The 72,089-nt window shown below is 46.1% G+C and overlaps 4 protein-coding genes across 5 annotated transcripts; 2 read left to right on the forward strand and 2 right to left on the reverse strand.

The window, feature by feature from the left end:
• Positions 1–15,340: 15,340 nt before the first annotated feature.
• On the forward strand, positions 15,341–20,001 carry LOC119298202 (U1 small nuclear ribonucleoprotein 70 kDa-like). Of its 2 annotated transcripts, XM_037575691.1 has the most exons (3): positions 15,341–15,526; positions 19,203–19,459; positions 19,536–20,001. In XM_037575691.1, the coding sequence occupies exons 2-3, from the start codon at positions 19,205–19,207 to the stop codon at positions 19,842–19,844; spliced, it is 564 nt and encodes a 187-aa protein (XP_037431588.1). In that variant the 5' UTR covers positions 15,341–15,526; positions 19,203–19,204; the 3' UTR covers positions 19,845–20,001. The 2 variants fall into 2 exon arrangements, with proteins under 2 accessions (XP_037431588.1, XP_037431589.1); XM_037575692.1 differs by lacking the exon at positions 15,341–15,526 and having other exon boundaries at positions 18,972–19,459.
• Positions 20,002–21,707: 1,706 nt separating this feature from the next.
• LOC119298203 lies at positions 21,708–23,426 on the reverse strand. Its single transcript, XM_037575693.1, has 5 exons — positions 23,370–23,426; positions 23,081–23,286; positions 22,685–22,997; positions 22,502–22,600; positions 21,708–22,417 (listed from the first exon to the last, which is right to left on the reverse strand). Exons 1-5 carry the CDS (start codon positions 23,400–23,402, stop codon positions 21,890–21,892), a joined length of 1,179 nt encoding a protein of 392 aa, XP_037431590.1. The 5' UTR covers positions 23,403–23,426; the 3' UTR covers positions 21,708–21,889.
• Positions 23,427–25,761: 2,335 nt separating this feature from the next.
• LOC119303620 (LEAF RUST 10 DISEASE-RESISTANCE LOCUS RECEPTOR-LIKE PROTEIN KINASE-like 1.5) lies at positions 25,762–27,339 on the forward strand. The gene has a single exon (XM_037580751.1). The coding sequence runs from the start codon at positions 25,878–25,880 to the stop codon at positions 27,192–27,194; it is 1,317 nt and encodes a 438-aa protein (XP_037436648.1). The 5' UTR covers positions 25,762–25,877; the 3' UTR covers positions 27,195–27,339.
• An 11,026-nt stretch (positions 27,340–38,365) lies between these two features.
• On the reverse strand, positions 38,366–47,033 carry LOC119303621. The gene is made up of 6 exons (XM_037580752.1): positions 46,613–47,033; positions 45,820–45,890; positions 44,447–45,201; positions 41,254–41,365; positions 38,718–39,343; positions 38,366–38,641 (listed from the first exon to the last, which is right to left on the reverse strand). Exons 1-6 carry the CDS (start codon positions 46,920–46,922, stop codon positions 38,536–38,538), a joined length of 1,980 nt encoding a protein of 659 aa, XP_037436649.1. The 5' UTR covers positions 46,923–47,033; the 3' UTR covers positions 38,366–38,535.
• Positions 47,034–72,089: the final 25,056 nt, after the last annotated feature.

Consider the following 72,089-nt stretch of genomic DNA (forward strand, 5'->3'; position numbering starts at 1 on the left):
ATACTTCTTTCAAGGGGACACAAGCTCAAGATGATCTTCCACCACAAGACTACAAGCAAAAAGGCAAGGACAAGCTTCAAGAGGAAATTGATGCATTTGAAGAATCTCCTAAGACCTTAGTCAAGTGGATTCCCAAGACTACTTCAAGTTCCACTTCATCAAGTACGACTATAACTCCAAGGATTCCCATCAAGATGGTGTGGATCCAAAAGAAGAAGAACTAGAGAGTTCTTGAGGGTGACTCCGCCAACATACTTCACTCTTATCATTTTGGCAAGAACAAGTGCAATCAACTTCCACATCTTGCACTAGTTCAAGGAGTCACAAACCCTCTTGTTGGTAAGACAAGGGACAAGGTAACCTAAAAGTTTTCATGGACATCATCTTGTGTGTTCATCACTCTATGTCTATGGATATCCTTGTTTGTTTCTTGTGGGACTAACCCATGTAGGTATTGAAAGTGCAATTCACTCAAATGGATAGCTCCAAGTGATCTACATCAACATTGAGCATCCACATCTTCAACATCTACATGAAGTCATCATTGACAAAACCCGAGGTTAGTTCATCCCTCTAAGGGGGGATATCACATCTAGGGGGAGCTTTACTCTAAGACTTGAGCTAAAGCAACTCTAAAGATGTGAACACAACAATGCTTTATGTAAAAGTGGTAACCCCACTTGAGCTTAAACGATGAGTATGACCTATGATCAGGTGTTCTCACTTGACTCCTAAGTCAATATACTCATATATAGATGACCTTGTCATCGCAAATTGCTTGATAGATGCTAGAATTGGTTGTGCATGCCTTTTCACATATTTCATTTGCCATCTTATTGTGTGAGCATGCTGGTTGCATATTTTACTCATTCGAGGACATCCACTTGTTGTTTTGATTGTTTGGTTTTATTTCCTTTTGCCAAGTGGATGGACAAGAATGCCTAAGAACCTCCTCTAGCTATCTATGCTTTTCTCGTCTCAAACTCTATTCATGCTACATCACAAAATTTGATCAAGTCAGATTTGACCCACTCTGTGTGAGGAGCGCTCGGAGTCCCCGATTCATCATAGACTTAAACTTCCAAAACATCTTTATGATTCTCGGTCTGACCGATACCCCACTTTCGGTCCTACCGAGATCATTAAGTTAATCTAGGTTTTTGATCTCGGTGCAACCGATTTGATCCCTTCGGTCACACCGAGTTGCAACAACTGTATACAGTTTTGCATCTCGGTGCCATCGAGTTGTTCCACTCGGTCACACCGACAGGGTCGGGCTATATATAGTCACGGGCAAAAATTTGGAAATTTCTCCGAACCCCTTCGCCCGCGCGATAGCCTGCTCTGCCAACTTGGTCTCCGGATCGTCTCCTCGCTGCCAGCCGCCTCCAGTCGCTGGTCTCCGTCGCCGTCAACGGAAATACAACCCCGCCGTTGCCGCCGTAGCGAGTCTCCGCCGAACTAGGGTATGGACTCGATCTTTGTGCTATTCCCCAATCCGATTCTTAGCACATTGTGATCATCATGATTCTTGCCACGTTTGTTAAACTTCTATCCAGTCAATGAACTCGTAGATTAGGTTTAATTTGAAAATTTTAGGGTTAGGTTTCCGCCGAAACCATCTCGGATCCACCGAGTTGAAAAACTCGGTCCCACCGATTTGGCTTATGCCATTGCACAAGTGAGACTCGGTCTGACCGAGAATTACTTATCGGTGTGACCGATTTTGGAACTCTGTGAAACCCTAGCAGTCTCGGTGCCACCGAACTGTGACTCGGTCTGACCGAGTTCACTAGTTTAGGTGCCAAAACTGCTTCGGTATCACCGAGTTTAGAAATCGGTAGATCCGAGATGCTTTCAGTGGGAAACTAAAACTAAGTTTTTGAATTATTCTTTTGCAAAAATCTCTGCATTTTGTGATACTTATCCACTCTATCTCATCTATAACCTATTCACAGGGTCAGCAGTCAGAGTTTGCATCGTGTCAAACCAAAGTGATAGCCAGAACTTGTCAGAGCAGCAAGTGCAGATGAGTGAGGGCACTAGTCCCTCAAGTTCCTCAGATGATGGCAGCAGGAGCACCCCTAGCAATCTGCCTAAAGCTGCCACAAGACAGAGAAAGAAGAGAACCTTAGACTCAGAAGATGAGGATTATGTGGCAGAAGAGGAAGTAACTTCCAAGAGAGGTGTGCTCAAGAAAGAGTATGGCTCAGCTGCAGCCATCAAGCCAGGAATGCACAAAAAGGCACCTACTATGAGAGTTCCTACCTCCAAGCCTAGGAAGGTTGTTCCTGAGGAAACTATGAAACTCACTATGGAATCTAAAGAGGAAGAAATTGGCCAGGACAAGAAAAAGAAGAGGGCCAGAACTACCACTGCCAGAGTTGTTGGCAAGCCTTCCATGAGGAGAGATTCTTCTGATGAGGATGAAGAAGAAGAGGCGTCTGCACCAGCTACAGCCTCAGTTCCACCAGCTCCAGCGTCCACTTCAGCCTCGACTCCGACCACGTCTACAGAAGGCTTCGTTCTTGGAGTGCTCCGGACTCCACCACCACCTGAAGCTCAAGCCTGAGTGTCGACTTAGTGTTGGGGAACGTAGCATAAATTCAAAATTTTCCTACGTGTCACCAAGATCTATCTATGAAGTCATCTAGCAATGAGGGAGGAGTGGATCTACATACCCCTGTAGATCGCGCGCGGAAGCGTTCAAGAGAACGGGGTTGATGGAGTCGTACTCGTCGTGATCCAAATCACCGATGATCCTAGCGCCGAACGGGCGGCACCTCCGCGTTCAACACATGTACGGAGCAGCGACGTCTCCTCCTTCTTGATCCAGCAAGGGGGGAGGAGAGGTTGATGGAGATCCAACAGCACGACGGCGTGGTGGTGGAAGTAGCGGGATTCCAACAGGGCTTCGCCAAGCGCTGCGGGAGGAGGGAGATGTGTCATGGGAGGGAGAGGGAGGCGCCAGGGCTTAGGTATGGTTGCCCTCCCTTCCCCCCACTATATATAGGGCCAAGGGAGAGGGGGAGGGCGCAGCCTTGCCCCTTCCTCCAAGGAAGGGTGCGGCCAAGGGGGGGAGGAGTCCATCCTCCCCAAGGCACCTCGGAGGTGCCTTCCCCCTTTAGGACTCTCCCCTCCTCTTGTCCCTTTGGCGCATGGGCCTCTAGGGGCTGGTGCCCTTGGCCCATATAGGCCAAGGCGCACCCCCTACAGCCCATGTGGCCCCCGGGGCAGGTGGCCCCACCCGGTGGACCCCTGGGACCCTTCCGGTGGTCCCGGTACAATACCGGTGACCCCGAAACTTGTCCCGATGGCCGAAATAGCACTTCCCATATATAATTCTTTACCTCCGGACCATTCCGGAACTTCTCATGACGTCCGGGATCTCATCCGGGACTCCGAACAACTTTCGGGTTACCGCATACTAATATCTCTATAACCCTAGCGTCACCGAACCTTAAGTGTGTAGACCCTACGGGTTCAGGAGACATGCAGACATGACCGAGACGTTCTCCGGTCAATAACCAACAGCGGGATCTGGATACCCATGTTGGCTCCCACATGTTCCACGATGATCTCATCAGATGAACCACGATGTCAAGGACTTAATCAATCCCGTATACAATTCCCTTTGTCTAGCGGTACGATACTTGCCCGAGATTCGATCGTTGGTATCCTGATACCTTGTTCAATCTCGTTACCGGCAAGTCTCTTTACTCGTTCCGTAACACATCATCCCGTGATCAACTCCTTTATCACATTGTGCACATTATGATGATGTCCTACCGAGTGGGCCCAGAGATACCTCTCCGTTTACACGGAGTGACAAATCCCAGTCTCGATTCGTGCCAACCCAACAAACACTTTCGGAGATACCTGTAGTGTACCTTTATAGACACCCAGTTACGTTGTGACGTTTGGCACACCCAAAGCACTCCTACGGTATCCGGGAGTTGCACAATCTCATGGTCTAAGGAAATGATACTTGACATTAGAAAAGCTTTAGCATACGAACTACATGATCTTGTGCTAGGCTTAGGATTGGGTCTTGTCCATCACATCATTCTTCTAATGATGTGATCCTGTTATCAATGACATCCAATGTCCATGGTCAGGAAACCATAACCATCTATTGATCAACGAGCTAGTCAACTAGAGGCTTACTAGGGACATGGTGTTGTCTATGTATCCACACATGTATCTGAATTTCCTATCAATACAATTCTAGCATGGATAATAAACGATTATCATGAACAAGGAAATATAATAATAATCAATTTATTATTGCCTCTAGGGCATATTTCCAACAGTCTCCCACTTGCACTAGAGTTAATAATCTAGTTCACATCGCCATGTGATTAACACTCACAGGTCACATCGCCATGTGACGAACATCCAAAGAGTTCACTAGAGTCAATAATCTAGTTCACATCACTATGTGATTAACACTCAATGAGTTCTGGGTTTGATCATGTTGCTTGTGAGAGAGGTTTTAGTCAACGGGTCTGCAACATTCAGATCCGTATGTACTTCGCAAATCTCTATGTCATCTTGTAGATGCAACTACTATGCTACATTTGGAGCCATTTCAAATAACTGTTCTACTATACGAATCTAGTCTACTACTCAGAATAATCTAGATTAGTGTCAAAGTTTGCATCGGCGTAACCCTTTACGACGAACTCTTTTACCACCTTCATAATGGAGAAAATTCCTTAGTCCACTAGTTACTAAGGATAACTTTGACCGCTGTCCTGTGATCCATTCTTAGATCACTCTTGTACCTCGACTGACTCATGGCAAGGCACATTTCAGGTGCGGTACACAGCATAGCATACTGTAGAGCCTATGTCTTAAGCATAGGGGACGACCTTCGTCCTTTCTCTCTATTCTGCCATGGTCGAGCTTTAAGTCTTAACTTCATACCTTACAACTCAGGCAAGAACTCCTTCTTTGACTGGTCCATCTTGAACACCTTCAAGATCATGTCAAGGTATGTGCTCATTTGAAAGTACCATTAAGAATTTTGATCTATCCTTATAGATCTTGATGCTCAATGTTCAAGTAGCTTAATCCAGGCTTTCCATTGAAAAACACTTTCCAAATAACCCTATATGCTTTCCAGAAATTCTACGTCATTTCTGATCAACAATATGTCAACAACATATACTTATCAGAAATTCTATAGTGCTCCCACTCACTTCTTTGGAAAATACAAGTTTCTCATAAACTTTGTATACACCCAAAATCTTTGATCATCTCATCAAAGCATACATTCCAACTCCGAGATGCTTACTCCAATCCTTAGAAGGATTGATGGAGCTTTGCATACTTGTTAGCATCTTTCAGGATTGACAAAACCTTCTGGTTGTATCACATACAACCTTTCCTCAAGAAAATCGTCGAGGAAACAATGGTTTTTGACATCCTGTCTGCAAGATTTCATAAATAATGCAGTAATCGCTAATATAATTCCAACAGACTCTTAGCATCGCTACGAGTGAGAAAGTCTCATCATAGTCAACTCCTTGAACTTGTCGGAAAAAATCTTAACGGCAAGTCGAGCTTTCTTAATGGTGATACTTACCATCATTGTCCGTCTTCCTTTTAAAATCCATCTGTACTCAATAGCCTTACGACCATCGAGCCATTCTGCCAAAGTCTACACTTTGTTTTCATACATGGATCCTCTCTCGGATTTTATGGCCTCGAGCCATATATCGGAATCCGGGCCCACCATCGCTTCTCCATGGCTCGTAGGTTCATTGTTGTCTAGCAACATGACTTCCAAGAAAGGATTACGTACCACTCTGAAGTAGTACGCATCCTTGTCATCCCACGAGGTTTGGTAGTGACTTGATCTGAAGTTTCATGATCACTATCATAAGCTTTCACTTCAATTGGTGTAGGTGCCACAGGAACAACTCCATGTGCCCTGCCAGACACTAGTTGAAGAGACGGTTCAATAACCTCATCAAGTCTCCACCATCCTCCCACTCAATTCTTTCGAGAGAAACTATTCCTCGAGAAAGAACCCGATTCTAGAAACAATCCCTTATTGCTTTCGAATCTGAGACAGGAGGTATACCCAACTGTTTTGGGTGTCCTATGAAGGTGCATTTATCCGCTTTGGGTTTGAGCTTATCAGCCTGAAACTTTTTCACATAAGCGTCGCAGCCCCAAACTTCTAAGAAATGACAGCTTAGGTTTCTCTAAACCATAGTTCATACGGTGTCATCTCATCGGAATTACGTGGTGCCCCTTTTAAAGTGAATGTGGTTGTCTCTAATGCCTAACCCATAAACTATCGTGGTAATTCGATAAGAGACATCATGGTATGCATCATATCCAATAGGGTGCAGTTATGATGTTCGGACACACCATCACACTATGGTGTTCCAGGCTGTATTAGTTGTGAAACAATTTCCACAATGTCTTAATTCTGTGCCAAACTCGTAATTCAGATATTCATCTCTATGATCATATCATAGATATTTTATCCTCTTGTCACGATGATCTTTCAACTTCACCCTGAAATTACTTGAACCTTTTAATAATTCAGACTCGTGATTCATCAAGTAAATATACTCAACATCTACTCAAATCATCTGTGAAGTAAGAACATAATGATATCCACTACATGCCTCAGCACTCAATGGACTGCACACATCAAAATGTATTACTTCCAACAAGTTGCTTTCTAGTTCCATTTTACTGAAACCGAGGCTTTCAGTCATCTTGCCCATGTGGTATGATTTGCATGTCTCAAGTGATTCAAAATCAAGTGAGTCCAAACGGTCCATTTGCATGGAGTTTCTTCATGCATATCTACCAACAAACATGGTTCGCATGTCTCAATCCTTTCAAAAATGAGTGAGTCCAAAGATCCACCAACATGGAGCTTCTTCATGCGTTTTATACCGATATGACTTACGTGCCAGTGCCACAAGTAGGTGGTACTATCATTACTATCTTATATCTTTTGGCATGAACATGTGTATCACTACGATCGAGATTCAATAAACCATTCATTTTAGGTGCAAGACCATTGAAGGTATTATTCAAATAAACAGAGTAACCATTATTCTCCTTAAATGAATAACCGTATTGCGATAGACATAATCCAATCATGTCTATGCTCAATGCAAACACCAAATAACAATTATTTAGGTTTTAATACCAATCTTGATGGTAGAGGGAGCGTGCGATGCTTGATCATATCAACCCTGGAAACACTTCCAACACATATCGTCATCTCACCTTTAGCTAGTCTCCGTTTATTCCGTAGCTTTTATTTCGAGTTACTAACACTTAGCAACCGAACCGGTGTCTAATACCTTGGTGCTACTAGGAGTACTAGTAAAGTACACATTAACATAATACATCCAATATACTTCTATCGACCTTGCCAGCCTTCTTATCTACCAAGTATCTAGGGTAATTCTGCTCCAGTGGCTGTTCCCCTTATTACAGAAGCACTCAGTCTCGGGTTTGGGTTCAACCTTGGGTTTCTTCACTAGAGCAGCAGCTGAATTGCCGTTTCATGAAGTATCCCTTTGTTCCCTTGCCCTTCTTGAAACTAGTGGTTTCACCAACCATCAACAATTGATGCTCCTTCTTGATTTCTACTTTCGTGGTGTCAAACATCGCGAATATCTCAAGGATCATCATATATGTCCCTGATATATTATAGTTCATCATGAAGCTCTAGCAGCTTGGTGGTAATGAGTTCGGAGAAACATCACTATCTCATCTGGAAGATCAACTCCCACTCGATTCAAATGATTGTTGTACTCAGACAATCTGAGCACAAGCTCAACAATTGAGCTTTTCTCCCTTACTTTGCAGGCTAAGAAAATCGTCGGAGGTCTTATACCTCTTGACGTGGGCACGAGCCTGAAATCCCAATTTCAGCCCTCGAAACATCTCATATGTTTCGCGACGTTTCAAAACGTCTTCGGTGCCTCAACTCTAAACCGTTTAACTAAACTATCACGTAGTTATCAAAATGTGTATGTCAGATGTTCGCAACATCCACAGACAACGTTCGAGGTTCAGCAAACTAAGCGGTGCATTAAGGACATAAGCCTTCTGAAGCAATGAGGACAATCCTCAGTTTACGGACCTAGTCCGCATAATTGCTACTATCAACTTTCAACTAAATTTTCTCTAGGAACATAACTAAACAGTAGAACTGAAGCGCGAGCTACGACATAATTTGCGAAGACCTTTTGACTATGTTCACGATAATTAAGTTCATCTTATGAACTCCCACTCAGATAGACATCCCTCTAGTCATCTAAGTGATTACATGATCCGAGTCAACTAGGCCGTGTCCGATCATCACATGAGACGGACTAGTCAACATCGGTGAACATCTTCATGTTGATCGTATCTACCATACGACTCATGCTCGACCTCTCGGTCTCTTGTGTTCTGAGGCCATGTCTATACACATGCTAGGCTCATCAAGTCAACTTAAGTGTTTTGCGTGTGTAAATCTGTCTTACACCCGTTGTATGTGAACGTAAGAATCTATCACACCCGATCATCACGTGGTGCTTCGAAACGACGAACTTTCGCAACGGTGCACAGTTAGGGGGAACACTTTCTTGAAATTTTAATGAGGGATCATCTTATTTACTACCGTCGTTCTAAGCAAATAAGATGTATAAACATGATAAACATCACATGCAATCAAATAATAGTGACATGATATGGCCAATATCATATAGCTCCTTTGATCTCCATCTTGGGGCTCCATGATCATCTTGTCACCGGCATGACACCATGATCTCCATCATCATGATCTCCATCATCGTGTCTCCATGAAGTTGTCACGTCATCTATTACTTCTACTACTACAACTAACGGTTAGTAATAAAGTAAAGTAATTACATGACGTTTATGTTGACACGCAGGTCATAAATAAATTAAGACAACTCCTATGGCTCCTGCCGGTTGTCATACTCATCGACATGCAAGTCGTGATTCCTATTACAAGAACATGATCAATCTCATACATCACATATATCATTCATCACATCCTTTTGGCCATATCACATCACATAGCATACCCTGCAAAAACAAGTTAGACGTCCTCTAATTGTTGTTTGCATGTTTTACGTGGCTGCTATGGGTTTCTAGCAAGAACGTTTCTTACCTACGCAAAGACCACAACGTGATATGCCAATTGCTATTTACCCTTCATAAGGACCCTTTTCATCGAATCCGATCCGACTAAAGTGGGAGAGACAGACACCCGCAAGCCACCTCATGCAACTAGTGCCTGTCAGTCGATGGAACCAGTCTCACGTAAGAGTACGTGTAAGGTCGGTCCGGGCCGCTTCATCCCACGATGCCGCCGAATCAAGATAAGACTAGTAACGGCAAGCATATTGAACAAAATCAACGCCCACAACTACTTTGTGTTCTACTCGTGCATAGAAACTACGCATAGACTTAGCTCAGATGCCACTGTTGGGGAACGTAGCATAAATTCAAAATTTTCCTACGTGTCACCAAGATCTATCTATGGAGTCATCTAGCAATGAGGGAGGAGTGGATCTACATACCCTTGTAGATCGCGCGCGTAAGCGTTCAAGAGAACGGGGTTGATGGAGTCGTACTCGTCGTGATCCAAATCACCGATGATCCTAGCGCCGAACGGACGGCACCTCCGCGTTCAACACATGTACGGAGCAGCGACGTCTCTTCCTTCTTGATCCAGCAAGGAGGGAGGAGAGGTTGATGGAGATCCAACAGCACGACGGCGTGGTGATGGAAGTAGCGGGATTCCAACAGGGCTTCGCCAAGCGCTGCGGGAGGAGGGAGATGTGTCATGGGAGGGAGAGGGAGGCGCCAGGGCTTAGGTATGGTTGCCCTCCCTTCCCCCCACTATATATAGGGCCAAGGGAGAGGGGGAGGGCGCAGCCTTGCCCCTTCCTCCAAGGAAGGGTGCGGCCAAGGGGGGGAGGAGTCCATCCTCCCCAAGGCACCTCGGAGGTGCCTTCCCCCTTTAGGACTCTCCCCTCCTCTTGTCCCTTTGGCGCATGGGCCTCTAGGGGCTGGTGCCCTTGGCCCATATAGGCCAAGGCGCACCCCCTACAGCCCATGTGGCCCCCCGGAGCAGGTGGCCCCACCAGGTGGACCCCCGGAACCCTTTCGGTGGTCCCGGTACAATACCGGTGACCCCGAAACTTGTCCCGATGGCCGAAATAGCACTTCCTATATATAATTCTTTACCTCCGGACCATTCCGGAACTCCTCATGACGTCCGGGATCTCATCCGGGACTCCGAACAACTTTCGGGTTACCGCATACTAATATCTCTATAACCCTAGCATCACCGAACCTTAAGTGTGTAGACCCTACAGGTTCGGGAGACATGCAGACATGACCGAGACGTTCTCCGGTCAATAACCAACAGCGGGATCTGGATACCCATGTTGGCTCCCACATGTTCCACGATGATCTCATCAGATGAACCACGATGTCAAGGACTTAATCAATCCTGTATACAATTCCCTTTGTCTAGCGGTACGATACTTGCCCGAGATTCGATCGTTGGTATCCCGATACCTTGTTCAATCTCGTTACCGGCAAGTCTCTTTACTCGTTCCGTAACACATCATCCCGTGATCAACTCCTTGATCACATTGTGCACACTATGATGATGTCCTACCGAGTGGGCCCAGAGATACCTCTCCGTTTACACGGAGTGACAAATCCCAGTCTCGATTCGTGCCAACCCAACAAACACTTTCGGAGATACCTGTAGTGTACCTTTATAGCCACCCAGTTACGTTGTGACGTTTGGCACACCCAAAGCACTCCTACGGTATCCGGGAGTTGCACAATCTCATGGTCTAAGGAAATGATACTTGACATTAGAAAAGCTTTAGCATACGAACTACATGATCTTGTGCTAGGCTTAGGATTGGGTCTTGTCCATCACATCATTCTTCTAATGATGTGATCCCGTTATCAATGACATCCAATGTCCATGGTCAGGAAACCATAACCATCTATTGATCAACGAGCTAGTCAACTAGAGGCTTACTAGGGACATGGTGTTGTCTATGTATCCACACATGTATCTGAGTTTCCTATCAATACAATTCTAGCATGGATAATAAACGATTATCATGGACAAGGAAATATAATAATAATCAATTTATTATTGCCTCTAGGGCATATTTCCAACACTTAGCACTATGCATTTTCTAGGAACTTTTTGGTAACTTGTTGCCAAAGGGGGAGAAAATGTATAAATCATAGGCTTCGAGAGAGAGTGTTGCTTTTATTCTCTCTTGTTTTGTTTGGTGGTTTTTCGAACTTTGTTTACTTTTGTGTGAGATACTATGTCATTGCTCGTGAGACATTGATGATCATGTGTTTGATCATAAGCTACACTTAATGTTTGCTTAATATTATCATCTTATCTATCTTATGTGATCATTCACTATTCTTGATGATGAGTGCATGTATTTCATTCTTATCATTTTAAGCGCTCCACCAAGATGTATGTGACATGGAAGAGTAACCCATGACTCTAACTCTTTGTGCATTTGCAGTCCAAAGCAAATTTTAAATATGCACAAATTTAGGGGGAGCTCTTACTTGTCACATACTTCTCAAAGCGACGATATATTTCATGCTTATTATCATTTGTCGAAGCTTTGATCTATATGTTGTCATCAATTACCAAAAAGGGGGAGATTGAAAGTGCAACTATCCCTAGGTGGTTTTGGTAATTCATAACAATATATAGCTCATTGAGCTAATGCTATTCCAAGATGACTATTTCAGGAAAGCTCAATGATTGGCATGGCATGGATTTGAAAGTGGAACCCTCAAAATGCTAAGGACAAAGGATTGGCTCAAGCTCAAAAGCTCAAGACTCTTCATTTTATATTTTAGTGATCCAAGATCACATTGAGTCTTTAGGAAAAGCCAATACTATCAAGGAGGGATGAGGTGTTGCTTAATGAGCCTCTTGCTTCATGTGCTTAATGATATGCTCCAAAATCCTCAGCTACTTTCCCACTTCCACATATGACCTAAACCCAAAGCCAAACTCGGTCCTACCGATTCTTTCTATCCGGCGCCACCGAGTTTCACTTGTCATAAGCCACTGCCAAACCCTAGCAATTCGGTTCTACCGATAGGGATCTCGGTCTCACCGAGATGGGATTGCAAACTCTCTATTTCCCTTTCGTAACTTTTCGGTCTCACCGAAAGAGCGAATCGGTCCCACCGAGATTGCAATGTAAACTCTGTGTTTCCCTTTTGTAACTTTTCGGTCTCACCGAAAGAGCAAATCGGTCCCACCGAGTTTGCCTGACCAACTCTCTGGTTAGCTTATTACCAAACTCGGTCTCACCGAGTTTGTGTAATCGGTCTCACCGAGATTACGTTATGCCCAAACCCTAACCATATCGGTCCTACCGAGTTGCATGTCAGTCCCACCGAAAATCTCTAACGGTCACTAGGTTTACCTTTTCGGTCCGACCGAGTTTGTTGATTCGGTCCCACCGAGATTGGAAAACTGTGTGTAACGGTTGGATTTTGTGTGGAGGCTATATATACCCCTCCACCTCCTCTTCATTCGTGGAGAGAGCCATCAGAACATATACACAATTCCAACTCATATGTTCTAAGAGAGAACCACCTACTCATGTGTTGAGACCAAGATATTCCATTCCTACCATATGAATCTTGATCTCTAGCCTTCGCCAAGTTGCTTTCCACTCAAATCTTTTTTCCACAAAATCCAAATCCTATGAGAGAGAGTTGAGTGTTGGGGAGACTATCATTGGAAGCACAAGAGCAAGGAGTTCATTACCTACACACCGTTTGTTACTTCTTGGAGAGTGGTGTCTCCTAGATTGGCTAGGTGTTACTTGGGAGCCTCCGACAAGATTGTGGAGTTGAACCAAGGAGTTTGTAAGGGCAAGGAGATCGCCTACTTCGTGAAGATCTACCGCTAGTGAGGCAAGTCCTTCGTGGGCGATGGCCATGGTGGGATAGACAAGGTTGCTTCTTCGTGGACCCTTCATGGGTGGTTGCTTCTTCGTGGACCCTTCGTGGACTCGCGCAACCATTACCCTTCGTGGGTGGAGTCCTCCGTGGACTCGCGCAACCGTTACCCTTCGTGGGTTGAAGTCTCCATCAACGTGGATGTAGGATAGCACCACCTATCCGAACCACGGGAAAAACATCCGTGTCTCCAATTGCGTTTGAATTCTCCAAACCCTTTCCTTTACATTCTTGCAAGTTGCATGCTTTACTTTCTGCTGCCAATATACTCTTTGCATGCTTGCTTGAATTGTGTGATGATTGCTTAACTTGTCCTACAATAGCTAAAATCTGCCAAGAACTAAAATTGGGAAAATGTTAAATTTTTATTTGGTCAAGTAGTCTAATCAACCCCCCTCCTCTAGACATACTTTCGATCCAACAACCGTCCATCCTGGTGGATCGGAATTTTAGATACAATAACCTTTGATTTGAACTAAGGCGCTTACACATCGCTCATCGTCCTGTGATTTCTTCCGTGAGACACAATCTTCACGCCAAGTCAACCACACTCGCTTACACATCGCTCATCCTTGTGTGATTTCTTCTGTGAGACACAATCTTCACGCCAATCTCTTGCAATGTAGTACTCGGAATGGGGATTTGACCGTTCAATATGCATTAGCATTAACTTCGAGACCATGCCACTCCTCGTGCGAGTTATGGATCATTTGAGCATTCACCCCTCGTATTCTCCTCGCCTTACCCATCACCTTCGCGGCCTCCGGTTCATCCACTCGATTGAGTCCCCGCGCCTCACCATCATCCTCCAACGCCATCCCTGGACCATGATGCATTGCCCATCCCGGTGGTTCGAATTTACAGGTACAATAACCTTTGATTTGGACTAGGGGCACGCCATTTAACAATCGCACCGACTTATGCATCGCTCATCCTCCAGTGGTTCTTCTGTGAGACACAATCTTCATGCCAGTCTCTTGCAATGTACTATTTGAATATATGATTTGACCGCTAATCTCAGACAATGTATTGAGAATAACTACGAGACCATGACACTACTTAACGAGTTATGGATCATTTGAGCGCTCACCTCATATTGTTCTGGTCTTAGCTATTCTCTTTCCAGCCTTCTGTTCACCCATCGACTGAGTTCCCATGCCTCACCACTGTCCTCCACCGCCATCCTTGGTGCCTCACCGACCGCCGCCGCCGCACTCCTCGCCTTGCTAACCCTACAATTAAGGATGCAGAAGCGGCGCCTGATCCGCCTCGCTTCATAGTCAAAGTAGGTCAAATTAGTTATAATCCTCCCGGTTAAGATTTAGTTCAATTTGAACTAAACTCATCCTTTTGCGGGCTTTCACGGGAGCCCACTTGCATCCCTACCTAGTACTCCCTCTATAAAAAAATATAAGAGTGTTTAGGTCACTATCGTAGTGATCTAAACGCTCTTATATTTCTTTACGGAGGGAGTACAATTTTGTTTCGGACACTAGAGCATCTCCAGTCGCGTCTCAAAAGGCCCCAAGGCGCCTTTTTATGCGATGGCGTCGAAAAAACTCCAATCGCGTCCCCAAGACGCCGGAATCCGCCGGCTCGGCCCGTTTTTGGGCCCGGCGATCGTAGGCCGAACCCAGCGCATTGTGGGCGCTCGGGGGCTCCAGCGCAAGGGAAAAACACGTCAGGGCCACACTGTCAGGCGAAAAGTCAAGCCATTCGTCCAGATTCATCCCCCACCCCCCGCGCGCTCAGCCACCATCCTGCCGATCCTGATGCCGCCCACCGCCCAACACCGCTAGATAGGCCATTCCGCACCGGAAAAGACAGAAGGTTTCGCCGCGGCAGCCTCTCCACCACCGTCTAGGCGAGTTTTTCGGCGTTTCGGCCGCGCAGGACGGTTTTCCGGTGGGTATGCGCCCATTACGGCGAATATGGGCCGATTCGCACCGATATCGGGCCATTTTCACCGAAAGTGGGCCGAAAAGCAGGCACATTTGCGCCAAAATGGGCCGATATCGGCGCCTGAGGGCGACGACTCGGTACCCAACTGCCCCGAGAGCCGATTATACCACTGGCTCGCCCCTAGGCGGCAGTTTTTATGCCACTTGGGGGACAAAATTACTGTTCTGACCCTTAAGGCAAACTAAATCCCGATTTGACCTCGTTCCAAAATTTTTTTCGTTTCTGACCTTTTTCGGTGACGCCAAGGTCCCTGGCGTCTGGGTTACGAAGCAGACGCCACGGTCCCTGGCGTCTGGCCCCTGGCCCGCACTGCCCGCCTGCCCGTTGACCTGCTGACGTGGCAAAGGGGCCAGACGCCAGGGTCCCTGGCGTCTGGCCCCGGTAAGTGGATAACCCCACCGGGAGAGTGTGTGGGTCCCACCCCACACACTTTCCCCAATCCAGCCCGAGCTTGAAGAAGAGCTGCTGCCTCCCCACTCTCTCTCACCCCTCAAGCTCCCCCTCAAATCCTCTCCAAAAGGTACATCCCTTAGGTGGATCTTTCCATCACTTTGTTGCTCTTGTTAATCTCTCCCAAATCATCCAATTATTTTTTGTTAAGTCTTGTCCTTTTGGTTGCATTTTATACATGTTGGTGGAACCCTAGTTCATGTTTTCTCCCCCTTATGTTAGTGTGAATGGCTTGGTTAACTTTGATAATATAGTGCTATGCATGGTGTGTAGTAGGAATATATGTTTGTTGAGTAGAAAGATTGGGGGTTAGGGTTAGTTAGTGATTAGGGTTAACTTTGCTTAGTGTGTTAATTAGTGATTAGTGATACTTTTGTGGTCATCACCAATAATTTAGTGTTGATATAATTTGGATATAATAAGATGTATTTGGATAAACACCAATTCTCATTGAGGTCTTAAATGCATTCATGTAATTTTTAGATGGAGAGACTTGTTAATGTTCATTACATTGACAAGGAGGCATTCTTGAGTAACAATGCCGACACGGGTGAGGAACCATTGGTTTTTGATAGAAGCCCTAGCTATGAGGATGTTGTTGCAAAAGTGAGACAAGTCTTGAAGTGGATGGACACCAATGTTGATGTTAAGTTAATAGGAAGGTATGATGTTGGAGTTGGAGCCAAATCTCGCTTGAAAAGTATGCCTATCACCTCGGATTTGCATTGGGATGTATACAAGGAAAAAGTATCCCAATCGGAAGACAAGTCACTTGAATTGTTTGCCACCACTGAATCTCCTCGGTTTACCTTTGATTTGAACCGGCATGTCTCTTCCCCAATGGATGACATGAGCGAGAGGACAATGGTGCCACTTGTTGAGCATAGGGTTGTGGTTGATGCCCCCAATGTTTATCCCCCACCATGTCCCTGTGTACCAACTATCAAAGCAAATGAGGTTGAGTTGTATGCCCCCAATGCTTCTAGCCAACCACCAACTAGCCAAGCAAATGAGGTTGAGTTGTATGCCCCCAATGCTTCTAGCCAACCACCAACTAGCCAAGCAAATGAGGTTGAGTTGTATGCCCCCAATGCTTCTAGCCAACCACCAACTAGCCAAGCAAATGAAGTTGAGGTGATTGCTAGTGACGGAGTAATTCAAGAGGATGAAGATGCTTATGATGACGACGAAGAGCAAGAGGAAGGGTTTCATGGCAATGATGTTGGTGACTTGGATGTGTACATAGCGCAAAAGGACATGGATCGTGACTTGCCTTTTAGGCGTCAATATGCGTATGACTCGGATGACGAGGGTCCAGTTGAACAGTTGGACGAGGATGGGTTCACAAAGGAGGAGAACCAAATCCACTTTGAGCTGACGGGCTTACAAAAAAGAACTCACTTATTTAAAGATCTCGGCCTTGCCCATAAAGCTGTTGTTGACGGTGGAATGAGAATGACGGCGATTGAGCCAACACCATGCCCGGATCCAGGAGAACCAAGGGTGGAGAATGAGGACGAGAATGCTTATTTGAAGAAAGGATTGAAGTTTCTGAGCTTGCCTATGCTGAAGTTTTGGTTGGATGACTATGCCATTCGAAACCATAGGCCAATTTATGTTGAGCACTCCGACATGAAATTGCGTTACACCGTGGTGTGTGAGCAAAAGGAATGCACATGGAAGGTTCGTGCAAGAAAGCTTAAAGAAACCGAAGAATGGGTGTTAACAAGTTGTGATACCACTCATAGATGCAAACCACCATCGAAACGACTTAGAAAGACACACCGTCAACTCACATCTGAGTATCTTGGATACAAATGGATGAAAGACATAGCCTTTGATCCCACTGTGAAAGTGAGGTTTCTCATGCGGACGGTGAAAAAACAATTTGGTTATGAAGTCAAGTATGGGAAGGCATGGAAGGCAAAGGCAAATGCTATTAGGATGTTGTACGGTGGTTATGAAGAAGCATACAACCAGCTCCCAAGGTTGTTGGCCGCCATTGCACATAGGAACCCGGGCATGTTTCATGTGGTCGAGGATCACGAGGGAGTGTTCCACCGTGCCTTCTGGAGTTATGGACAATGTGTGGAGGCGTTTCAGCATTGTCGTCCGGTCTTGTCTATAGATGGCACGTTCTTGACCGGTAGATATAAGGGCACACTAATGGTAGCAATGGCGCACTCATCAAACGACAACGTGTTGCCATGTGCATTTGCTTTGGTGCCTTCCGAGCACAAAGACAACTGGGAGTGGTTCATGGGTCATGTTAGGCACAACGTGATTGGGGCTAGGGAGGTATGCATCATATCAGACCGACATCATGGCATACTCAAGGCAATGGACATTGTTATTCCAGGATTTCCAAAGCTTCACCACAGATGGTGCATGAGGCATTTCGTGGCCAACTTTTACCGGGCATGTAAGAGCAAGGAGCTCAGCAAAGACCTTACCCATGTATGTGTGGCCTTCACCACCCAAGGTTTCGATGCTCGGTACAACAAACTCTTTGCAGCGGTGAACGAAGGGGGAAAAGACTTCTTAACTAGGAATTTAAGTGAGAAGCACAAGTGGGCACGCGCTGATGACGATGGTGGTTGGCGATATGGCGACATGACGAGCAATCTCGTAGAATGTTTCAACAATGTGTTGAAGGGTGCTCGTGCTTTGCCGGTGACTGCAATAGTGGAGTACACCTTCTTCAAGCTTAATGAGTACTTTCAGAGGCATTCTGAAGAGACTGCAAAATGGATAGGTGAAAAAAAGGATTATCCGGAAAAGGTTGATGAATGGTTGCAGTTACAAGCAAGCAAGTCTTCACGACAACAAGTTATCGTATTCGATAGACTTGAAATGATCTATCAAATTGATGAGCCAGGTGGCACAACACGAGATGGTAGACAATATGGTGGTGATGCATTCGAGGTGAAACTGAAGACTCGGTGGTGCCAGTGCGAGAGGCCTAGTAAGTATCATTGGCCATGCTCGCATTTGATAACGGCGGCGAAGGCGAGAAACATACATGTTAATGATGGAAAAACCGTGAGGATGCAAGAGTTCCATGTGGAAGCTACTAGATTGACATGGGCGCCAAGATTTCAACCTTTCTTGGACCAATCACAGTGGCCTGAGTACCATGGCCCTCATATTAGGCCAGACCCTCTTCTGAAGGTGGAGACGAAGGGTAGAAGGAGAACTAAGAGGTTCAGGGGTGATATGGATGACCTGGCTGGATACACTGGCATGAAACAATTTGGTAGCGGTCATTTCATGGAGGCTCCTGACATTATCAACTGTGGGGTGTGCGGTGAAGGGGGACACAATGAGCGGACATGCAAAAAAAAGAAAACCAAAAAAAGAAAAACAAGTCGTGGAGGCGGCACCGATGGTGAAAGAGGTGGAAGAGGTGACGGTGGTGGTGGTCGAGGAAGAACGAGTGTCAGAGGTGGTAGTGGTGGTCGTAGAGGGAGCACAAGTGCTAGAGGTGCTAGTGTTCGTAGAGGGAGCACAAGTGCTAGAGGTGGTGGTCGAGCAGGCACAAGTGCTAGAGGTGGTCGTGGTCGAAGAGGAAGCACAAGTGCTAGAGGTGGTCGTAGAGGAATGGTTGATAATGGATCGGCCTTCGGTTATTTGTTTAATCCAGATGGTTGATCTAATAATAATGGTATATTATTTGTTCATACAATTCCTAGCATTTATGCATTTGCTCTCTTAATGTCTTGTGCTAACAATTGTTCTTTTTGTAGGCATGGCTTCATCCGGTTCCAGGACGAGGCCACCGTGCGCGGACCAAGAGGACATGCCGAAGACGTGGTTGGAGGCCAGTTTGGACAAGAAGAAGGAGAAGGATGTGCCCACACCACCATGTTGGTGTGGTGATGTTTGCAAGCTGAAGGTGTCCACTGACCGCAACAAGTCATGGACAGAAGGTAGAAGGTTTTTCGTGTGTCCCAACTGTGCACATGATCGTCGAAGGCCAACTAACGCATATGACATACCACCGGTATGTTAGGTGTACATATAAAAAACATCAACAAGTTGTCACTCATATGTCTAACAAAATCATGGTTTATATGTAGTCCCCTCCTCCACTTTGCAAGTACTTCACTTGGATAGATCACGAGGTACCAAAAGATATCCAAGAGGACCAACGTGCAGATTGGTTACGGAGGCAGCGCCTATTCGAGGAGTCCTATGCACGGGGATTGGAGCGGGAGCGTCGTGAGAAGGAGGCTCGTGAGCGCAAGAAGCGTGAGCAAGAGAGGGCACGCAAAGAGAAGGCGGCTCGTCAAGAAGAGAGGGCAAGCAAACTTGCAAGGGCTCGCGATGCACGAGAGGAGGACGAGGCACGTGACAAGAAGGGAAAGTGGCCCCGGACTACTCAGTAGACAAATGGAAAGGCACCGGCGTCGATGATGAACTGTCGAGACTTTGTTTAATGTATGAACTTATTATTCGAGACCTTGTGTGGTCATGAACTATTTCTGTCATTCGAGACTATTTGAGATTATGTGCAAACTATGTTCGTCATTCGAGACTAGTTGATATGCTTTGTTCATATTTTTGGTTGAGAGTAGCATGCTTTGTTCATATTTAACAGTGTTTGCTAGTTGTTGCTAAGCAAAAACTTTAACAAGCTGTGTGCAAAAACACCAGGCCCACACCCAGACGCCAGGGTCCCTGGCGTCTGCCTCCCACACCCAGACGCCAGGGTCCCTGGCGTCTGGCTTGCTTTGCTCACGCAGGTGACCAGACAGGCCGTCTGGTGTGTCTGATGGACACCCAGACGCCAAGGTCACTGGCGTCTGCCTCCCACACCCAGACGCCAGGGTCCCTGGCGTCTGGCTTGCTTTGCTCACGCAGGTGACCAGACAGGCCGTCTGGTGTGTCTGATGGACACCCAGACGCCAAGGTCACTGGCGTCTGCCTCCCACACCCAGACGCCAGGGTCCCTGGCGTCTGGCTTGCTTTGCTCACGCAGGTGACCAGACAGGCCGTCTGGTGTGTCTGATGGACACCCAGACGCCAAGGTCACTGGCGTCTGGTGTCCAGAAAGCATTCCTGTCTAATGGATAAGATTCGAGTGGATAAGATTTTGGGCCCACCTCTACCCCTCTCATCCATTCATCTCCACCTCTACCCCTCTCATTTCACTCATATCCACCCACTCTCACCTCTAGCCCTGCCAACGTCACTCCCTCGTCCAGCACCCTAACCCCCCCCCTCAGATCTCTCACAAATCGGTCCGGTTTCACCGTTGGATCTTCAGGATTTCGAGACTAGAAGGTAAATCAACTCCACCCCCATTTTTTGGTTGGTTTAATTTATCATACTTTTGTGAAAACCCTAGTTTGTTTTCCTCTTGGTTTAATGTATCATAGGTTAGCTACTAAGAGATTTGTGTGCTGTAGATGGCTAACGAAACTCAGTGGGTGCTTAGCCCTGTTGTTCATGTGCATGGCTTGTCTCCATGTATTGTGCAAGTTAGTCAAGTGGACCTCACTTTCGATTGGTTGAAGACTAAATTCATGTTGAAGCAAGGGTTGAAGGAAGAGGATTTTGTGTACTACGTCAGCAGGAGGAAGTCAGATGGCCCCGGGGAAAGAAAATTGGTTGACATAACTGATGATGACAAGATTCAAGAAATGCTGGAAGAATGGAAATGGAAAAGGGTTGTTGACTTGCATTGCTACAGGAAACCGAGTTATATGTGATGTTCATGTCGTTTCAACCATCGTGGTCATGAACTACTTATGTCATTCGAGACTATTTGTGTAATTTGAACTATGTTTGTAATTTGCATTGTATCGTAGACCATCGTGGTCATGAACTAAGTTTGTAATTTGAACTATGTTTGTCATTTGTCAACTGTAGTGTTATGAAAAGACTATGCAATGCTTATGTATGTATGTTATTCGAAACTACAAGTGAAAAGACAAAACTACAAGTGAAAAAGCAAGTATTGTCTGCACCAGGACCAGACGCCAAGGACCCTGGCGTCTGGCTCCCCTGCTTTACCCTGTTTCTGGTGTCAGTAGACTGCCAGACGCCAAGGACCCTGGCGTTTGGTCCCCTAACATACATCCAGACGCCAAGGACCCTGGCGTCTGGTCCCCTGACATACAGCCAGACGCCAAGGATCCTGGCGTCTGGCTCCCTGTGCATATAAATGACTAAATACAGATTTCATCATTCATGTCAGACATTCATATAAACATTCATTTAAATGACTAAATCACAGGAAACAACAATTACCATAAATCACATCATTCATTCATGTCAAACATTCATAGCAACTTCACGAATCCGGTACAACTTAATTCGAACAGCAACAAGTTCATGGAAAGAAACGACAACAAGTTCATGGAAAGAGACTACACCAGGTTCGTCGAAACAAACTAGAACAAGCTCATTGAAACAAACTACAACAAGCTCACTTCTTCCTTCCTCTCTTCACGATATCTGCAAGTGTATGCTCCTCCTCTTCGCTAGCCTCATGCTCCTCCTCTTCGCTAGCCTCCTCCGCCTCTGCATCAATGTTGGACTTATATCTTTGCATTCCCGCAGGCATAAATTGATGAGGATACTCCGGACTATGGAATTGAGTGTTCCATGTCTTCTTTCTACCTTTCTTGCCCGGTGTCTTAGCTATGGCTTTGCCTTTTCTAGAGCGGGCATTGCCTTGTGTCGGTTGTGTAACCTGTGATGGTTGTGGAGCATCAACATCATACTCATGATCCTCTTGATGTGTTGCATCATACTCATGCTCATCATGATGTGTTGGCTCCTCTTGATGTGCTGGCTCCTCTTCATTGACCTCCTCCTCTATGTCCTCTTCGTTCTGGACATAACGCCGTTTATTAGCTCTGGCGGCGCGGCTACCTGGTGCATACACGTCACTGGACTTAGCACCATGGCAAGAAAGCATAGCTTCCATCTTATGGAACCGCTTCTTGAACTTCTGCGACAACACAAAAGATGCTATGATATGAGATCCAAATAACTAATCCGCGAAAAAAAACTTTTATAATATATTGCGACTAACCTCCATCGTGCTCCTAAGAGTCCTCTCAGATAATGCACCACCAGCTGGATGACTCAGTGCAACATTGGCATCGTTGACGCACAGAAGCAACTCTCTGCCCTGCAATTCATGAACACACCAAACTTATGTATTTGAAAGAAGACAACATGATGCAAGTATGTTAGAATAGGTCAAACAGACTACCATTTCGTCATGCATCGGTGCGTAGTCAACATGAGCCCCTCTGGTGTCTCTCACAGCCGTGTTGAAGGTATGATAACCTTCTGCAGTCTCCGGGTCTTCAGACACCAACTCCGACCACTCCTCGTGAGTCCAACCTGGCTTCAGCTTTAACCGGTAACGATCCGCATACCACACTTGATACTTCTGATATGCTGACTGATTGTGAGGTCTATTCTCTGATTGCACTAACGCGTCTCTTTGATTCCAAATTTCTATCCACGCACGGTGTTTGTTTGCCCAATCCGATATATCCTGATTGTTCCTTCGATCGAACCTACAAATGATGCACGGGACAAAGCATTAGCAAACACTGACTTATTCAATGCTCTACTACATACTCAAGGCATGCTTGCTTACCGATGCAGAGATAGCATTTCCTCCTTGCTCTCCTCAATTGGAATACCTTGTCTTTTTCCAAATTGTCTTGCCACACGGTCTACAAAGTGCCACTCGACTGCGAAGAAGCATATCATTGGGCACCTCGCCCGCCAAAGATGGCTATCACGCGTGCACATCTCATTAAGATCAAAGTCACGATCTTCCACATAAGGCAACCAATGTACCTGCAAAACAAAGAGATACATTGTTAGCTACATACATAAGTTTCATTCTTGACTAAATTTTATCTCATCAAACTTCTCATAACCTGCTCAGCAGTCAAGGTGTCCAGCTCGTTCATATAGCACTTGTATCGCACATGCGAGCTTCCTGTGTACACTGTCACTTGTTCCCAATAGTAAGCAAGCGTAGGGCGCCGATATGGATCATCATCATGCAACCCGTCATGATTACCCCGTGGGTTTGCCATGAGGGGGTTCTTCAAATCGGGCCGTCCAACCGGGATCCGCTCCCACATCCACACGGATAGGCTCCAAACAAACCCAGACAATGAGGATGTACCTCCCTTCCTCCGACACGCCAAGTCAAGCTGCAATCAAACAAACATGTTAGATATGGAGGCGCATGACAAATGCAAAATAATTGGTTGCAAATATCTCTTACCTGACGATACAAGTATGCTAGTGCGGCCGAACCCCAGCTATACTGGGTATCCCAGTTATTAAGTGGCTCCAAGAACATCCAGAGGGCTGAGTTCCCGGTTGTATCTGAGAAGACTACCTTGGTTAGTACATACCAAAGATAGGCCCGCGCGTACTGCTGCACAACCACGTCATTGGCATCCTGAGGGCACGGGTTGGTGTTTCCTCTGACCAGTTTTAGCCAAGAATGCCTCACTTTCGCTGTATCGGCCTTGCCTTCCTGAGGGCCCTCGGGCTGAACGCCAATTAAATCGGCAGTCCGTTCTCGCCAATTACCCACGCTGACACGACCGGTAAGAGCTTGTCCATTGATAGGAAGGCCGCTTATCATAGCCATGTCCTGTAGGGTCATCGTCATCTCCCCACATGGAAGGTGGAAGGAGTGAGTCTCCGGCCTCCAACGATCCACAAGTGCGGTCAGCGCCGCGTGGTTCACCGGCGGAGCGCGTCGCTTAAACTGCAACACGAATGGGAGAAGACCCAATCTCCGAATGTAAGGCTCATACCGCGGGTCGTAATCAAAGTCATCAGCGGAATGACCCCTCATGCGCATAGCAACTACAACCTGCAAATAAAGTGATGTTTTAATAATCAATACAAGAACACAAATGAGAAACAACGAAAATTGACCCAGTCTTGCTTCTTACCTGTCCATTTTCAATGGCACGAGCACGATGCTCCTTATCCCACTCATCGATTAATCCGTCATACCAAGGTCCATCACCATCCGCCATCCTACAAAAAAATTTCACAAAAATCTATGAATACATGAACAATATCAAACAATTTCCTTCTCCAAGTTTATTCCATATGAAAACACCATTCTTCTCAAACATAACCACATCATTTCTTTCTTCTACATATGCAAACATATCATCTAGAGTACCAAATTTCACCATCAAATATATTTCATTATCATCATCCGCCATTCTATTGAACAAATCATGTCACACACAATAAGAAAATTTCATCATCTCTTTTGCATAAATTTTTTTGCCAACAATAGTATGCCAACAATAGGATTATCTACACATACACACATCATCTATCAAACCAAATATAGTATGCCAAAGTCTATTTTACATACACAAATCATATATTCATCACCCCTCTTAATTCAAAAAAAAATCCTATGGACAACATATACACAAAACCGAATTGATTTTACCTACATGTTCAACTACACATCATCTACTGCATACCTAATCATCTATCAACTACACAAAATTTTCTAAAAATAAGAAACCATCTACTCATCTAACATCACCTAGTGTTGAATAATGCATCCAACCAAAGAGGGGAAAACAAAAAAAAATTGGAGGGAATGGGGGAGAATACCTCAAAGAAGCTTGGGGGGGTCCGATCTGTGAGTTTGAGGGGTTGATGGAGTAGATCAAGGGGGGTGGTGGTGGGAGGGAGAGAAGGGGCGAAGAACAGAGCCCTCTGTTCGTCGTGCGCCGCCAGGAGAAAGATGGGGATGGGTGGGCTGGCCCGTGCGGTTATCCACTTACCGGGGCCAGACGCCAGGGACCCTGGCGTCTGGCCCCTTTGCCACGTCAGCAGGTCAACGGGCAGGCGGGCAGTGCGGGCCAGGGGCCAGACGCCAGGGACCGTGGCGTCTGCTTCGTAACCCAGACGCCAGGGACCTTGGCGTCACCGAAAAAGGTCAGAAACGAATTTTTTTTTGGAACGAGGTCAAATCGGGATTTAGTTTGCCTTAAGGGTCAGAACAGTAATTTTGTCCCCACTTGGGGGGCCAACGGCTGGAGATGCTCTTAGTTGTGTACACACCTGGGGTGTGCCTTGCAAAGCACAAGGGAGAAAGAAAGTCTATTGTACACATGGAGCAGTTGAAATTTCCAGATATGTTCGTCTTAATTTTCCCCAAGAGGAGACCCGGAATCGCATTCCCCCGGTGGACCCCAGCGGCCCATGTGCTGACGTGAAAACGACTCACGGCACTCCGCTGGCAGTGGCCACTGCAGCAGAAGCAACCCTCCCTCGTCTCCCCACCGGTCGCCGCCCCCCGTCCAGTACCAAATTCCCCTCCTTTCCTCCTCGCTCCTCGGCCCGATCGAACGGCCCCGCCTGGATCACGACCCGCCGGAGCCCAGATGCCCCCGCGTCTCCTGCTGCTCCTCCTGGCCGCCGCCCTCCCGCCGCCGGCCGCGGCCCGGCTCGGCGACCACGAGCCCCTTCCTCCCCCGCACCCGCGCGCCCACCAGCACCGCGCCCAGAGCGGCGGCGGCACCGGGGGCGCGAGCCGCGTGCTCACCACCGCGCTCGTTGCCGCCGCGTCGCTCCTCGCCGTGCTCCTGCTCTACCTCTGCGTCGCCATCGCCGTGCGCCGCATACGCGGCAAGGGGGACGGGCGCGCGTCGCGGCAGCAGGCGTCGCAGTCCTCCCGCGCGGCCGCGTTCCTCCGCCGCCACGGCCTGCACCACAGCCGCCCGGCCTTCACCTACGAGCAGCTCCGCGCCGCCACGGCCGGGTTCGACGCCGCGCGCAAGCTCGGGGACGGCGGCTTCGGGACGGTGTACCTGGCGTACCTCCCGCCCGCGGGCCGCCCCGCCGCGGTGAAGCGGCTCCACGTGCCGCCCGCCCCGTCCCCGTCCTCCGCCACCATCACCAAGTCCTTCTGCAACGAGGTGCTCATCCTCTCCGCGCTCCGCCACCCGCACCTCGTCCGCCTCCACGGCTTCTGCGCCGACCCGCGCGCGCTGCTCCTCGTCTACGACTTCGTCCCCAACGGCACCCTCTCGCACCACCTCCACCGCCGGGGCCGCGGCGCCGCGGCCGCAGCGCCTCCGCCGCTCCCCTGGCGGACCCGGCTCGCCATGGCGGCCCAGATCGCGTCGGCGCTCGAGTACCTCCACTTCGCGGTCAAGCCGCACGTGGTCCACCGCGACGTCACCTCCTCCAACATCTTCGTGGAGGCGGACATGCGCGCCCGGCTCGGCGACTTCGGGCTGTCGCGGCTCCTGGCGACGCCCGACGCCTGCTCCACGGCGACCGGGCGGGAGGTGGTGTGCTGCACGGCGCCGCAGGGCACGCCGGGGTACCTGGACCCGGACTACCACCGGTCGTTCCAGCTGACGGAGAAGAGCGACGTGTACAGCTTCGGCGTGGTGGTGCTGGAGCTGGTGACGGGGCTGCGGCCCGTGGACGTGGGCAGGGAGCGGCGGGACGTGACGCTGGCGGACTGGGTGGTGTCCAAGATCCAGATCGGCGAGCTGAGGGAGGTGGTGGACCCGCCGGTGCTGGACGAGCTCCCCGGCGTGATGCCCAGCGTGGAGGCGGTGGCGGAGCTGGCGTTCCGGTGCGTGGCGCCGGACAAGGACGACCGGCCCGACGCCCGGGAGGCGCTGGCGGAGCTGAGGAGGATCCAGGGGATGCTCCCCGAGCTGTCCAACCACAAGGACTGCTCTTGACTTTGGTTTCCACATATCAGAATTGTGCGAGCACTGCACAATCTCTCGGGTTGATTGGTCGCAGTTATCGTTGCATTTTGTCGAAGACGAGTGCCTCATTGTGGATGACCGGATGGCAAATCTGTTCAGACATGTCGCGATCCAATTCCAAGGTACGTACGCGTGAGGTTATAGGTATACAGAGATCGATCAACGGTAGGATGATACTTTGACAGTGATATGAGCTTACTTTGGTGTTGGTTCTGTGAGCTCAAGGAGTAGTATGAGCTAGCTCCTCTGCCTTTTGTGTTTGGCAGTAGCTTGTGATGAAAATGAACAAGTGTAACATAAGAGGAGGATTCGTAGTAACGCTGTTCTTGTCAATATGAACTCCTGTAAGTTGGTTCAGTAGTCAAGAAACTGATGTTAGGTACGTATGAGACAGGCACCCCACAATTGGGTTCTTGTTATATCCATGATGATGATTATCCTCTCTGGCAGGGGGTTGACTTGGCCAGGAAAATTTTTCGGTACTTAGTACTCCCTCCGTCCGGAAATATTTGTTGAAGAAATGGATGCACGGCAAATATTTTCGGATCGGAGGAAGTACATTTCTTTCTCTGTGCATGTGTTTGGTTGCTTGCCAGCGACTCCAAAAAGAGAGTCCTATTGAAAAAGAAATTATTCAAAATAGAAAGAAGTTTCTTTTTCTTCAAATTCAATTGTGTATTTATCTCTTATTCAAAGATTTCCCTGAAAACCGAATTTCATTTTTTCATTCAATGGGGTTAGATGATCTAGTTCTTAATATTATTACTTTACTCAATTGACAAACCTCTGATAGAGCAAACTAACACTAGTTACCAATTCTCTTCTCAACCTCTATACTCGGATTCATTAACACTCCATCATATATTGACCATCGTTAGATGTCAACATTGGATATATAAGATGGTTATATCTCTTAATCCCTTCATTTTTATTTACTCCATATAATAGCATTGTCTGAAGTCAAATTTTATATACTTTGATCAAGTTTATGGAAACAATATTAACATTTGTAGTATACCAAATTCAACATCGAATACAGTATATAAGATGACCGTATCCCGTCTGAGGAAAAAAAAGAAGCAACCCACAACGTGTGGAGTGGTTATCCAAGTCCGAGCAGCACCTATTATGAAGTATAATTCCATATTTCAGGGTAAGAGATTGCTGACCTGGTGGTAGGCTACTCGCCAAACAAGGTTATAAACACGTTTGTTCTACCTTACGCACGCGGTGTGGTACTAAACGTACAGCAGAACCGGGACTCGGTGTGGAGATCACTTTTTGTTTTTTGAGAAAGACTCGGAGACACTCCTACCCGCGAGTTTGAGGCCAGGCCCGTCCGGTAAAGCGATGCCTTCGGGCTCCGGCTTCATCGCCCAGTGGCCCAGTCATCATCATCCTTCGCGTTTATAATGTTCAAAATTACGGGAAACCGAGAGCGCTATAGGGTTCAAAATTACAGGCATACAAACCAAGAAGACGCGGCAAAAGTGAAAAGAAACATCCTGAGTGACCTCACACCACAGCGACAGGAAAACATCAAGGGAGGTACCTCTCCACACAGCAGCAGAAGCAACACCTGATGGGATTTGAAGCTTGCAGCATGGCGGGCGCACCAGCACGTCGTTGCCGGTGAGAGCTTGTTGGTGGCCATGGCGGCCGGCCCCACCCTCACCCCCTGCGTCGCAGCGCGCATACTCCCCCGCCCATTTGCCTCACCACCGACGGCCACAAAAAAACTTATGGAGGATTAGAGCCCGTCGCAAATGGAGGTAGAAAGAAAGGGGGGAAAAGATAGGCGAGGAAAAGGATCGGAGGGGGGGTTGTGCTGGACCCACCACGTACTTGCGTTGCGTGCGGGGGGATGGAATCGTGGCAAGCAAGCCGGCCGAAAGTTCGGCCGACTGACTAGCTACAAGCGTTTACCAATTTTTTTAAGTCTTCAAAATCAATTGAGGTCTTCTATTTGAAATTGAGCCACTCAATTTTGACTAGATCAACAATATTTAATACACGATGCTTCTTAATTTTAGAGCCCCCCATTAAATTGAGGTGTTACATTTGAATTTGGTTTATGATTTTGATCGGACCAACAATTTCTCAAGGAGCTATCTCATTCAATTAATGTAATCAATTTTAGATTTGATTCACGGTTTGTACTGGGCCAGCGATTCCTCAATTAATCAGAAGCAACAAACGTAAAAACACATCAGTCCCGCATATCCTCGCATTACCTAGAAAATTGAAGAGTCAACATGTGACACTGTAGTTTTAATGTAATACATGCGGCCACCAATGTAAGAAACTTTCATATATAAATATTAGTTGATTAGTAGATAAACCATAATCACACTGCCAAGAAAAGCCCACTAGAACACTGCATTATAAACACACACACACACACATACACACCATCTTCCGCACATGTCAAATCAAATAACAAACAAAAATTATGAAATCCCAAGAACACTAACGGCGCGACAAAGCGTGCTCAACCTTTCTAGTAACTAGAGAATACCCCGCGCGTTGCTGCGGAAATCGATTGCAATATATTTCAATGATTTGATTGTATGAAGCTTCCATTGTTGATTTAATAATATATGAACTAAAGCTAAATATAAATATTATCTATTGTATTTAATGCTGTGTAGTTAGAAAATATTTTGAATATAAGTGGCATAACATATGGAAAACTTTTTTCATGCATGTTGAGTGGACCTTTTATGAGGTGGCATGTGTAATGAGGTGAAAGGTGTGCATGAGATGAAATAACAATGGTAAACTTTTTCTCATGCATGTAGTGGTGGGCCTTTGATGAGGTGACATGTGTGCATGTTGAGATAAATATGATAGCGGGGATCAACTTCTTATGTATATAGGATATGGTTATATCTCATTCAATCCCTTCATTTTTATTTACTCCGCATATTAGCTTTGTCTGAAGTCAAACTTTATATGCTTTGATCAAGTTTATAGAAAAACTATTTAACATGTAGTACACCAAATCAACATCGAAGATATAAGATGACCATATCCCGTCCAAGGAAAATACCAAATCAACATCGAATACAGTATATAAGATGACCGTATCCCGTCTGCGAAAAAAAAGCAACCCACAACGTGTCGTGTGGTTATCCAAGTCCGAGCAGCACGTATGAAGTATAATTCCATATTTCACGGTAAGAGATTGCTGACCAGGCCTGCTGCCTGGTGATAGCCTCCTCGCCAAACAAGGTTATAAACACGTTTGTTCTACCTTACGCGCGCGGTGTGGTACTAAACGTACAGCAGAACCGGGACTTGGAGGTCACAACATATCCGGGGCGGCGCGCGTTGTATCTCGGCCCAACACACTCGTACGCGAGTTTGAGGCCGGGCCCGTCCGGTAAGGCGATGCCTTCGGGCTCCGGCTTCATCGCCCAGTGGCCCAGTCATCATCATCCTTCGCGTTTAATGTTCAAGATTACGAGAAACCGAGAGCGCTGTAGGGTTCAAAATTACAGGCATGCGAACCAAGAAGACGCGGCAAAAGCCAAAAGAAACATCATGAGTGACCTCACATCACGGTGACTGGAAAACATCAAGGCAGGCACCTCTCCACACCAGAGCAGAAGCTGGGCTGGAGAGGGAAGCCTGCACATCACAGGCTTGATTAAGGTCCTTAAAATCCTTAAAATCAGCTGGGCAGGCCTTGTTAAGGTCCTTAAAATCGACGCACAAGCGCCATGATTTCTCCTTCTTTGGTACCATCACCAGGTTCGCTAACCAGTCCAGATGTTTTATGTCTCTGATGAATCCGGCCTTCAATAGCTTGGCTAGTTCCTCTCCCATGGCTTGTCTCTTAGGTTCGGAGAAACGCCGAAGAGCCTGCTTGACTGGCTTGAATCCTTTTAGGATATTTAGGCTGTGCTCGGCTAGCCTGCGTGGGATTTCTGACATGTCTAAAGGGTGCCAGGCAAAAATGTCCCAGTTCTCGCGTAGGAACTCTCGCAGTGCGGCGTCAACATCAGGGTTTAAATGTGCCCCGATGGAAGCTATTTTTATAGGGTCCGTTGGATGGACTTGGAATTTGACTATTTCGTCTGCCGGTTTAAAGGATGTGGACTTGGATCTTTTATCGAGTATCACGTCGTCCCTGTTCACCGTGGGCGCAGCGCAGTTAGTTCCTCTGCCGCTAGGGCTTCGGATAGTGCCTCGAGGGCCAGTGCGGCTGTCTTATTTTCGGCGCGGAGTGCTATGTCCGGATCACTAGCAAGAGTGATGATTCTGTTGGGCCCGGGCATTTTGAGCTTCATGTACCCGTAATGGGGTATGGCTTGAAAGATTGTAAACGCCTCCCTCCCTAATAGAGCGTGGTATCCGCTGCTGAACGGGGCCACTTGGAATGTAATTTGTTCGGACCTGTAATTATCCGGCGTGCCGAATACCACATCTAGTGTGATTTTCCCAGCACAGCGTGCTTCCCGGCTGGGGATAATTCCTCTAAAGGTTGTGCTACTTTGCTCAATGCGGCTCCAGTCTATTTCCATCTTTTGAAGAGTTTCCTCATAGATGAGGCTTAATCCGCTGCCGCCGTCCATGAGTACCTTGGTGAGTCGAAAGCCGTCCACGATTGGACTGAGGACCAGTGCGGCTGGTGCTCGGGCTGTTCGGAATATAGGTTCGTCACTGGCATTGAAGGTAATAGCCGTGTCACTCCAAGGATTTATTGCTGCTACGTGGCAGATTTCGGCCATACTGCGGAGTGTTCGCTTGCGTCTATTATTTGACGCGAAGGTCTCAAAGACCGTTAATATCGTATTGTTGTCCACAGGATGGTGCTCTGTGGTATTTGGGAGGAGTAGATCCTCACCACTTTTAGCCACCTGCCGGAGTATCCAACATGCTCTAAGGCTGTGCGTTGGTATTGCATCCGCTGTACTATGAATTTTGCAGGGTCCGTTAAGCCATCCCTCCAGTACGGTTCCTTGCCCCGTAGAGGGTTTTTGCTTTTTGGTAGTTAACACGGATGTATTGTGATAATGCACCCTTTTATTTCGGACTGGGTTTGTATTCAGGGCCGGATTATCCCAAAATTTTATTTCGGTTTTTCAGGCGCTTTCCATCGCACAGTACTTTCGTACTATGGACACCAAGTAGGCAAAGCGTGTAATTTCGCGGTGACTTATGGCGTTGAGGATTCCCTTGTCCGTGCAATTATTGCAGAAGAATGAAATTGCGTCTTCCTCGCGGCAGTCCTTTATCCTGTTCATGACCAGGAGGAATTTGGCCCAGTAATGGTGTACTGTTTCTTTGGGCTCTTGCCTAATTTGGGATAGATCGCTTATGTTTGGGTGGGTGGGTGGAATTGAACCCGAATCCTCACCCAATCTGAGACTCAGGGGCCAAGGAGTTTCCGAACTCGGAAGTTTGGATTCTTGGATGTTTTCCAATAAATCTAGCCCGCTGCCTGACTCTAGGTTCAGGTCTTGAGTGACGTCCTCCCCTCCGTGGGTATCCGGCTTGGAGGGATCTGGAATCCGAGCATAGCTAGTCCTTAAGATAGATGAAGGGTTGCCGCATTGTTCCTCTACCACTGCAACGTGATGGGTGACCTGGGAAGAGTTGATCTCTCTCAGGTCGGGTTTAGGCCCAATCTGATCGTAGTCTGTAGCGACTCCCAGGGCAGCGATGCGATCCAAGAGCTCGTTTAGGGAAGAGAGCTCCATTGGATCTAACTGCTCGGCGAGTTCCGAGTTGACGTGAAGATTGCTTTCGATGACCCGAGAAGTCATCGTCGATGCAACGGCCGAACAGGCGGTCATAAGAAAACCACCTAGCCGGAGAGTTTGACCGATAGCCAAAGCTCCCTTAGCAACAGTGCCATCTTTAAAGACGGGATGAGGCATCCTTCCTGATGGCGACGGCACAACGGAACTCTCAATGAAAGCACCAATGTCGGTGTCAAAACCGGCGGATCTCGGGTAGGGGGTCCCGAACTGTGCGTCTAGGCCGGATGGTAACAGGAGCCAGGGGACACAATGTTTTACCCAGGTTCGGGCCCTCTTGATGGAGGTAAAACCCTACGTCCTGCTTGATTGATATTGATGATATGGGTAGTACAAGAGTAGATCTACCACGAGATCAGAGAGGCTAAACCCTAGAAGCTAGCCTATGGTATGATTGTATGTTATGGTTGTTGTTGTCCTACGGACTAAAACCCTCCGGTTTATATAGACACCGAAGAGGGTTAGGGTTACACAGGGTCGGTTACAAAGAAGGAGATATGTATATCCGTATTGCCTAGCTTGCCTTCCACGCCAAGTAGAGTCCCATCCGGACACGAGACGAAGTCTTCAATCTTGTATCTTCATAGTTCAACAGTCCGGCCAAAGGATATAGTCCGGCTGTCCGGAGACCCCCTAATCCAGGACTCCCTCAGCGCTGCTGGTAAGATTCTGTGTATAGACTTTTCCCTAGTAGTGCTCCCTTGGTACCTAAGTATGCAAAGACTCTCCACTTGAGGTAGTATCCATGTCTCAAGTGAATTGAAGGGTAGATCAAAGAAGAGTGAGTTAACCTTTCTTCAATGGCACGTGCACGGGCTCTAGTCATCGGTCCACTTGGCGCTTGGGGTGTTGGTGTAGAATCCATGGGGATGACTGTTGGTTTCTTCGCATCATTGACCCTCTCTTTCGATCTCTTCCTTCTGTCGAGCCTCCTCGTGCTAGACGTCGTACTGGGACTTATAGGCACCCTATCATCATTATCACAATCATCTTCCTAACCCCCCATCCAATTATGGAGAGGAATTGTTCCATGAGCTCCCACTTTTTGGGAGGAACCTCCTGATTCCTCATTTTCCACTTCTTATTGGCACCTATATTGGTCAATGGTGACACCACTTGAAAGAGAGTTCCTCACTTACTACAAACAACCCACCCAACATTGCATATCTCTTGAATCGTACCCATTCACTTTGAGATATCTTGGACTGTACGATTAGATTTATGCCCAAGGTGGTGATGCAACCGCTCTTCGCGCCCCACCAAAAGTTTGTACTCTTTGATTTGAATGCCTCAACTCAATCACAAAAGCAATGTCCTCACTTTTGGCGTAATTTGTAGCCCAAATTGATTTCTTTCCTTGGAGGCTTGGGACGGACATGGAGTTTCTCAACCCGAGCTCAAATGAACTTGGGTGAACAGGAAAATTGAGAAAAAATTAAAAAGAATTGCAAGCTCTTAGAGCTTTTGTCAATGTTTGTCAAAAAAATTGCGGATTTTTTTTGAATTTGTTTCGATTTTACTGTTCACTCGAGCTTATTTGAGCTCGAGCTGAGAAGGTTACTTTCCGCTTGGGATTGATCTGATTCAACATCTTTTACTCACCACATCCCAATTGCTCAAAGTGCCCCACGGACATGCCATCAAGATCAAATCATTAGTCTCAACCAAATCACCTATCATACTAAAGAATAATTTGTTACTAACCATCTTTCCTTCCAACTGCACATAAGCATCACTACACACACTACAAGAAATTTGTTAATCCGTGACGGATTTCGGGTGACGATCTTGGAAACTGTCATGGAAACCGTCACGAACTAGCAAGATGCGGATGACCCCCAAAATGGCAGCCCCTGGATGACGGACATTGAGGGATCGTCATGGAAACCGTCACGTATCGACCAACTGCCACCATTCTTCCACTGTCACATCTCACTCAATCGGACAAAATGATATACAGAGGATGATGTTTTTTTCTTACCAACTATAGACATCTCCGAGTGCCTTGGGGTACACATGCACCGGAGTTTTGCGCGTCGCGGTACGAAGGGAGGAGGGGAGGCACATGGGACAACGTTAACGCGGCCGCCTTCTTCCTTGGCAGCATTGGGGTCGTCACCTCTATGCTCGAGTTGTGGAAGGCGGGTTGCAGGTGCGACAAGCGGGGAAGTCGTGGGATCCTGCTCGAAACCGGGGGAATGGGCCGCAGGGGTCGGGGTAAAGTCCATGGCGTTGTCGGTAAGGGCTGCGTACAGGAGGAGGTGGCGTTACGGCGAGGAAGGGAAGGCAAAAGAGAGGACGTGAAGAGGAGCGAGAGGAGAAATGCAGTTTGTACGAAACTATTTTGGATGAATTGCACTCGGGGAAAGAAAACGCTACATCCTCCAAATATGTAGAAGGGTGGGCTGGATTTTGCACAACCTTGAGAGAAAACATGATGAATGAAGCACAGGATAACGATTTAACTGTACCGAGCTTTGTTGACCTAAATCGTCATACACTCATACGGACGATTACTAACGCGACCGTTCACCGCACGACTCTCTTGCTTCATGGGTGTGCGGCAAGCAAGGACCCGGCAACATGGGCCGGAAGGATCTATACACCATCTTCGTGTTAACAGTTTGGGACCATTCTGACAAGGTCTCGTCCCTGCTTCGCCTCTGCCGCCGTTCCGCCTCGCCGGGGATACGAATCCGGTGACTCGAGTAACCAAATCATGGACCAATGAGCAAGAGGCATTCAAAAAGTGAAAAAAAAGGTGGCGTAGTCATGGACCAATGAGCAAGAGGCATTCAAAAAGTGGAAAAAAAAAGGTGGCGTAGCGGAGAACAGCCGGGACAGCAGTGTTGGGCGGTGGAGACGTGCGAAATTCCTCCAGGGCCAGACCACGCCCACGCGGCTTGACCACATGGCCTCCTCCTGCTGCTATGTTAGGGGGGTGGGCAGCGATGGAGCCGGTGCCAGAACCAAGACAGCCGCCCTAAGCGGAAAGAAAACCCCCTTTTCGAGCCGCGAAACGGAAGGATGACACGGCGGCCATGCCCATGCATGCATGCCAGCGTGCACCGGCGCAGCAGAGCGGAAGAGAAGGCATACGCGCAGCGCGGTGTGGGTGGGAACACAACGCACGGCTGGGATGGCATCGCCGGCCAGCGCAAGATGATTTGATACGTGCGGCCAAAACCTCGTTGCAAAGATGATTTGAATCGGATGCCAAAACCTCGTTGCAAAGCAAAGCAACCCGGCCCTCTTTTGCTTGCGCTTTCCAGATGCCTCGCCACACCGGAGAAGCATCGCCTCGCCTCCTTCGGCCGACACGCATGGCCTACCGCCTTTACCCCCCGCGCGACGCGCACACGGCTATAAGTACACGCACCCGCCGCCCAGAAACGCCATTAGCCACTTACCTGCTCCACTGTTACCCGTCCATCGTCTTCCAGCCGCTTCCTTCCCCATCCGTCCCCGGCGTCACCGTGCACACACACAGAAAGTAGTGAGCTCGTCGATCCGGGAGAGATCAGGATGAGCGACCCCAAGTACGCCTACCCCTGCCCCGCGCAAGGTACGCTCACCCTCATCTCGGCATGGAGAAGAGGATCCAAGATGTGGCCGGCCAGGCTTCGTTTCTCGATCTTGATCTTGATGGTCTGTGTGTTGTTGGTCATTTATGCATGTGTGCAGGTTACTACCAGGGAGGGCCATACCAGGGGCCGCCGGTGATGGCGCCGCCGCAGTACGCCGCGCCGCCGCCGCGCCCCCAGCCCAGCTTCCTCGAAGGCTGGTACGTACTTACCACTTACCCTGCGCACGGCTAATTGCTTGTCCCCGGCCGCTACTTTTTCTCATGATTCGGCTCCCTCCCTGTCTAGCACAAGTAGGCTAGGATTATCAACTCCCTAGCTTAATTACTTCACCTAGCCACTGGTGATCAGCGTACTCACAGTACTCACTGTGTGCTTTCATTTCCTGCTGTGCAGTTTGGCCGCGCTTTGCTGCTGCTGCCTGATCGACGAGTGCTGCTGCGACCCCTCCATCATCTTCGTCGGCTAGATCACCCAAGGCCAAGCCAGGGCATCCGGCCTGGCATGCTGTCAACTGTACAAAGAGATGCCCTCATCAAGGATATTTACCACGTTGTTGCCACGCTATATATCATGATCTCTCTCCTCCATATATATGAACGTATTCCCTTATTATTGTTATCTCACTAGTCACTACGGTGTTGCCTGCCTGTGTAACTCGAATCCATCAGTAACAAAGGCTTTATCATCTTACTGTCTCCATTTCCTCTGCTTGCGATTCTTTATACTCTTGCACGTGTTGCTCCTTCATTGTGCTCAGTAGTGATGAATCTGTGATTAATTCCTCTCTTAGTATTATTGCGGTTGGGTGGAATGTGGATACGCGAGGGAGACGTCTCTGCACTGAGCGAGAGTGAAAGGCAACAACAATTTGCGAGAACCAATGCTAAAGCAATGTTATCCTGCCATAAAGCAGGTGCTCAGAACAAAGATAAAAGGGCAAAAAAAAAACAGGCGATTCGAATAAAAAATTTGACAGAAAAAAAAGGTCACATGTGTCCGGAAGGCCTCTAGAATGGGCGAACCAGATTGCATAACGTTCGAGAAAAAGGAAGAAGAAACTTCCTGCCTTATCCGTGTGAGATGGCTCTGATAGGGACGCCGGAGATCACCGTCGCCGTGGGTTCTCCGGACGTGCGGTGGATAATCAGGTGTCAAAAGGGACCGAGGGAGCAGTTGACGGACGGTTGGAATGATCTTGCAGAAAAGGACGTTTACTGGATCACTTTTTCAAAAACAAGAAAAGAGTCTACGATGATTTTGCGAATTCCGATAAAAAAAAAAGTAGTCTGCGCAAACTTGCAAATTATTCCGCTCAATGCAAAATAAAATAAAATTGCTAACGAAGCAAGCGCTCCATGATGCTCGAAATTTGAAGATCCCATAACTCAGATTTTGAAAAATCTGAAAAATACACATACACATTTAGGATATGCTCTACAAGTGTGAAGAGTTCCATGATGAAATACATTATATGATGTAGGCTACACAAAAAAGACATAATCATGCATTTTTAGCACATGTACTCTTCACTATAGAAATTTATGATCTTCTTTTCTCTTTTGTAGCTCACATAACAACTTATATCATCATGAAAATTTACACACTTTGTAGACAACATCCCTATGTGCTTGTGCATCTTTTACAGAAATTTTTGGAACTTCAAAATGTGATTTTGAATCGTTTAAAATTTCAGGCTCCATGTAGCCAGCCCGGTAACCAAAACTCCACTCTTAGAACCGGAAATTGCCAAGGCAGGATATGTTTGGTACCGTGAAAACACCTGAGCTAATAATAACGTACATATTACTTAAATCACATCAATTAGTAAGTAGTATAAACCTCTTGCATCTGGTGAAAGCAGATGAGACGGTAGAATTGCAAGAACAGTGAACGTACGTCCCTTTTGTACATTACAGAGTTACAGTGTACATTTTCATCGGCACAAGGATGGATCATCTACTTGGGAGATGTGAGTTTGCTGGTGTCGCTGGACGAGTCCCCGCTCACCAGTTCGTGGAACGCCTCCACCTTCACGGGCGGCACCCGCATGCCGTAAGAGTTCCTACAACACGACAGGAATCAAAGGGTTGAAGCAGACGATGACATATAAAACCGGCCAAGAACCCTGAGATACTTACATCGATTGTGGCACTTGTTTGAACTGCTGGGCTAGCTGGGCTTGGGCGCTCTGGTTTCCAGACATGCCCAGCTGCTGCTGCTGCTGCTGCTGCTGCGCTAGCTGGGCTTGGGCGCTCTGGTTTCCGGACATGCCCAGCTGCTGCTGAAACTGTTGCTGCTGCTGGTGGTGCTGCTGCTGGAGGAGCTGCTGCTGCTGGTGGTGCTGCTGCTGCTGCTGCTGGAGTTGCTGCTGCTGCTGCGGCTGGAGTTGTTGCTGATGTTGCTGCTGCTGCGGTTGGAGCTGCTGTTGGTGCTGTTGCTGGTGCTGCTGTTGAAGCTGCAGTAGCTGCTGTTGCTGGACCTGCTTTTGTTGCTGCTGCTGCAGTAGCTGATGGTGCCTCAGCTGCTGCATCTGCTGTTGTTGTCTGGTGAGAGATCCGTACGGGCTATCTATTTGTGAATCCATGGTGTTCTCGAGCTTCACGTTTACCAGGGCCTGGGCTTTGTCCGACATCGTAAGAGCACCACGGGGACCCGTCATTTGGTTCCGCCTCATCCACTGTTGCTGCTGCAGCAGCTGGTGTTGCTGCTGTGCTGTCAGATTCTGGTTATGGATAGTCATTTGAGGAGTGTACTGCCTCTGGAGCTGCCAATTAAGCATATTAGCTATGTGTTAATGTTAGGCGGCAGCATGACAAAATGATGTTAGGGTTTCACAGAGAAGAAATTTCCGAGAATAGTAATAGTTTCAAGTGCGTATATCAATGATAAATAAAAAGAATAGCAGAGAACTGGGCAGTAGCCCATCGGGTAGGTGTCTTAATATTATTGTCCATGAGCTCCTCCCCATTGGATCACAATAAAAAGGAAAGAAACCATTTGCTTCAAACAGTGACTAACCAAACAAACAAATGTAGCAGAAGCAGAATAGTTCCCATCACTGTGATTAGTGACCATTCGAAACCAGCCTGATGTTACAAAACCAGCTGCTTCAGTGGGTGAATGTAGAGACTAAATTCTAGAACCACTCCCAGTTCAATGGGTAGCAAATCACAGTGAATGGTCAAACCCAACATTAGTTCTGGGAGTTGGTTCCAATTTGCAAGAATTAGCAGAATTTTTCTATAGGAGACTGAACAATTAGAAGAATAAGGAGGCCTACTCTGAGGTACGAACATTGGTTTGCAACCCGTTCTAGCTAAATCTCAAAGGTACTTGCGCTAATATTAATTTGTAAGTGCCTCTAAAAATAGAAGTATCAGCAAGATTACACAGCTGTAATGATGACCAGCCAGACACCAATATCCATCCCCATCAAGTAAATTTACTTGCGGGCAGCTTAGCCAAAGAGCTTGTTTACGGTTAATAATAGATGGCCTTCTGTTCGGGACGTTCTTATAAACGCCTCAGAACAGCATCTAAGGCATTTTATCAGGTTCGCCCCAAATCATCTCTAGCTTAAGGCATTTTTCCAAAACGCATTTTTCCAAAACGCCTCGGACTGGATGAAGCTTACAGGGCATTTTTTGCAAATCGCCACAAACCAGACATAGATTTGGAGGCGTTTTCTGGAAAGCCTCTAATTGATGCAGGTTTTGAGGCGTTTGTAAGAAACACCTCCTAATGGATACTCCTGGGTGTCGTCGTTAATGGAGGGGACATGCCCGTGTATGTATCAGTAAAAAGGGCATATGAATTTCTTGCCAATAACATTACCTTTCTTGGTCTGGTGGTAAGGACGCTACGATGTTTTCCAGCCAATGCAGCGTTCGAATCATGCGTGCCCATCTATTTATACTGTGTGTTTTTTTGTTCTCACGAGAGGTTGTTTTAGTCCCATACTGCTTGGCGAGAAAGAGTTGGAGGTAGTTAAAAGGCGTAAACGTAGTTCAGAAATGGCAAGTACTGATGACATTTCTCTCGCTACTGGGCTTGTCTAGCCAAATTTAATTTAAAGTCTCAGCCCTGAAAGAGAGATAGATAGCCATTTAGCACAGAAAAGATACAAAGAGATAAAGAGAAGACCCCACGGTGTTTGTTTGTTCTGTTTTTCAATTTTGATCGACAAGTTTACGGCGCTTTGGGAAATCACCCGGAAACCTCGTTTGTGGAGTCTGTAAAACGCCGCTGAATGCCAGATCTTTCCAGGCGTTACTAGAAAACGCCTCGGTTGACTTTCCCCTTCATGAGCTTCTCTACCATTTTATAGAAATGCCACACAAAATAATTGGAGGCATTTTTTCGTCTTCTAGAGGTGTTTTAGGTGCCGTGTAATACCATACGTGTTGTAGTGTTAGTTGGCTGAATCCATCAACTTTGCATGATTGTGGGTACAGGCATTTTAGATGCCGTGTAATACCATACGTACTGTAGTGTTAGTTGGCTGAATCCATCAACTTTGCATGATTGTGGGTACAGGCTTTTTAAATATAGTATAAACAAATAATCCTACCGAGTAAGGAAGAAATTATGACAGTAGCGTACAGAAATGGTAGGAAAAAAAGGTAAGCAATGTATACACAACATAAAGTATGGTAACCAGCAGTAGTTGCCAACCTGTTGGGCTTGAAGGAGATTATTTTGATTTTGTACTTGAGCATCTTGATGAACTGGGTGGCTAGCCACTCTACTGCCCATCTTTGTAATCTCCATCAAGGGTCCAATGTTACTAAATGTTACATCAAAAAAGGAAATCATGAGCTCAACAGTTTATTTGCTAAACAACATATGCATTGAAATGTGTACAGCTCTGCCATCAAAATAAACCAATTCTATTAGCAGAGTACCTCAATTAGTTAAGCCGTACTGTAGATTTTTCATTTTCAAAAACTAAATGTCATTATAACCACTTGCACGTTTTCCCTACTTCTCTTGTTAAATACTCAACTTACCTAGGACCTTGCATATTGGATAGTGAAACCTTTCCCAAGCTCAAACATTTCTCTTCTAGTCAGGGACAGGGCACAGTTAAGTGGTTTCTTTGTCAAAGAGATAATTACTTAAAACAACAAGTTCCTGAGTGCCATAATACAATTCCAGAGCTACCAAGTTCAAACATTGGGCTAAACTGTAATACGGTACCCTGAAGTGGTGGTTTTTAGTAATGAACTCTTTGTGCAATATTATTAGAGAAGCATATATATTGTTCTATATGACCCTGTCCTAAAACAAGTTGCACCTAGTGGAGTTGGCACAATCTAGCACCTACTGCCCATCTTTGTAATCTCCATCAAGGGTCCAATGTTACTAAATGTTACATCAAAAAAGGAAATCATGAGCTCAACAGTTTATTTGCTAAACAACATATGCATTGAAATGTGTACAGCTCTGCCATCAAAATAAACCAATTCTATTAGCAGAGTACCTCAATTAGTTAAGCCGTACTGTAGATTTTTCATTTTCAAAAACTAAATGTCATTATAACCACTTGCACGTTTTCCCTACTTCTCTTGTTAAATACTCAACTTACCTAGGACCTTGCATATGGATAGTGAAACCTTTCCCAAGCTCAAACATTTCTCTTCTAGTCAGGGACAGGGCACAGTTAAGTGGTTTCTTTGTCAAAGAGATAATTACTTAAAACAACAAGTTCCTGAGTGCCATAATACAATTCCAGAGCTACCAAGTTCAAACGTTGGGCTAAACTGTAATACGGTACCCTGAAGTGGTGGTTTTTAGTAATGAACTCTTTGTGCAATATTATTAGAGAAGCATATATATTGTTCTATATGACCCTGTCCTAAAACAAGTTGCACCTAGTGGAGTTGGCACAATCTAGCATCACTCAAAGCAATATTAGAAGATTAAGGTATTTATGAGCTCATACCGTGGGTAGTTATTAACCATAAAGATAGAACTGTGTCAGTATGGACACACAGGAGTTAGGATGAAGGTGTAGAAGTGCATGCTCTAGCCAATGCAACCAAAAGACCGATCTGAGAGAGAGGGCCGGACATTATACTCCAACACTCCCCCTCACGTCTATGCTCCTTTGGAGCTATATGACGCGGGCAGCGGAAGCGGGGGCAGGCCGCAATTATTTATTGCGTTTACTGGGTTTTGAACCCTGAACCTGTTGGTTGTAAGTTTATGCACCTACTCCCTCCGTCCGTGAATAAGTGTACATCTAGGATTTGTCTTAAGTCAAAGTTTTAAAACTTTGATCAACTTTATAGGAAAAAGTAGCAGCATTTATGACACTAAATTAGTATCACTAGATTTGTTTTGAAATGTATTTTCATAATATACCAATTTGATGTCATATATACTACTACTCTTTTCTAAAAAGTTGATCAAAATTATAAAATTTTGACTTAGGACAAATGGTAGAAGTACACTTATTCACGGACGGAGGGAGTAACCAGTTCATCCATCAGACCGATCTGATGGATGAGACTAGGCAGCACATTATACGTCAACACTCCCCCTCACGCGTGGCTCCCTCAGGCCTAAACGTGGACCGAAAGTGGGCTGCAATTTAATTGCGCCAGCCGGGTCTTGAACTCAAGACCTCTTGGCTCTGATACCATGTAGAAGTGCATGCTCTAGCCAATGCAACCAAAAGACCGATCTGAGAGAGAGGGCCGGACATTATACTCCAACAGAAGGGAGCTAGATCAAGAATATCATTTTCTGTCAAAAGTGTGTCACATTCACAGATCTGCTAAAATGCTAATGCATAATAAATTGCATAATGTGGAAAGTAATATTATAGGAAACCATGCTGACATGGTCAAATCTACTGTTAGGACAGCAGAAATAAGGAAAACATTATAGTGAGGGTGTGAAACTGAAACAAATAAATGAACCTTTAAATAGATGTCAAGAGAAGTTATCACTGTTTATCCTAACCATTCTCAGTGAAGCAAAGTGGCATGGTCCCGTTTGCGACCATGACGTATCCAGCAAATCAGCGGTGAAGATCAGGAATGAAGTCATAACTAGGGAAAACATGGGAAGCAGGCATACTAAACTTGACAGTGCATGCTCAGAGACCATTGTCAGTGACACAAGGTAGAACAGTATTGTGAAGCTTGGTGAAAAAGGTGTTAGCTGGCATGCCCTACTAAGTATGGCCACATGGGAAAATTTAACTCCATGTGCGGGGAACATGCAAAACATGTACCTGAACCCTACCAAACAGTGATCAATGCAGATAAAATCTCCTTTTCCCTGACAACCTTGTGTATATCTCCCCTCCCATTTTGATTTTGCCTTCTTCCTCACCAACATGTCAGGGTTGCGGGGGGAGGTAAGTCCAATAACAACACCAACGTGGTATACTACTGGCGCGGAAGTTCAGCTGATTTCTCCCATTCAATACTAGTGACACATAGAAGAGCAGGCCTGGCACAGTGGTAGAGTCTCTCCACTTGTGGCCTGGAGGTCCTGGGTTCAAACCAGCCTCCTTGCAATTATGCAAGGGTAAGGCTGTCTAGAAATTATGCCTGTCATGAGTTAACTTGAGAAAAATTCAGGGTCCATTCTTTTAAAACTAGGTATTGTTCCCATTCATTAGTACATTTATCAGCATATTTGTCAGAGCAGCAATATGATTTCAGATAGAAAAACAAAAATGTTTATTTTTAAGCAGGTCATATGCCATAAAGTTCTTTTCTTTTATCTACAGAATACTGACAAGAACGCAAGGAGTACAAACAGAACAAGAAAGAAAATGTAAACAAAAAAGGCTACAGGTATACAAACAGAACAAGAAAGAAACATGTATACAAAAAAAGGCTCAGCATACCTGTAGCCAACAGTCTGTAGGAACATCTTAAGAAGCTCAATGGACGAAAATTGTTTCCTGTAGCTGTCAGTTATAAGTTTCAAATTGCGCCCTAGCTTAGAGATGTGCTTAACAATGATATCTGAAAAATCATCAACAGACCCTGCAGTTCCACTTTCAAAGCCTGCAACCGCTAAGTATCGAGCAACCAACTTCCGTGTGATAAGCAATGCTTGTTCTTGACTTAAAGATTTTCCTTCTACTTTAGATACATCCTTCCCTCTATATTTGTTTCCTGTCTTGTAGTACTCAGGCATCATTCCAAACCTTTCGAGCATTGCAGTGTTGCGACTAACAGGTGCCGGTAAATTATCAAGAACACCGTGAACTTCAATTTTATTGCTGATAGATATCCCACTCTCTCTAGGGATTGCACTTTCTGGAACACAGTCAGCTGGAAATTGTATTTCCGGGATGAAAGGATCATCTGTTAAATTACTGAATTCCCCATTTTCCAACATACTGTTGGGACCCTGATTGTCCATAAACACAGTCCTCTTCCTTTTATGCACACTGCAAACCTTAAGATAGTCAGACATTCCCTCTGGTGTTCTCTTTGGCATTTCTTTGTCATCTGGGCGAAACTTGCCATGCAATGTCCTGAACTTTTCAGCATATTGCTTGTACCATGTGCCAGGTAACTCATCATGTCGCTTGTGCCTTTGAGATAACATCGAACTCTCCCTGCTTGGACTAAACGCAGTTCCAGATTGCATCTGCAGAACAAGAACAGTTATAACCATCAGAATATAACATAGGAATGGAACTCTTGCCCTCTTAGTTAGCATATACCACCCAAAAATGCTATAGAGAGTTAATATAGCAAACTGAGAAGAAATATGGATGTGTTTTATAGCAATTAAGGAACACATTCAACAGTCAGGTATGTAACTAGGTTGGCAGCATGAAATATGTAACATTTAATTTTAATATGAGACCAACGTGTAGCATATGATAGGAAATGAAACAGGTTATAACACGGCAAGTAGGGTGAAAGTGAGATCTATTCAACATGTCCCCATCAAGAACCTAGTTTCAAAGTTTTTGAACAAAATAGGTCGAACCATTCCTACAACTATGGCGCAGGAGGCTTTCAGGAAACCATGTGTAGGATCAAGATAAGCAACAATAGCAACAGTCTCTATTATATAAAAAAAAGGTTCTTTGAACATGTCATGAAAAAACTGTGACAAGGGTTCATAACTTGGGAAATTACTATAAGATGTTTCAAACAGAAATAAATATCAGGCAGCAAAAACAAGCTTTTGAAAAAGATTTGCATATATCAGCGGATACTAAGACAAACAAACATTAAATGGGGAATATAACTATACTTGATGTTGAGTGTTATCTTCCTGCTCATCTTCCAACGAGAAATAAATATCATCTCCATGAAGCTGAAGATCTGGGATCAACAAAAAGGAAAATCACGATCAATAATGGCAGACATTTAAGCCCTAGCAGATAGCAACCTAGATCGATATTACACCATTTCCTCCAAGTCGAATATTAATCATTTCTTATCAACAACTAGTTATTATTCAAATCTTGAGCTAGCACATTTTGTCACCTTTTTCTGCATCTGACATTGGCACAGACATTTAGGACATCCAACAGAACTTAACCAATGGAAGAAGAGAAAACATGGTCTTGACTTAAATTCCAAAGCAGTTACAATTGCAACTAATAACACCTCTTAAGAAAAGAAAAAAACATGCAAGATATGCTACATTTCAAGCCACGATACCATTTCAAATCCAAATAACTACAGCAGGCCTCAGACATTAAAATTGAACTCACGGATAACATTTCAATCCTCGGTTACTAATCAGTAAGAGATAGTAATCAGTTGGAGAAGTAGGCAAACACCCGATAATAGGGTGTAACCAAAACATATCGATCTATGATGAATGGCACCACATCCCACTGAAGACACTGGAATGTACACATTGATCATCCCCATGAAACCTAGAACACCATGTAACCAAGTCAACCTCGCCTACAAATTTCTAGCTCGGATTCTTCAGAACCCAGGCCCAGTGGTTCGTGCCAGCAAAGGATTTCCCCAAATCTCAGCAACAGAGTGGCGCGAGCGGTGGTGGTGGAGGAGGAAGAGGCTTCACTCACAGCTGGCGTTGAGAGAGTGGGGGCCGGCGGTGGAGGCGCCGGCGCGGAGGACGAGCGCGGCGGAGGCCTTGTCGAAGAGGAGCGCGCGGACGCGGAGCTGGAGGAGGAGGAGCTGGCGCGGGGGCGAGGAGGATGAGGAGGAGGAGGGGCAGAGGAAGGCGTCCCAGGTGGAGGCGGACGCGAGGTGCGGCGCGAGGGAGGCGTGGGCGCCGTCGCCGAGCCACGCACGCCACGCGCCGCAGGCCTCCAGCCGCCGCGCCAGCTCGTAGCCGCGGCCGTCGTCGCCCAGCAGATGAGCCGCCGCCGCCATCCCGCGCGACGGAGGGTCACGATCGGGCTGCGCGTCTGGCGCGGGCGGGGCGCCGGGATCTCCTCGGTCGCCGCGGGGAGGGAGCTCGGGCGGAGGTGGGAGCTGCGCGGCCGGAGTTGGGGACGAAGGGGAAGGCGCGTGTCTGGGAAATTTTGGCCCGTTGGGTTGTGCTGCTGGTAGACATCTGGCCTGTGCTGCTATTGGGCTGTAACAACCACCCTGAGTCCAGGATATTTTTTTGACTTCTCCAACATGGACATAGGCATAGGCATAGCTGTAACTACTAGTGATTCGTGCTTGTTTGGATAGTGATACTTAGCCATGCGTTTATCAAAAACTTGTTTATAGCAGATTTTTAGTAAAATCGGTTTTGCTAGTTTTTCTATGAATAATCAGTTTATGTAGAATCACGTTTGGTGTCAAAAAGGCTAAAAGCTGGCCTATCTAATTTCTTGTTTGGATAACCATCGCTCCTGTGAGTATAGGTAGGAGCAGGCCGTGAGAAACGAGCGCATCATGAGAAGTTCAGTTACGATCCGGTATATGTGAAACGTGTTTTTGGAAAAACCACTAGTAGTCGTTTTTCCATAACCATGAAATTCTGGGTTTCCTAGAAACACGTTCTTTATATCCACGGATTAGTTAGAGTACCCAAACAAGATTTTTTTCTGTTAGACGGTTTTCCTAGTTTGTAGAGATTGCATTCTATATATTCTATCTACCCAAACAACCCCTAAAGGAAAAAAAACTAGTACTAGTAGTTTTACTTCTTGTTCTTTCAATTTTGAGTCTAGGGCTTCAAATGTTGAGGCGCAGAGTCTCGCGAAACATTCTCTTACTCTAGATTTTGGTCACTATACTTGGGTTGGTCACCTTGAAATGTGGACATTGTGATGCAGTAATAAAGTTCGTGAGTTTGCGTAAAAGAAGGAAATGATTAACATCAACCAGTGGATTATCACGCTCGCATCCGCCGTCTTAGTTGCGTGCCACGTGGCCTATTGGACCACCCAAGTCCCTATCCCTTATCGTATCTCTTCCGCAACATCTCTCCCGTGCACAACTGCTCAATCTTATCTAATCTAGTGGGGCGACTTCTTCATCCTCACGTTTTTCTCTCCCAACAGGAGTGCTATTGTAGATGACCACCGACACAGGCTAGCAGCAGATGACCGCCAGCACCATCTGACGCCAAATCTCTCCTCAGTCGTGGTCCGCCATGGCCGCCACATCTCAAAGCTCATCCAGCAATGCCCGCCTCAGCCATGCCCGCCACTAACTCAAGGTCCCACGGCAACACCCGCCTCGGCCATGGACACCACCAACTCAAGCTCCTCCTGCCGCCAGCACCATTTCCTTCATGTCACGGTCTCTATTTGCAAAAAAAAAAAAAAATTGCAACATGAACTTCTGTTGCAACAAATAATGCAACATGTCCCCTATTGCAAAAGTTATCCTTTGTTTTTTACGGGAAAATGGTGGTTTTTCTGTTACTTTTCCAAAAAAATGGTGAAATAAAAATATGTGCACAGATTATTATTTCTCATGAATTCAGAATATTCAGAAATTTTAAAAATATTTTGTGAAATAAGTAAATGTTTAGGTATTTAAGAAAATGTTAATGAATTAAAAAAACATGGTTTTCAGGAAAGTTCATAAATTTGAAAATATGTTTCTGAAAAATGAAAATTTAAGAAATGTTTGTGAATTTAAAAATGTACAATTTTTTTAAAAATTCTTGTGAATTTGAAAATTTTCACAATTTTCTTGAAATATTCACGATTTGAGAAATGTTCATGAATTTTAAAAAATATCCATGAGTTGAAAAATGAAAAATAAAAACAGAATGAAGAAGAAAAGGAAAACACAGAAAAAAAATAGAAACTTTATTTAGGCAAAGAAAAATAAAAACTATAAACGCCAAAATAGGATTTACCATGAATACTCTCACCGCGTCCGTCTCTGAGTGCTCTGTAGATCAGGCTTCAATTGGGCTTAACCCAACCTCGGATGGCAATTGTAAAATGAATGTGGTGGATTCTAAAAAGGTAAAATGAATGTGTGTTTTCACTCAATTATCTACCTGGCTGCTTTTATCACGATATGCATGTGAGTGCTTAGAAGGAAAAATATGTTGGCATGTCGCGTGACAGAAAGGAGTCGTGCAGATCAATTGTGTTTGTTTAGAAAAAAAATGTATATATGTAGGTAAGAAACCGAGAAACATACGTCTAGGCGCTGCGACCTTTTACCCACACGCATACCACGCCCACGCGCGCACAAAGCATCCTTGCAAAGGGTGTCGATCCTGCTGCCACTGGGATTTTCTGAACTTAATGCATATGGCGTTGTGGCAAAGGCATTCAACAAAGGTGCAATGGGCATTGTCTGCAGGGATGATCAAGAACTTACGGGGAGCCTTGGCACTGGTCTTCTAGCGAATAACTGAACTTGAGGTCCTTAAGCACATACATGCAGACAAGCTCTGGACTTGTTGCTCAACAAAAATTGCGTCGTCTCTAACTATGTAAGTGTCGTCAATGAGTTCAAATCAATGCAACACCTGGGAGGACATTGCATGATAGCTGGGAAGTTTATTTCCTATAGTCATAGTTTTTTGGCATGTGAAATATACCTTGAACAGCAAGAGTGAAATTCTCATCAACACATACATGGCACTCTTAAACATCGAGGTGCACTAAGAGTGTGTTCCCTAGAAAAGGGGGGGTTGTTCGGGACAATTCGCTATAATTTTACATCTTTATTTAGAAAACGGACACAATGAAAGAAAAAGGGACTCCACTATGAATCCGAAGTTAGTTTTTTTTATCATGGCAAATCGAATGTTTTTTTGCGCAAATTACGTTCCTCGAGGATAGCAAGTTTAGTTGCGAGCATGGCAAGTCCGTCTTAGTTTATTTTTTGGCCAGAAAATTGCCGTGCTGGTAAACTAAATTTTGATAAGTAAATAGGCAGTTTTCCGATTAAATTAATCCATGAATAAATTATGAGCATGACATTGACAGCATTGATAACACACTGGTTACGATCTAACAGAGCATGTACTACGCATATAGTAGAAACATCTACGCATATCGCTAGTACTGCTACAATAGAAAGAAACATGAGAGGGATAAACGATGTATACCCTCCAATCGGCCATGCGATGGCGGTGGCGGTGGCAGTAGCCGCGGCATCCTCGGCGGCCTTCTTGTCGGCTTCGGCCTTCTCAGCGGAGGCACGGTCGGCGTCGGTCGACATGGTGATGACGAAGGTGATGTGGACATAGATAAACAGAAGCGAGCAGTCGCGTAGTCGCTACCCAAAAACCTAATCGCCCCTCTCCCGTACAGGATCCGGAGAGGCAGGGTTTCGGAGGCCTGCTCTCCCGTCAACCGTGTACGCGGTGAACGGGACGGAGTCGCCGGCGGCAGCAGCAGCAGAGGAACGACGTGGGCGTGGAGGCGGAGATGCGTTCTGTTTCATGGCGGCTAGGGTTGGCAGCGCCCCACATATATATGTGCGGTTGCGCGTGGAGAGACGTGGGCTGAACCCACGTCCAAGTCGGTAGCCCATGATCCGACGTCTCAGATCGTGGCCCCACCTATCAAAGACTCTCCGTTCCTGACCGGCAAAAATAAGCGCATAGGAGTGAGCTCGGCTCGGCTCAATCCCGCAACCCGCGACGTGTCGTGACGAGGCGTGGCGTGGCGAGGCGAGCGGAGGAGGAGGAGTGCGCGAGGGCCTCATCTCTTCTCAAGCTCCAATGGCATGAGGAAGAGAATCCCTTATAAACCACCCCAACTCTCCTTCCACTTCCGGGGTGGGACTAAACTTCCCGCCACCTTGTCATGCCACCTACATGGGCCCTTAGAGATCAAATCTGAAATTGTCATATGGTCTCTAGGCCCATCTCATAGTTCAACAATCCCCCACCAGATCTCAGGGGCCCAGTTTGTCCTTTGTTCCAAACGCTGTTTTGATATACCAGCATCTCAGTGGAGACCGATTAAGGTTGAGCTCCACCTAGACCAAGTAGTTACACTCCTTCACAACTGAACAATGGACTATGCCTTGAATTGTCAGTTTGGCGTCAAGAAGTTTCACCACAAGTCTCACTGATACGAGGTTGCCGAAGGCCGACCCCTCGGGTGGAGCATATTAGTCACACTCCTGGCATGTTCATGAGCTTGCTAGAGATCACCCCAATCTCATAGACTGTGACCAGCAGTCGGGCTCATATATGTGTGTTCCTCCAAAGATCGCTCTGTAGGATAGCATCTTGCTTATGCATATAAGCCTTGGAACACATTAAGACAGTAGTCATCCTTCCATACAGTTTCCGAGAGTATTGCATCTCCAACGGAGTGGGTTAGTAAAGTTACTCTCCTCAGTTCACCACTGGCTTGTTTTCCCAGGTCCTACTTCACGGGATCTCCGATCACATAGGTTGGGTTACTACCATGGCAACTCATGTGGGTCTCATACCCATCTCCCTTGATGCGTTATCTATCACAACACGTGATAGCCCTTTAGTAAAGGGATCTGCCAGATTCTTAGCCGTTTGAATATAATCCAACGCTATCACTCCGGAGTTCCTCAATTTTCTGACAGCTTTCAATCTCATTCTTATGTGTTTGTTGGACGTCATGTTGTCCTTTGAACTCTTCACCTTGACAATAACTGTTTGATTGTCACAGTTCATAAGGATGGCTGGAACCGGCTTCTCAACCACTGGCAAGTCCATCAACAGATCTCGAAGCCATTCTGCTTCGCCACCCGATGTGTCTAATGCTGTTAATTCTGCTTCCATTGTCGATCTTGTTAAGATCGTTTGCTTGCAAGACTTCCAGGAAACAGCACCACCTCCAAGAGTAAATATATACCCAGTTGTGGCCTTCATCTCATCAGCATCAGAGATCCAATTCGCATCACTATACCCTTCAAGTACTGACGGGTATCCTGTATAGTGAAGTCCATAGTTCATAGTACCTTTCAGATAGCGCATAACTCTCTCAAGAGCATGCTAATGTACATCACCCGGTTTGGAAACAAATCGGCTCAGTTTGCTAATAGCAAATGCGATGTCAGGCCTCGTTGCGCTCGCTAGATATTGTAGTGAACCAACAATCTGAGAGCATCTCAATTGATCTATAGCTGTGCCTTTAGACTTTCGAATCAGCACACTAGAATCATATGGTGTTTGAGATGGTTTGCAGTCCGAATATCCAAAACGACTCAACACCTTCTCAACATAATGGGATTGCAAAAGTGTAATCCCACCCTCATCATCTCTCAATAGCTTGATATTCAAGATAACATCAGCCACTCCAAGGTCCTTCATCTCAAAGTTCTGAGATAGGAAAGACTTAACCTCCTCGATTAACTTGAGATTAGTCCCAAATATCAGTATGTCATGAATATACAAACACAGTATAACTCCTTCGCCCCCACCATAGCGATAGTATACACATTTGTCAGCCTCATTAACAACAAAGCCAACAGATGTCAACGTTTCATTAAACTTGTCATGCCATTGCTTAGGCGCTTGTCTCAGGCCATACAAAGATTTCACCAACTTACACACCTTTCCTTCCTGACCATCCATCATAAAGCCATCAGGCTGTTGCATATAGATTTCCTCCTTTAGCTCTCCGCTCAAGAAAGCTGTCTTAACATCCATCTGATGAATGAGAAGACCATGCGAGGCCGCCAACGAGAGTAATACTCAAATGGTGGTCAGTCTGGCCACAGGTGAATAAGTGTCGAAGAAATCTTCTTCTTCTTTTTGGGCGTAGCCCTTGGCCACAAGCCTAGCCTTGTACTTTTCTATCGTACCATCAGGCCTAAGCTTCTTCTTGAACACCCACTTGCATCCCAATGGTTTGCAACCATAAGGACGTTCAGTAAGCTCCCAAGTCCCGTTAGCCATGATGGAATCCATCTCGCTACGGACCGCATCCTTTCAGTAGTCAGCTTCTGGAGATGCATACGCTTCTGAAATAGAAGTGGGATTATCCTCCACGAGGTATATGAAGAAATCATCACCAAAGGTCTTTACAGTCCTTTGTCTCTTGCCCCTACCAAGGGATTCCTCATTATCCTCCTTAGGATTTTCATCATGTGTTTGATTATAATATTCCATCGGAATGGCAGGTTCAGGAGTCTCCTCAGATTCCTGTCTAGAAGTGCTTTGTACATCTCTCATGGGAAAATGTCCTCAAAGAATGTAGCATCTTTAGACTCCATAATTGTACCGACTTTCATGTCAGGTACCTCAGATTTCACTACTAGAAATCTATAGCCAACACTATTCATAGTGTAGCCCAAATTAACACAGTCCACAATCTTTGGTCCAAGCTTACGCTTTTTGGGGATCGGCACATTAACTTTCGCCAAGAAGCCCCAGGTACGTAAGTACGAGAGTGTTGTCCTTCTCTTGGTCCACTTCTCGTAAGGAGTGATCTCGTTATCTTTTGTCGGAACTTTATTCAGGACATGACAGGATGTCATTATAGCCTCCCCCCACCATGCCTTGGATAAACCCGACGTATCTAACATGGCGTTAACCAAATCAGTTAGAGTATGGTTTTTCTGCTCGGCAACCCAGTTTGACTAGGGTGAGTAGGGAGGCATCCTCTCGTGAATAATGCTGTGTTCCACACAAAAGGCATCAAACTCTTTCGAGAAGTACTCTCCACCACAATCTGACCGGACTCGTTTAATTTTCTTTTCAAGTTGATTCTCAACTTCTGCCTTATAGATTTTGAAGTAGTATAGAGCCTCATCTTTAGCATTTAACAGATACACATAGCAATATCTAGTGGAATCATCTATCAAAGTCATGAAATATTTCTTTCCACCTTTAGTCAACACACCATTCATCTCACAAAGATCAGAATGTATGAGTTCCAGTGGCGCCAAGTGTCTCTCCTCTGCTGCCTTGTGAGGCTTGCGAGGTTGCTTAGATTGCACACACGAATGGCACTTAGAACATTTGGCTAAAGTGAAACTCGGGATTAAATTCGATTTTGCTAGCTGCGTCATAACACCGAAACTAATATGACAAAGACATGAATGCCATACTTCAGATTCATTAATACTCAAATGAATATTGTTCACGACTTTATTACATAGATCTGCAAGAGAAAGGCGGAACATGCCTCTGCATTCATAACCCTTTCCAACAAATAGTCCATATTTCATAACAACTAATTTATTAGACTCGGATACCAACTTAAACCCTTCTCTACATAGAAAGGAGCCACTAACGAGGTTCTTCTTGATGGCGGGGACATGCTGCACATTCTTCAGCTGCACGATCCTTCCCGAAGTAAACTTCAGATCGACCGTGCCAACACCAAGAATAGAAGCACTCACGCCATTCCCCATTAGTACGGACCCATGACCTGTGGCCTGGTAAGAAGAAAACAATGAAATGTCAGCACACACATGAACACCTGCACCTATGTCGACCCACCAATCGGTGGACAACCAAACTGAAAATACAACAAATAAATTACCGTACCCAGATGCACCACTCTCATTGTTGCTCACAATCATATTGACAGACTTGGAGTCCTGCCCTTGCTTCTTATACTTGTTTGGGCACTTGTTGGCCCAATGTTCAAGTGAACCACAAGTAAAGCAGCCCTCATCCTTCTTGTTCTTTTTGAAGGTCTTCTTACCCTTCTTCTTAAAGTCGACACTCTGTTGGACACCGTTCTTTCCCTTGGACTTGTGGGAATTGGAGTTCTTCTGATGCACCATGTTGGCCACAGAAGTTCCTTCGACCCCTTTTTCGTGCGAGTCCTTTGCCCTTGAATTCTGCTCAACACTCAAATGACCAATGACATCCTCCACAGAGAATTCACGCCTCTAATGTTTCAGAGTGGTGGCAAATTTCCTCCAGGAATTGGGAAGCTTAGCGATTATGCAGCCCGCGACAAACTTGCCCGGTAACTCGCACTTAAGAAGCTCAAGCTCCTTAACAATGCATATTATCTCATGAGCCTGCTCCAATACAGGACGGTTTTCAACCATCTTGTAATCATGGAACTGCTCTATAATATACATCTCGCTCCCTGCATCGGCAACCCCGAACTTAGATTCGAGTGCCTCCCACAAGTCCTTGGCAGACCGCACATGCAAATATGCGTCAACCAGCTTATCTCCAATCACGCTCAGAACTGCCCCGAGGAACACGACAGTGGCCTCCTTGAACGCCTTCTCCTGATCAGGAGCGATCGTTCTTGTGGGAGTCACACCGACGACCCAAAACACGTTCATGGCAGTGAGCCATAAGATGGTTTTAGTCTGCCAACGCTTAAAGTACGTCCCTGTAAACGGCGTCGGTTTTAGTGCAGCAGCAAAACCAGAATTCGAAAAACTCCTACACATATTAGGTTTTTGGATTGATAAGTAAATAGGCAGTTTTCCAATTAAATTCATCCATGAATAAATCATGAGCATGACATTGACAGCATTGATAACACACTGGTTACGATCTAACAGAGCATGTACTACGCATATAGTAGAAACATCTACGCATATCGCTAGTACTGCTACAACAGAAAGAAACATGAGAGGGATAAACGATGTATACCCTCCAATCGGCCATGCGGTGGCGGTGGCGGTGGCAGTAGCCGCGGCATCCTCGGCGGCCTTCTTGTCGGCTTCGGCCTTCTCAACGGCGGCACGGTCAGCGTCGGTCAACATGGTGATGATGAAGGTGATGTGGACGTAGATGAACATAAGCGAGCAGTCGCGTAGTCTCTACCCAAAAACCTAATCGCCCCTCTCCCGTACAGGATCCGGAGAGGCGGGGTTTCGGAGGCCTGCTCTCCCGTCAACCGTGTACACGGTGAACGGGACGGAGTCGCTGGCGGCAGCAGCAGCAGAGGAACGAGGTGGGCGTGGAGGCGAAGATGCGTTCTGTTTCGTGGTGGCTAGGGTTGGCAGCGCCCCACATATATATGTGCGGCTGTGCGTGGAGAGACGTGGGCTGAACCCACGTCCAAGTCGGTAGCCCACGATCCGACGTCTCAGATCGTGGCTCCACCTATCAAAGACTCTCCGTTCCTGACCAGCAAAAATAAGCGCATAGGAGTGAGCTCGGCTCGGCTCAATCCCGCAACCCGCGACGTGTCGTGTCGTGACGAGGCGTGGCGTGGCGAGGCGAGCGGAGGAGGAGGAGTGCGCGAGGGCCTCATCTCTTCTCAAGCTCCAATGGCATGAGGAAGAGAATCCCTTATAAACCACCCCAACTCTCCTTCCACTTCCGAGGTGGGACTAAACTTCCCACCACCTTGTCATGCCACCTACATGGGCCCTTAGAGATCAAATCTGAAATTGTCATATGGGCTCTAGGCCCATCTCATAGTTTAACAATCCCCCACCAGATCTCAGGGGCCCAGTTTGTCCTTTGTTCCAAACGCTGTTTTGATATACCAGCATCTCAGTGGAGACCGATTAAGGTTGAGCTCCACCTAGACCAAGTAGTTACACTCCTTCACAACTGAACAATGGACTATGCCTTGAATTGCCAGTTTGGCTTCAAGAAGTTTCACCACAAGTCTCACTGATACGAGGTTGCCGAAGGCCGACCCCTCGGGTGGAGCATATTAGTCACACTCCTGGCCTGTTCATGAGCTTGCTAGAGATCACCCCAATCTCATAGACTGTGACCAGCAGTCGCGCTCATATAGGTGTGTTCCTCCAAAGATCGCTCTGTAGGATAGCATCTTGCTTATGCATATAAGCCTCGGAACACATTAAGACAGTAGTCATCCTTCCATACAGTTTCCGAGAGTATTGCATCTCCAACGGAGTGGGTTAGTAAAGTTACTCTCCTCAGTTCACCACTGGCTTGTTTTCCCAGGTCCTACTTCACGGGATCTCCGATCACATAGGTTGGGTTACTACCATGGCAACTCATGTGGGTCTCATACCCATCTCCCTTAATGCGTTATCTATCACAACACGTGATAGCCCTTTAGTAAAGGGATCTGCCAGATTCTTTGCCATTTGAATATAATCCAACGCTATCACTCTAGAGTTCCTCAATTTTCTGACAGCTTTCAATCTCATTCTTATGTGTTTGTTGGACTTCATGTTGTCCTTTGAACTCTTCACCTTGACAATAACTGTTTGATTATCACAGTTCATAAGGATGGCCGGAACCGGCTTCTCAACCACTGGCAAGTCCATCAACAGATCTCGAAGCCATTCTCCTTTGCCACCCGATGTGTCTAATGATGTTAATTCTGCTTCCATTGTCGATCTTGTTAAGATCGTTTACTTGCAAGACTTCCAGGAAACAGCATCACCTCCAAGAGTAAATATATACCCAGTTGTGGCCTTCATCTCATCAGCATCAGAGATCCAATTCGCATCACTATACCCTTCAAGTACCGACGGGTATCCGGTATAATGAAGTCCATAGTTCATAGTACCTTTCAGATAGCGCATAACTCTCTCAAGAGCACGCCAATGTACATCACCCGGTTTGGAAACAAATCGGCTCAGTTTGCTAATAGCAAATGCGATGTCAGGCCTCGTTGCGCTCGCTAGATACTGTAGTGAACCAACAATCTGAGAGTATCTCAATTGATCTATAACTGTGCCTTTAGACTTTCGAATCAGCACACTAGAATCATATGGTGTTTGAGATGGTTTGAAGTCCGAATATCCAAAACGACTCAACACCTTCTCAACATAATGGTATTGCAAAAGTGTAATCCCACCCTCATCATCTCTCAATAGCTTGATGTTCAAGATAACATCAGCCACTCCAAGGTCCTTCATCTCAAAGTTCTGAGATAGGAAAGACTTAACCTCCTCGATTAACTTGAGATTAGTCCCAAATATCAGTATGTCATGAACATACAAACACAGTATAACTCCTTCGCCCCCACCATAGCGATAGTATACACGTTTGTCAGCCTCATTAACAACAAAGCCAATAGATGTCAACGTTTCATTAAACTTTTCATGCCATTGCTTAGGCGCTTGTCTCAGGCCATACAAAGATTTCACCAACTTACACACCTTTCCTTCCTGACCATCCATCACAAAGCCATCAGGCTGTTGCATATAGATTTCCTCCTTTAGCTCTCCGTTCAAGAAAGCCGTCTTAACATCCATCTGATGAATAAGAAGACCATGCTAGGCCGCCAACGAGAGTAATACTCGAATGGTGGTCAGTCTGGCCACAGGTGAATAAGTGTCGAAGAAATCTTCTTCTTCTTTCTGGGCGTAGCCCTTGGCCACAAGCCTAGCCTTGTACTTTTCTATCGTACCATCGGGCCTAAGCTTCTTCTTGAACACCCACTTGCGTCCCAATGGTTTTCAACCATAAGGACGTTCAGTAAGCTCCCAAGTCCCGTTAGCCATGATGGAATCCATCTCGCTACGGACCGCATCCTTTCAGTAGTCAGCTTCTGGAGATGCATACGCTTCTTAAATAGAAGTGGGATTATCCTCCACGAGGTATATGAAGAAATCATCACCAAAGGTCTTTACGGTCCTTTGTCTCTTGCCCCTACCAAGGGATTCCTCATTATCCTCCTCAGGATTTTCATCATGTGTTTGATTATAATATTCCATCGGAATGGTAGGTTCAGGAGTCTCCTCAGATTCCTGTGTAGAAGTGCTTTGTACATCTCTCATGGGAAAAATGTCCTCAAAGAATGTAGCATCTTTAGACTCCATAATTGTGCCGACTTTCATGTCAGGTACCTCAGATTTCACGACTAGAAATCTATAGCCAACACTATTCATAGCGTAGCCCAAATTAACACAGTCCATAGTATTTGGTCCAAGCTTACGCTTTTTGGGGATCGACACAATAACTTTCGCCAAGCAGCCCCAGGTACGTAAGTATGAGAGTGTTGTCCTTCTCTTGGTGCACTTCTCGTAAGGAGTGATCTCGTTATCTTTTGTCGGGAATTTATTCAGGACATGACAGGATGCCATTATAGCCTCCCCCCACCATGCCTTGGATAAACCTGACGTACCTAACATGGCGTTAACCAAATCAGTTAGAGTACGGTTTTTCCGCTCGGCAACCCCGTTTGACTGGGGTGAGTAGGGAGGCGTCCTCTCGTGAATAATGTCGTGTTCCGCACAAAAGGCATCAAACTCTTTCGAGAAGTACTCTCCACCACGATCTGACCGAACTCGTTTAATTTTCTTTTCAAGTTGATTCTCAACTTCCGCCTTATAGATTTTGAAGTAGTGTAGAGCCTCATCTTTAGTATTTAACAGATACACATAGCAATATCTAGTGGAATCATCTATCAAAGTCATGAAATATTTCTTTCCACCTTTAGTCAACACACCATTCATCTCACAAAGATCAGAATGTATGAGTTCCGGTGGCGCCAAGTGTCTCTCCTCTGCTGCCTTGTGAGGCTTGCGAGGTTGCTTAGATTGCACACACGAATGGCACTTAGAACCTTTGGCTAAAGTGAAACTCGAGATTAAATTCGATTTTGCTAGCCGCGTCATAACACCGAAACTAATGTGACAAAGATGTGAATGCCATACTTCAGATTCATCAACACTCAAATGAATATTGTTCACGACTTTATTACATAGATCTGCAAGAGAAAGGCGGAACATGCCTCCGCATTCATAACCCTTTCCATCAAATAGTCCATATTTCGTAACAACTAATTTATTAGACTCGGATACCAACTTAAACCCTTCTCTACATAGAAGGGAGCCACTAACGAGGTTCTTCTTGATGGCGGGGACATGCTGCACGTTCTTCAGCTTCACGATCCTTCCCGAAGTAAACTTCAGATCGACCGTGCCAACACCAAGAACAGAAGCACTAGCGCCATTCCCCATCAGTATGGACCCGTGACCGGTGGCCTGGTAAGAAGAAAACAATGAAATGTCAGCACACACATGAACACCTGCACCTGTGTCGACCCACCAATCGGTGAACGACCAAACTGAAAATACAGAAAATAAATTACCGTACCCAGATGCACCACTCTCATTGTTGCTCACAATCATATTGACAGACTTGGAGTCCTGCCCTTGCTTCTTATACTTGTTTGGGCACTTGTTGGCCCAATGTTCAAGCGAACCACAAGTAAAGCAGCCCTCATCCTTCTTGTTCTTCTTCAAGGTCTTCTTACCCTTCTTCTTAAAGTCGACACTCTGTTGGACACCGTTCTTTCCCTTGGGCTTGTGGAAATTGGAGTTCTTCTAATGCACCATGTTGGCCAAAGAAGTTCATTCGACCCCTTTTCCGTGCAAGTCCTTTGCCCTTGAATTCTGCTCAACACTCAGATGGCCAATGACATCCTCCATAGAGAATTCACGCCTCTGATGTTTCAGAGTGGTGGCAAAGTTCCTCCAGGAATTGGGAAGCTTAGCGATTATGCAGCCCGCGACAAACTTGCCCGGTAACTCACACTTAAGCAGCTCAAGCTCCTTAACAATGCATATTATCCCATGAGCCTGCTCCAATACAGGACGGTTTTGAACCATCTTGTAATCATGGAACTGCTCTATAATATACATCTCGCTCCCTGCATCGGCAGCCCCGAACTTAGATTCGAGCGCCTCCCACAAGTCCTTGGCAGACCGCACATGCAAATATGCGTCAACCAGCTTATCTCCAATCACGCTCAGAACTGCCCCGAGGAACACGACAGTGGCCTCCTTGAACGCCTTCTCCTGATCAGGAGCGATCGTTCCTGTGGGAGTCACACCGGCGACCCAGAACACGTTCATGGCAGTGAGCCATAAGGTGGTTTTAGTCTGTCAACGCTTAAAGTACGTCCCCGTAAACGGCAACGGTTTCAGTGCAGCAGCAAAACCAGAATTCAAAAAACTCCTACACATATTAGGTTTTTGGATTGATAAGTAAATAGGCAGTTTTCCGATTAAATTAATCCATGAATAAATCATGAGCATGACATTGACAGCATTGATAACACGGTTATGATCTAACAGAGCATTTACTACGCATATAGTAGAAACATCTACGCATATCACTAGTACTGCTACAACAGAAAGAAACATGAGAGGGATAAACGATGTATACCCTCCAATCGGCCATGCGCTGGCGGTGGCGGTGGCAGTAGCCAGGGCATCCTCGGCGGCCTTCTTGTTGGCTTCGGCCTTCTCAGCGACGGCACGTCGGCGTCGGTCGACATGGTGATGACGAAGGTGATGTGGACGTAGATGAACAGAAGCGAGCAGTCGCGTAGTCGCTACCCAAAAACCTAATCGCCCCTCTCCCGTACAGGATCCGGAGAGGCGGGGTTTCGGAGGCCTGCTCTCCCGTCAACCGTGTACGCGGTGAACGGGACGGAGTCGCGGGCGGCAGCAGCAGCAGAGGAACGACGTGGGCGTGGAGGCGGAGATGCATTCTGTTTCGTGGCGGCTAGGGTTGGCAGCGCCCCACATATATATATGTGCGGCTGCGCGTGGAGAGACGTGGGCTGAACCCACGTCCAAGTCGGTAGCCCACAATCCGACGTCTCAGATCGTGGTCCCACCTGTCAAAGGCTCTCCATTCCTGACCGGCAAAAAGAAGCGCATAGGAGTGAGCTCAGCTCGGCTCAGCTCAATCCCGCAACTCGCGGCGTGTCGTGACGAGGCGTGGTGTGGCGAGGCGAGTGGAGGAGGAGGAGTGCGCGAGGGCCTCATCTCTTCTCAAGCTCCAATGGCATGAGGAAGAGAATCCCTTATAAACCACTCCAACTCTCCTTCCACTTCCGGGGTGGGACTAAACTTCCCACCACCTTATCATGCCACCTACATGGGCCCTTAGAGATCAAATCTGAAATTGTCATATGGGCTCTAGGCCCATCTCATAGTTCAACAATCCCCCACCAGATCTCAGGGGCCAAGTTTGTCCTTTGTTGCAAACGTTGTTTTGATATACCAGCATCTCAGTGGAGACCGATTAAGGTTGAGCTCCACCTAGACCAAGTAGTTACACTCCTTCACAACTGAACAATGGACTATGCCTTGAATTGTCAGTTTGGCGTAAAGAAGTTTCACCACAAGTCTCACTGATACGAGGCTGCCGTGTTGGGGAATGTTGCAAAAAACAAAAAAATTTCCTACGGTTTCACCAAGATCCATCTATGAGTTCATCTAGCAACGAGTGGTTGGATTGCATCTACATTCCTTTGTAGATCACGCGCGGAAGCGTTCAAAGAACGGGGATGAGGAAGACGTACTCGACGAGATCCAAATCACCGGAGATCCTAGCGCCAAACGGACGGCACCTCCGTGTTCAACACACGTACGGTCAGCGTGACGTTTCCTCCTTCTTGATCCAGCAAGGGGGGAGGAGAGGTTGATGAAGATCTAGCAGCACGACGGCGTGGTGGTGGATGCAGGGCGTCACAGCAGCAGGGCTTCGCCGTATACTGCGAGAGAGAGAGAGAGGTGTAGCAGGGGAGAAGGAGGCACCAAGACTCAAGGTATGGCTGCCCCCTCCCTCCCCCCCTTTATATCGGCTCCCCTAGGGGGGGCGCCGTCCCTAGGAGATGGGATCTCCTAGGGGGGACGACGGCCAAGGGTGGAGTAGCCCCCAAGGCAAGGTAGGGCGCCCCCCACCCCTAGGGTTCCAACCCTAGGCGCATGGGGTGGGCCTAGGGGGCGCACCAGCCCACTATGGGCTGGTTCCCCTCCCCACTTTGGCCCATGGGGCCCTCTGGGATGGGTGGCCTCACCCGGTGGACCCTCGGGACCCTTCCGGTGGTCCCGGTACAATACCGGTGACCCCGAAACTCTCCCGATGGACGAAACTGCACTTCCTATATATAATTCTTCACCTCCGGACCATTCTGGAACTCCTCGTGACGTCCAGGATCTCATCCGGGACTCCGAACAACTTTCAGGTTACTGCATATTCATATCTCTACAACCCTAGCGTCACCGAACCTTAAGTGTGTAGACCCTACGGGTTCGGGAGCATGTAGACATGACCGAGACGGCTCTCCGGTCAATAACCAACAGCGGGATCTGGATACCCATGTTGGCTCCCACATGCTCCTCGATGATCTCATCAGATGAACCACGATGTCGAGGATTCAAGCAACCCCATATACAATTCCCTTTGTCAATCGGTACGTTACTTGCCCGAGATTCGATCGTGGGTATCCCAATACCTCGTTCAATCTCGTTATCGGCAAGTCACTTTACTCGTACCGTAATGCATGATCCCGTGACCAGACACTTGGTCACTTTGAGCTCATTATGATGATGCATTACCGAGTGGGCCCAGTGATACCTCTCCGTCATACGGAGTGACAAATCCCAGTCTTGATCCGTGTCAACCCAACAGACACTTTCGGAGATACCCGTAGTATAGCTTTATAGTCACCCAGTTACGTTGTGACGTTTGGTATACCCAAAGCACTCCTACGGTATCCGGGAGTTACACGATCTCATGGTCTAAGGAAAGGATACTTGACATTGGAAAAACTCTAGCAAACGAACTATACGATCTTATGCTATGTTTAGGATTGGGTCTTGTCCATCACATCATTCTCCTAATGATGTGATCTCGTTATCAATGACATCCAATGTCCATAGTCAGGAAACCATGGCTATCTGTTGATCAACGAGCTAGTCAACTAGAGGCTTACTAGGGACATGTTGGTGTCTATTATTCACACATGTATTATGATTTCCGGATAACACAATTATAGCATGAATAAAAGACAATTATCATGAACAAGGAAATATAATAATAATCCTTTTATTATTGCCTCTAGGGCATATTTCCAACAGTCTCCCACTTGCACTAGAGTCAATAATCTAGTTACATTGTGATGAATCGAACACCCATGGAATTCTGGTGTTGATCATGTTTTGCTCTAGGGAGAGGTTTAGTCAACGGATCTGCTACATTCAGGTCCGTATGTACTTTACAAATATCTATGTCTCCATCTTGAACATTTTCACGAATGGAGTTGAAGCGACGCTTGATGTGCCTTGTCTTCTTGTGAAACCTGGGCTCCTTGGCAAGTGCAATAGCTCCAGTGTTGTCACAGAAGAGTTTGATTAGCCCCGACACATTGGGTATGACTCCTAGGTCGGTGATGAACTCCTTCACCCAAATTGCTTCATGTGCTGCCTCCGAGGCTGCCATGTACTCCGCTTCACATGTAGATCCCGCCACGACGCTCTGCTTGCAACTGCACCAGCTTACTGCCCCACCATTCAAAATATACACGTATCCGGTTTGTGACTTAGAGTCATCCAGATCTGTGTCGAAGCTAGCGTCGACGTAACCCTTTACGACGAGCTCTTCGTCACCTCCATAAACGAGAAACATTTCCTTAGTCCTTTTCAGGTACTTCAGGATATTCTTGACCACTGTCCAGTGTTCCTTGCCGGGATTACTTTGGTACCTTCCTACCAAACTTACGGCAAGGTTTACATCAGGTCTGGTACACAGCATGGCATACATAATAGAACCTATGGCTGAGGCATAGGGGATGACACTCATCTCTTCTATATCTTCTGCCATGGTCGGACATTGAGCTGAGCTCAATTTCACACCTTGTAACACAGGTAAGAACCCCTTCTTAGACTGATCCATATTTAACTTCTTCAATATCTTATCAAGGTATGTGCTTTGTGAAAGACCTATGAGGCGTCTCGATCTATCTCTACAGATCTTGATGCCTAATATATAAGCAGCTTCTCCAAGGTCCTTCATTGAAAAACTCTTATTCAAGTAGGCCTTAATGCTGTCCAAGAGTTCTATATCATTTCCCATCAAAAGTATGTCATCTACATATAATATGAGAAATGCTACAGAGCTCCCACTCACTTTCTTGTAAACGCAGGCTTCTCAATAAGTCTGTGTAAACCCAAACGCTTTGATCATCTCATCAAAGCGAATGTTCCAACTCCGAGATGCTTGCACCAGCCCATAAATCGAGCGTTGGAGCTTGCACACCTTGTTAGCATTCTTAGGATCGACAAAACCTTCCGGCTGCATCATATACAATTCTTCCTTAAGGAAACCATTAAGGAATGCCGTTTTGACGTCCATTTGCCATATCTCATAATCGTAGAATGCGGCAATTGCTAACATGATTCAGACGGACTTTAGCTTTGCTACCGGTGAGAAAGTCTCATCGTAGTCAACCCCCTGAACTTGTCGATAACCCTTAGCGACAAGCCGAGCTTTATAGATGGTCACATTACCATCCACGTCTGTCTTCTTCTTAAAGATCCATTTATTTTCTATGGCTCGCCGCTCAACGGGCAAGTCAGTCAAAGTCCATACTTCGTTTTCATACATGGATCCTATCTCGGATTTCATGGCTTCCAGCCATTTGTCGGAATCCGGGCCCGCCATCGCTTCTTCATAGTTCGAAGGTTCACCGTTGTCTAACAACATGATTTCCAAGACAGGGTTGCCGTACCACTCTGGTGCGGAACGTGTCCTTGTGGACCTACGAAGTTCAGTAGCAACTTGATCTGAAGTTTCATGATCATCATCATTAACTTCCTCTCTAGTCGGTGCAGGCACCTCAGGAACATTTTCTTGAGTTGCGCCATTTTCCGGTTCAAGAGGTAATACTTCATCAAGTTCTACTTTCCTCCCACTTACTTCTTTCGAGAGAAACTCTTTCTCTAGAAAGGATCCATTCTTGGCAACAAAGATCTTGCCTTCGGATCTGAGGTAGAAGGTATACCCAATAGTTTCTTTAGGGTATCCTATGAAGACGCATTTTTCCGACTTGGGTTCGAGCTTTTCAGGTTGAAGTTTCTTGACATAAGCATCGCATCCCCAAACTTTTAGAAACGACAACTTAGGTTTCTTCCCAAACCATAATTCTTACGGTGTCGTCTCAACGGATTTCGACGTAGCCCTATTTAAAGTGAATGCGGCAGTCTCTAAAGCATAGCCCCAAAAAGATAGCGGTAAATCGGTAAGAGACATCATAGATCACACCATATCTAATAGAGTGCGATTACGATGTTCGGACACACCATTACACTGAGGTGTTCCAGGCGGCGTGAGTTGTGAAACTATTCCACATTTTCTTAAGTGTGTGCCAAATTTGTGACTCAAGTACTCTCCTCCATGATTTGATCATAGGAACTTGATTTTTCTGTCACGTTGATTCTCAACCTCACTCTGAAATTCCTTGAACTTCTCAAAGGTCTCAGACTTGTGTTTCATTAAATAGATATACCCATATCTACTCAAGTCATTAGTGAGGGTAAGAACATAACGATAGCCACCGCGAGCCTCAACACTCATTGGACCGCACACATCAGTATGTATGATTTCCAATAAGTTGGTCGCTCGCTCCATTGTTCCTGAGAACGAAGTCTTGGTCATTTTACCCATGAGGCATGGTTCACATGTGTCAAATGATTCGTAATCAAGAGACTCTAAAAGTCCATCTGCATGGAGCTTCTTCATGCGTTTGACACTTATGTAAATACAGGCTTCTCCAAAAGTCTGTAAAAAACCAAATGCTTTGATCACACTATCAAAACGTTTATTCCAACTCCGAGAGGCTTGCACCAGTCCATAAATGGATCGCTGGAGCTTGCACACTTTGTTAGCTCCCTTTGGATCGACAAAACCTTCTGGTTGCATCATATACAACTCTTCTTCCAGAAATCCATTCAGGAATGCAGTTTTGACATCCATCTGCCAAATTTCATAATCATAAAATGCGGCAATTGCTAACATGATTTGGACAGACTTAAGCATCGCTACGGGTGAGAAGGTCTCATCGTAGTCAATCCCTTGAACTTGCCGAAAACCTTTTGCGACAAGTCGAGCTTTGTAGACAGTAATATTACCGTCAGCGTCAGTCTTCTTCTTGAAGATCCATTTATTCTCAATTGCTTGCCGATCATCGGGCAAGTCAACCAAAGTCCATACTTTGTTCTCATACATGGATCCCATCTTAGATTTCATGGCTTCAAGCCATTTTGCGGAATCTGGGCTCACCATCGCTTCTTCATAGTTCGTAGGTTCATCATGATCTAGTAGCATGACTTCCAGAACAGGATTACCGTACCACTCTGGCGCGGATCTCACTCTGGTTGATCTACGAGGTTCAGTAGTATCTTGTTCTGAAGTTTCATGATCATCATCATTAGCTTCCTCACTAACTGGTGTAGGTGTCACTGAAACAGTTTTCTGTGATGCACTACTTTCCAATAAGGGAGCAGGTACAATTACCTCGTCAAGTTCTACTTTCCTCCCACTCACTTCTTTCGAGAGAAACTCCTTCTCCAGAAAGTTTCCGAATTTAGCAACAAAAGTCTTGCCTTCGGATCTGTGATAGAAGGTGTATCCAATAATCTCCTTTGGATATCCTATGAAGACACATTTCTCCGATTTGGGTTCGAGCTTATCAGGTTGAAGTTTTTTCACATAAGCATCACAGCCCCAAACTTTCAGAAATGACAACTTTGATTTCTTGCCAAACCACAGTTCATAAGGAGGCGTCTCAACGGATTTTGATGGTGCCCTATTTAACGTGAATGCGGCTGTCTCTAGAGCGTATCCCCAAAACGATAGCGGTAAATCAGTAAGAGACATCATAGATCGCACCATATCTAGTAAAGTACGATTACGACGTTCGGACACACCATTGCGCTGTGGTGTTCCGGGTGGCGTGAGTTGCGAAACTATTCCGCATTGTTTCAAATGTACACCAAACTCGTAACTCAAATATTCTCCTCCACGATCAGATCGTAGAAATTTTATTTTCTTGTTACGATGATTTTCAACTTCACTCTGAAATTCTTTGAACTTTTCAAACGTTTCAGACTTATGTTTCATTAAGTAGATATACCCATATCTGCTTAAGTCATCTGTGAAGGTGAGAAAATAACGATATCCACCACAAGCCTCAATATTCATCGGGCCACATACATCTGTATGTATGATTTCCAACAAATCTGTTGCTCTCTCCATAGTATCGGAGAACGGTGTTTTAGTCATCTTGCCCATGAGGCACGGTTCGCAAGTACCAAGTGATTCATAATCAAGTGGTTCCAAAAGTCCATCAGTATGGAGTTTCTTCATGCGCTTTACACCGATATGACCTAAACGACAGTGCCACAAATAAGTTGCACTATCATTATCAACTCTGCATCTTTTGGCTTCAACACTATGAATATGTGTGTCACTACTATCGAGATTTACTAAAAATAGACCACTCTTTAAGGGTGCATGACCATAAAAGATATTACTCATATAAATAGAACAACCATTATTCTCAGATTTAAATGAATAACCGTCTCGCATCAAACAAGATCCAGATATAATGTTCATGCTTAACGCTGGCACCAAATAACAATTATTTAGGTATAATATTAATCCCGAAGTTAGATGTAGAGGTAGCGTGCCGACTGCGATCACATCGACTTTGGAACCATTTCCCACGCGCATCGTCACCTCGTCCTTAGCCAATCTTCGCTTAATCTGTAGTCCCCGTTTCGAGCTGTAAATATTAGCAACAGAACCAGTATCAAATACCCAGGTGCTACTGCGAGCATTAGTAAGGTACACATCAATAACATGTATATCACATATACCTTTGTTCACCTTGCCATCCTTCTTATCCGCCAAATACTTGGGGCAGTTCCGCTTCCAGTGACCAGTCTGCTTGCAGTAGAAGCACTCAGTTTCAGGCTTAGGTTCAGGTTTGGGTTTCTTCTCTTGAGTAGCAACTTGCTTGCCGCTCTGTTTGAAGTTCCCCTTCTTCTTCCCTTTGCCCTTTTTCTTGAAACTAGTGGTCTTGTTGACCATCAACACTTGATGCTCCTTCTTGATTTCTACCTCCGCAGCTTTTAGCATTGCGAAGAGCTCAGGAATAGTCTTATTCATCCCTTGCATATTATAGTTCATCACGAAGCTCTTGTAGCTTGGTGGCAGTGATTGGAGAATTCTGTCAATGACGCAATCATCTGGAAGATTAACTCCCAATTGAATCAAGTGATTATTATACCCAGACATTTTGAGTATATGCTCACTGACAGAACTGTTCTCCTCCATCTTGCAGCTATAGAACTTATTGGAGACTTCATATCTCTCAATCTGGGCATTTGCTTGAAATATTAACTTCAACTCCTGGAACATCTCATATGCTCCATGACGTTCAAAACGTCGTTGAAGTCCCGATTCTAAGCCGTAAAGCATGGCACACTGAACTATTGAGTAGTCATCAGCTTTGCTCTGCCAGACGTTCATAACATCCGGCGTTGCTCCAGCAGCAGGCCTGGCACCCAGCGATGCTTCCAGGGCGTAATTCTTCTGTGCAGCAATGAGGATAATCCTCAAGTTACGGACCCAGTCCGTGTAATTGCTACCATCATCTTTCAACTTTGCTTTCTCAAGGAACGCATTAAAATTCAACGGAATAACAGCACGAGCCATCTATCTACAAACAAGTATAAACAAGCAAGATACTTATCAGGTACTAAGTTTCATGATAAATTTAAGTTCAGTTAATTTACTTAAAGAACTCCCACTTAGATAGACATCCCTCTAATCCTCTAAGTGATTACGTGATCCAAATCAACTAAACCATGTCCGATCATCACGTGAGATGGAGTAGTTTCATTGGTGAACATTACTATGTTGATCATATCTACTATATGATTCACGCTCGACCTTTCGGTCTCCGTGTTCCGAGGCCATATCTGTATATGCTTGGCTCGTCAAGTTTAACCTGAGTATTCCGCGTGTGCAACTGTTTTGCACCCGTTGTATTTGAACGTAGAGCCTATCACACCCGATCATCACGTGGTGTCTCAGCACGAAGAACTTTCGCAATGGTGCATACTCAGGGAGAACACTTCTTGATAATTAGTGAGAGATCATCTTATAATGCTACCGTCAATCAAAGCAAGATAAGATGCATAAAAGATAAACATCACATGCAATCAATATAAGTGATATGATATGGCCATCATCATCTTGTGCTTGTGATCTCCATCTCCGAAGCACCGTCGTGATCACCATCGTCACCGGCGCGACACCTTGATCTCCATCGTAGCATCATTGTCGTCTCGCTAAGCTTGTGCTTCCACGACTATCGCTACCGCTTAGTGATAAAGTAAAGCATTACAGCGCGATTGCATTGCATACAATAAAGCGACAACCATATGGCTCCTGCCAGTTGCCGATAACTTGGTTACAAAACATGATCATCTCATACAATAAAATTTAGCATCATGTCTTGACCATATCACATCACAACATGCCCTGCAAAAACAAGTTAGACGTCCTCTACTTTGTTGTTGCAAGTTTTATGTGGCTGCTACGGGCTTAAGCAAGAACCAATCTTACCTACGCATCAAAACCACAACGATAGTTTGTCAAGTTGGTGATGTTTTAACCTTCGCAAGGACCGGGCGTAGCCACACTCGATTCAACTAAAGTTGGAGAAACTGTCACCCGCAAGCCACCTATGTGCAAAGCACGTCGGGAGAACCGGTCTCGCGTAAGCGTACGTGTAATGTTGGTCCGGGCCGCTTCATCCAACAATACCGCCGAACCAAAGTATGACATGCTGGTAAGCAGTATGACTTATATCGCCCACAACTCACTTGTGTTCTACTCGTGCATATAACATCAACATATAAAACCTAGGCTCGGATGCCACTGTTGGGGAACGTAGTAATTTCAAAAAAATTCCTACGCACACGCAAGATCATGGTGATGCATAGCAACGAGAGGGGAGAGTATGATCTACGTACCCTTGTAGATCGACAACCGAAGCGTTTGGTTGATGTAGTCGTACGTCTCCACGGCCCGACCGATCAAGCACCGAAACTACGGCACCTCCGAGTTCTAGCACACGTTCAGCTCGATGACGATCCCCGGACTCCGATCCAGCAAAGTGTCGGGGAAGAGTTCCGTCAGCACGACGGCGTGGTGACGATATTGATGTACTACCGTCGCAGGGCTTCGCCTAAGCACCACTACAATATTATCGAGGACTATGGTGGAAGGGGGCACCGCACACGGCTAAGAGTAAGATCACGTGGATCAACTTGTGTGTCTAGGGGTGCCCCTGCCTCCGTATATAAAGGTTCAAGAGGGGGAGGCCGGCCGGCCATCATAGGGCGCGCCAGGAGGAGTCTTACTCCCTCCGGGAGTAGGACTTCTCCCCCAATCCTAGTTGGAATAGGATTCACGAGGTGGGAAAAGAGAGAGAGAGAAGGAAGGGGGCGCCGGCCCCCTCTCTCCTTGTCCTATTCGGACTAGGGGGGAGGGGCGCGCGGCCCAACCCTGGCTGCCTCTCCTCTTCTTCCACTAAGGCCCATTAAGGCCCATGTACCTCCCGGGGGGTTCCGGTAACCTCCCGGTACTCCGGTGAAATCCCGATTTCACCCGGAACACTTCTGATATCCAAATATAGGCTTCCAATATATCAATCTTTATGTCTCGATCATTTCGAGACTCCTCGTCATGTCCGTGATCACATCCGTGACTCCGAACAAACTTCGGTACATCAAAATGCATAAACTCATAATATAACTGTCATCGTAACCTTAAGCATGCGGACCCTACGGGTTCGAGAATAATGTAGACATGACCGAGACACGTCTCCGGTCAATAACCAATAGCGGAACATGGATGCTCATATTGGCTCCTACATATTCTACGAAGATCTTTATCGGTCAGACCGCATAACAACATACGTTGTTCCCTTTGTCATCGGTATGTTACTTGCCCGAGATTCGATCGTTGGTATTCCAATACCTAGTTCAATCTCGTTACCGGCAAGTCTCTTTACTCGTTCTGTAATACATCATCCCGCAACTAACTCATTTAGTTGCAATGCTTGCAAGGCTTAAGTGATGTGCATTACCGAGAGGGCCCAGAGATACCTCTCCGATAATCGGAGTGATAAATCCTAATCTCGAAATACGTCAACCCAACATGTACCTTTGGAGACACCTGTAGAGCTCCTTTATAATCACCCAGTTACGTTGTGACGTTTGGTAGCACACAAAGTGTTCCTATGGTTAACGGGAGTTGCATAATCTCATAGTCATAGGAACATGTATAAGTCATGAAGAAAGCAATAACAACATACTAAACGATCGGGTGCTAAGCTAATGGAATGGGTCATGTCAATCAGATCATTCACTTAATGATGTGATCCCGTTAATCAAATAACA

Source organism: Triticum dicoccoides, chromosome 5A, assembly GCF_002162155.2.
Source record: "Triticum dicoccoides isolate Atlit2015 ecotype Zavitan chromosome 5A, WEW_v2.0, whole genome shotgun sequence".
NCBI classification, from domain to species: Eukaryota; Viridiplantae; Streptophyta; class Magnoliopsida; order Poales; family Poaceae; genus Triticum; species Triticum dicoccoides.

Bases quoted from the DNA above. Each gene is read 5' to 3' on its own strand.
- LOC119303620 (XM_037580751.1), top strand. From the start codon at position 25,878: ATGCCCCCGCGTCTCCTGCTGCTCCTCCTGGCCGCCGCCCTCCCGCCG.
- LOC119298203 (XM_037575693.1), bottom strand. From the start codon at position 23,402: ATGAACGAGCTGGACACCTTGACTGCTGAGCAG. The intron at 22,998-23,080 runs GTAAGCAAGCAT...CATCATTTGTAG, and splicing joins GAAATGCTATCTCTGCATCG to GTTCGATCGAAGGAACAATC. The intron at 22,601-22,684 runs GTAGTCTGTTTG...CATGAATTGCAG, and splicing joins CACCGATGCATGACGAAATG to GGCAGAGAGTTGCTTCTGTG.
- LOC119298202 (XM_037575691.1), top strand. From the start codon at position 19,205: ATGGCTTCATCCGGTTCCAGGACGAGGCCACCGTGCGCGGACCAAGAG. The intron at 19,460-19,535 runs GTATGTTAGGTG...GTTTATATGTAG, and splicing joins ACGCATATGACATACCACCG to TCCCCTCCTCCACTTTGCAA.
- LOC119303621 (XM_037580752.1), bottom strand. From the start codon at position 46,922: ATGGCGGCGGCGGCTCATCTGCTGGGCGACGACGGCCGCGGCTACGAG. The intron at 45,202-45,819 runs GTATAGTTATAT...CTTGTTCTGCAG, and splicing joins AAGATAACACTCAACATCAA to ATGCAATCTGGAACTGCGTT. The intron at 38,642-38,717 runs GTAAGTATCTCA...GTCGTGTTGTAG, and splicing joins AAACAAGTGCCACAATCGAT to GAACTCTTACGGCATGCGGG.